The 71,201-nt window shown below is 51.4% G+C and overlaps 4 non-coding genes across 4 annotated transcripts; 1 reads left to right on the top strand and 3 right to left on the bottom strand.

Moving 5' to 3' along the window:
• Window positions 1-11,281: 11,281 nt before the first annotated feature.
• On the bottom strand, window positions 11,282-11,355 carry TRNAK-CUU (transfer RNA lysine (anticodon CUU)). Its single transcript has one exon. It is a non-coding gene; the product is annotated as a tRNA-Lys (tRNA).
• Window positions 11,356-29,286: 17,931 nt separating this feature from the next.
• TRNAS-GCU (transfer RNA serine (anticodon GCU)) lies at window positions 29,287-29,369 on the bottom strand. The gene has a single exon. It is a non-coding gene; the product is annotated as a tRNA-Ser (tRNA).
• Window positions 29,370-56,984: 27,615 nt separating this feature from the next.
• Window positions 56,985-57,067, bottom strand: TRNAS-GCU (transfer RNA serine (anticodon GCU)). Its single transcript has one exon. It is a non-coding gene; the product is annotated as a tRNA-Ser (tRNA).
• A 12,103-nt stretch (window positions 57,068-69,170) lies between these two features.
• On the top strand, window positions 69,171-69,244 carry TRNAT-AGU (transfer RNA threonine (anticodon AGU)). Its single transcript has one exon. It is a non-coding gene; the product is annotated as a tRNA-Thr (tRNA).
• The last annotated feature ends 1,957 nt before the right edge of the window (window positions 69,245-71,201 follow it).

Genomic DNA, 71,201 nt, shown 5'->3' with positions numbered 1-71,201 from the left:
GCCAAAAACTTAGTGTCACTTATTTTTTTCTCTGTCCTAGCAAGAATGAATTGAATTTTGTGACTTTCTGGAAAGTGCAGAGAGATTAAATGTGGGGAATTCAGTCTCAGTGTTTGTGAGCTGATGTTTTCCTCTCACAGGTCAGTGCCTGCATTGAAATAGCAAGAGGAATCTAAGGGCTGCTGTACGCTGGGCACTGAACTGGAAGAGCGACATTTCTCAGGGTGTGAAGCCCACCCCCCAAACCCATAGAGTTAAGATGACCTAAGCCCTGATTAGATAGTGCTAAATAAAAGGAAGAATTGTTCTGTCCATGTAGCTATTACAGGGATGGGAAAACCCCTCCAGTCACTGTCTACTCCAGAGTGCTATAGCAGTGCCACAGCAGTGTTTGAAGTGTAGACAGAGTGAAACTAGATCTGGCTCCAGTTTGCACTGTGGATGCTCAGGCACATACAGTATGTCTACACTAGGGGATTATTCCGATTTTACAGAAACCAATTTTTGGAAACAGATTGTGTAAAGTTGAGGGCACACGGCCACACTAAGCACATTAATTTGGCTGTGAGCACAGTTATGCCCCAATGTCACAGAAACTGGTAAATAATCCCAGTGCCCAGACGTGAAGGCATCTGAACTACAGACCACAGCAAACCTGGCCCCCAAAGCACAGGGGGGATTGGGGGTTTGTTCTCCTTGCTTAGCCATGTGCAGTCGCACAGAGAGCGCGTTTAAAAGTCTCTCCTCCCACAGAGCGGGAATGGGAAATGATTCTCAATTTGAAGCCTGATGTGAATGAGGATGTCTGGACCAAGGGGCCAGGGACTGGCCTTTGCTAGAGAAACCACTGTCAAGTTTTAGCAAATTAGGAAAAATCAGCAAATAAGAACAACCTCAGCTATCAGTAACAAAATCCCACAGGGAGCAGTTTCTGGCACTACACCTGCACAACTCTGCTCCCCGCTCTTCTCGGGCTCCTGCTCTCTGCTTAGCTCAACTCTTCTCTGGCCCAGGCAGTTCCCGCTCCCATGGAGGATGGGACCACGGCCAGCTATAGGAACTGCAGGATCCAATTCGAATACCTGGCAGTGGTCCAGGTCTTCAGCGGCACTTCGGCAGTGGGTCCTTCACTCGCTCCAAGTCTTCCATGGCACTGAAGGACCCGTCACCGAAATGCCACTGAAGACCTGGAGTGAGTGAAGGACCCACAGCTGAAGTGCCACTGAAGACTCAAGCTGCCGCCAGATGAGTAAAAATTAAAAAGTTAGGCTCTCTTCTTTAAGGCGTGGGGCCCTTATAGGTGCAGGCATGGGGCCCTCTTAGGTGCGGGGTCCAGTTTGGGGGAATCGGGGGAATTGACCTAAAGCTGGCACTGGATGGGACCCCCTGGCCTGGTGACTCCCTCATTACACTGCCCGGCCTGTCAGTCCAGCTAACTTGGAGCTTTGGCCTCTCCCCATTGCCCCTGGGGACTGTCAGTCTCAGGGGCCTGATTTCCCACTGACCCTTTCCACCTCTATTGGTGCTAGGAACTAGCCAACCGACCCCTCACCCCCCCCACCACCACACACACTAAGTTTTAGTAAAGGGTCAACAGTCCCTTACACAAGCCAGCCCCGTGAGGGTCACTGATGGCCAGAGAAGGCAGCACAAGCTGTTTCCATGGTGTAATGGGCAACACTTGGGACACTGAATCCTGCAATCTGAGTTCAACTCTCAGTGGGACCTGGTGTTGGCTTGTGGTAAAGCCCTGGAGCTCACAGTCCTCAACTTCCCTGTCTCTAGTTGTACAAGAGTGAGTCTTTTCCCTCCTGCTGGGTGACTCACCCACGGGAGCCAGGTCTTTGGTCGTGATGGCCACAATGGGTTGGGGCTCTAAAACTTGCCACCCTAGTTGCTGATTCCTGCAGTTTGACATGGTGGTTGGGATTCTCGCTGCTTCAGCTGGTGCCCACAAGTTTGGCCCCTGTGCTTCCTGCCACACTTTTCCTCTGGCCCACATGGCGCTTGAAGAAAGGAGTGCCAGGGCTGGGATTAATAGTCAGGGCTTGGCAGGACGGAGGAAGAGCCCCAGGCTGGAGCCCCACACACCTTCCCTCCTCCGGGCACCTAGAGCAGAGGCAGCCCAGCTCTGTCTACTGGATACCTCGGCAGAGTAGGTGAGTTCATGGAAATACAGTCTGGTCCCAAAGCCTCCTCCAACCCTGCTCATCACTAGCTGTCAGGGGAGAGCTCATTCACACCTCGCTTACAAATCATCATTTGAAATTCTAAGGGTACATCTTCACTACCCGCCGTATCGGCGGGTAGCAATCGATTGCTCGGGGAGCGATATATCGCGTCTCATCTAGACGCGATATATCGATCCCCAAAAACTCTTATATCGATTCCGTAACTCCACCAACCCGAATGGAGTTGCGGAATCGACAGGGGGAGCCATGGACATCGATCCTGCGCCGTGAGGACGGTGAGTAATTCGATCTTAGATACTTCAACTTCATCTACGTTATTCACGTAGCTGAAGTTGCGTATCTGAGATTGATTTTCTCCCGTAGTGTAGACCAGCCCTTAGGTTGGTCAACATTGCTGAAGCCAATGCCCCGACATTGTCAGCAAACACAACAGCTGCGTGAGGAAACCTGGCTTTGTCCAGACTTTCCAAACCTATTTAACTTTCTCAAGTACAAGTATTTTTCATATGTTGTACCTGCTTTTAAAGTGTGTGTTAACGTTTCAATTTCCATTCAAATTTGCAACCAATGACAACATTGGCAGAGCTGCATGTAACTAGTTGACAACTGGGGGGCGGGGTGTTGGGGAAATTCAAGGGAGGGGGTGCACAGCTCCCTGGCTGTGGGGCGTATAGGGAATGCCCAGTTTCACTGAATTGAGTCTCCTACTGCAGCACCTCAGTAGGTTACATCAGAGAGGAGCTGCAGGGTCTAGGCAGTGGGATGCCTGTGCCTTTAAGAGCCCAGCCCTGGGAAGCCCATGCTGAGAGGTGCTGGCTGTGGGAGGGGAAATAAAAAAGTCCCTCTGCTCCCTGCCCCATGTTTGCAAACACTGGAGTCTCAGCCCCCCGGGGTAACTGTTACCTCTCTGCCCCTGCCTGTGCCGGGGTTTGACCCTCTGGCAGCATCTCTCCCTGGGCTTAACTCCGGCTCCTTCCCTCGTCCCTGATTTTGCCCTTCAGCCCCTCTCCTAACTCTGCCTCCAGCTGCTTAACCCCCCCCCGACCAACCCATTTCCACCCCCTCTCAGACCCTGGCCACCCTCTTCTCTGATTTGCTCCCCTTTGCCCCTTGTTAATCCCTGTAAAAAGTAGGGGGTGCTGGGTCCCATTCTTGGGGGGGAGGCGGGCTGGGCACCTGGCCCCTGCCTGCCCAATGCTCAAAGCACCCCCCACGATCTTGCGGATGTTTGCCAAGTGCTGCAGGGTCACCTGCAGTGGGGAGAGAGACACGGTTAGGGGGTGATGTAGCCAAGGATGCCTCACCCAACACTGAGATGCAGCCACCTCTGGGGTGGGTTGCACAAGTCAGCAAATGAATTTGCAACAGGAAATGCACTGAAAGGCCGAAGCAGCTGCAGGAAGTGGAGAAAAAGCAGGAGCCCTGGATCCCAGCCCTGCCCCTCTCCGACTCTACCCCCTAACCTCCACTTTCCTCCCAGAGTTGGGGGGAGAACCCAAGAGTCTTGATCCCCAGCCTTGCTCACCCCCATATTTCGATATGACTCCATCCAATAGCTGCCTCCCCAAATTGCAGGGCAGCACCACAGGGCAGACCAGGGACCTGCCTGTTTGCACAGGATGGGCGACGCCAGTGCCCCAGGGTGCGGAGAGATGATGCTAAGGGAGAAGCAGGCAGCAGACAGCCTCCATGACAGAGAAGGAAGTTCTAGGGGGTGCCATGCTGCAAGGAGTGAGGGAGGTTGGCAGGGAATGGAAGGATCTTCCCTCACAGCAGGTGCGTCTGTTTCCCCACCGCAATTCCTTCCCAGCCCAACCCCGGCCCAGGCTAATCCTGGCCCAGCTACCAGGGTTAAATTTGGCCTGGATTTCCCAGCTGTTGGTGGAGGGGAATGGGGCTGGGGAGCATGAGTATCTACTCCCCCTTCCCCAGACACAGTTGCATGGGAACTGACCAAAGGAGCCTGCAGCACTGCTGCCTAGAGGAAACTGAGGCATCAGCCAGTGACAGACACATCATGGCTGTCCTCATCCTTTTTCCATATACAACCTGGCGAGGGGAAGGGGGTAAGCTCAGGGCAGTTGCACAGTTAACCTGTGGAACTCCTTGCCAGAGGATGTTGTGAAGGCCAAGACTATAACAGCGTTCAAAAAAGAACTAGATAAGATTATGGTGGATAGGTCCATCAAGGGCTATTAGCCAGGGTGGGCAGGGATGGTGCCTGTAGCCTGTTTGCCAGAAGCTGGGAATGGGCGGCAGGGGATGGATCACTTGATGATTCCCTGCTCTGTTCATTCCCTCTGGGGCACCTGGCACTGGCCACTGTCAGAAGACAGGAGGATACTGGGCTAGGTGGACTTTGCGTCTGAACCAGTCTGGCCGCTCTTATGTCTCCCTTGGCGCAGCAGTGACACCCAGTGGGCAGTCAGAGTAATGCACAGAAGGTGTTTTCCTTGGCGCAGCAGTGACAGCCAGTGGCCAATCAGGGTAACACACAGAGCATGTTTCCCTTGGAGCAGCAGTGACACCTCGTGGTCATTCAGGGTAATGCACAGAAAGCGTTTCCATTGATAGAGCAATGACACCCAGCGGTCAGGTGGTGTAATGCACAGCGTGTGTCTGCCTTCTAGGAGCAGTGACACCCACGGACCAGTCACGGTAAGGCACAGAGTGTATTTCTCACCAAGCTGGGTAATGCACAGAGCATGTTTCCCATGGAGCAGCAGTGACACCCAGTGACCAGCAGACTCTTCTCGTTTGGTGGGAGACTGAGGTGGGTAGACAAAAAAAATTGGGGGGCTGTGCCCCCCATCACCTGGCCTCTCCCATGCCTCTGCTCCTTCTCAGTTAAAGGCCAGGCTCATCTCCTCTCCCACGGGCCAGGGTTTACAGCAATACAACCTTTATTAAAATAAAATAGTGAACAGTTTACTTTCAATAAGCTAAATCTGTCCAAATTTTAGTATTAAATCCAAAGTTCTTAAAGATCCCATCAACAACCAAAACCTAAATGAAAATTTGAAACCAAAAACAATGCTTAATTTAAAACCCAAACATTAAGAAAAACTTTGTTTTTAAAAATAAAAACAGCAGGATGATAAAATAACATCAAATAAATAAGCCTGAACTCTAAAACCTCCTATAAAGGAATTGAATCCTTGAATACTGGCCAAATCTGTATAAAATATGCAGAAGTATGTCAAAACTGGTGTTGCAGGTCAGCCATTCGAATCCAGCAAATGTCAATTAAAATCTCCATTCCAACTTAAAAAACCAAAACAACCCAATAAACCAAAACAGTCACCGCCTGAAACAAACCTGCACAGAGCAAAATTAAACCTGTGCCAACATTGGAACAAATGATGTAAATGTCTAATTCTAACTTCTTGTTTCTTGCAGGAGGAAAGTGTTTTGCACCCCAGTAACCAGGCTATCACTGCAGCTTTCCTTTCACGAAATAAGATTTTTACCAAATATAAATTGCCCTCAAATTTCTCTAAGAGAAATTGAAATTGTATCTTTGCACTAATATCCCAAGTGTGCAAGTCCATCCCCTCAGAGCAGCCCCACACCCTGAGCCCAGAGGAGAATCCCAACTAGTTTGGGCATTTGTAACCCTGGGGCCTGAAGCTGATGAGAGAAAGGGAAGTGAGCCATCTTGGAGCTTTCCGATACCACCTGCTGGGAGCACAGGGAATTGACTGAGCGACGTCCTGGCTGATTTTGACCTTGTTCTCCACCAGCAGGCTCCACTGGAGAGCTCGGGAGTGACATGACCATGGGAGCACCCTATGTACATATTAAAATCTGGCATTTGGGGGCCATTGGGGTGAAATGTAGGTACTTTTGGGGTTGGGTCCCACATGCGAAGGGATGTGGACAATTTGGAGAGGGTCCAGCGGCGGGCAATAGAAATGATTAGGAGGCTGGGGCACATGACTTACGAGACCCTACAGGCCATATCCTGTATGTTAAGCTAAGGCAAGGTTAGCATATCTATATTGTGACCTTTTACTAAGAAAGCAAAGTTGACCTGTATCTTGTTACTTAAATAGATAAGTACTCACGCCTGTCTAAGACTTTTACTTAGACCAATCGACAATGGAGAATGGCATAGGGTTTTTTTTTTCAGTATTCTACCCACAGACTTAACAGGTACAACACAAGGGAACTTATGTGCATATGTACATGTCATCAACATGCACAAACATACTAGCCTGTGAAGTAAGCGTACCCTAACGTTTTGTGGGTGAGGAATGAAATTTGGACATAGGAGGAAGGATTTCCGGTGCTTGTGCCCTATAAAAGAGGTAACCCACCTCACTAGAGCACTTCACTCTATCATTCTGACTTACTTCCTCCACTCTCTCTCTATGTACTAGCAGTAGGCTGTACTTGTTCTTAAACTTTAAGTTTCAAGGGAACTAGGCTAAGCTCCATTTCCGTAAGTTTTTATTCTTTGTTTATTAGGTTTTGATTTTAAGTTTAACTTAGTCAAGTAAACCCTAAGTAACAGTAGCTTTTTCTAAGCGCTGCATCTTTCACTCAAGAATTGAGAAACCTGAACTGCAAGGCTGGTTCTGTGTCTCTTACCACCAGGTTATCAAGGAAGTGTGGTAAGAGACATTAACCAAAACTTTGTTGCATATAATGCCCTATGTATCTATTGAATAGCAGTAAAGCAACTGTAACTTTGTAACTCAATTAAATTAAATAAAATGTAAGCTAATAAATTAAATTTTCATCATATTATCCAAATTAATATTATTAGTACACCCTAAATCAGGGTACATGGGACAGAGAGTTGGAGTGCAGGTGGATGAGGGCACTGGCCCTGGGAGTGCAGGCTCTAGGGTGGGGTTAGAATGAGAGGTTCAGGGTGCAGTAGAGGGGACGGGGTTAGGGCAGAGAATTGGGCTGTCAGGGCTCTGGAACAAGACCAGGAAAAAGAGAATTGAGGTGAAAGAGGGAGATCAGGCTAGAGCAGAAAGTGGTGGGGGAAAAAGAAGTTTGAGCTGTAGGTGGGAAGAAAAAACTCAACCCCCCTCTTATCAGGGCATCTAAGAACTAGATGAAAGACATCTCTCCCCCACTGCAATAGCAACTCCAATGGGCCTGGGCTGAGGGGAGAACTCCTCTCCCCAGCAGCTCCAGCTGGTTGGGCTACAGACATCTTGCCTCCACAGATCTGGTGTTCTTGGGCTGGGACAGGGGAGGGGCTCCTCTCCTCTCCATTTGGGACATGGCGGGATGAGAGATGTGACAGAGCTTTACGGGAAATCATTATTTGCCTGATTCATGTGCCAGTCCTAGTCTCTGCTGACCCAAACAAGCCATTTATCCTGCATGCTGATGCCAGTTTGGAGGGTTTGGGAGCAGTCTCGTACCAGGAAGTGGAAGGCAAATGTAAATCTGTAGCCTTTGCCAGCTGAGGACTGTCTGATAGCGAAACTTGCTATCCCATCCACCAGCTGCAGTTCTTGGGCTTGAAATGGGCCATCACTGAGAACTTTGGAGACTACTTGTGTGGTGCTCAGTTTCAGGTATGGACAGAGAACAATCCACTGACTTATGTGTTAACAAGGGCTAAGCTGGATGCTGCAGGGCAGAGATGGGTGGCTACTTTTGCTAGCTGTGACTTCAGCATTCAATACCAATGATTTGGTATAATAGGGAGTGTGATTTACCAGGAGCACCAATTCTTGGTTGTGGGGAGGATGTAAGCAGGGTCAGAATGAACTCTACCCTGATATCTGTTGGTGATGTGTTGTAAAAGTCTTTTGTTGCTGATGTGCATGGTCACACCCACCCGGCATTGCATGATGGGGGTGCTTGTCCAAATGGTCATTTCGGCTGCTGTGAGATCCCCAATCTCTTTCTTATTAGGGCAGGAGTAATAAAGTGTAGTTATCCTGGTGATATGAATCAAGGACAGTAGAACGGTCCTTAGCAGTTCATGCTTTTGGGAGTCACCCGAACCTACATATATCTCATTAGGCAAGGGACATGGGTTCCAAAGCATAGTGAAATAAAAAAGGTTGAAAATGAATATTTAAATTTAGTACTATGGGTCTTTTTTGAAGTTTTAACTGCAGATTTTATGGTTTTTTTTTTCTAGTTTAAAAATAAAGCTCTTTGTAATTGTATTACAAATTCAGTTCTATGCTACAGACCTAAGATCACTAATAGTTAAGTATAAATTTTAGATGTACTTAGAGTGGGGGGTTCTGATCTCACTTACACACTGAAAGTTGTAAGCAACTTCACAGTTAGGTAAAATGCTCTTTTCCACTCTGACTGCATGGAAATTTTGCAGGTTGGACTCAGGGAATGCAGCTGGGGGGCAGGACTGTTGTGGCACATACCCCATTTCTGCAACCAACATTTGTTACCTCACTCCATAATGCCACACACAGAGCGACCTTTTACCTTTCAGAACCAGAATATATCACAGAAGAGATCTAATAGCATAAGCTTAAGGTGAGGGACTGTAGCACTAACAGCAATTTTAAGAGATTCAAAAATGTCTCTGTCTTTACACACCAGGAACAGCAAAAAGGAAATCAACTAAAACAACCACAGACAGCTAAACACCCATTCTTACCTCCCACATGCTTTTGGCATTTGGAACACATACCCCTTAATGGTGAGTACTTTTCAGGTGAGGGTGAAGCTGAAGGCTTAACTGAAAACAGTTTAAGAAGTGCTCCCGTCTCTGGCACTCAGCTATCCAGCTCCCAATGGGGTCCAAATCCCAAATAGATCCCTTTTACCCTGTAGAAGCTGTAATATCCTGTGACCAGGACAGCTGCCTAGCAGACTGCGCATCTGCCTGCCAGCGTGAGAGCGCATAAGGTGCTAATCCAGATAGTGATGGCTGGGTGGCAGCGGTCATGAAAAACCAGCAGAATGGTGCAGCAAAAGTGTGCTGGGCCCATAACCCAGAGATTAATGGATCAAAGCCATCCTCTGCTACATGTGTGCTTGCTTCTTTTCCCTCAGGGCCTTCCAGCAAGGCAGTGACCAGCAGAGCACCAAGAGCCTAGGCCATGAGGCTACCTGGACTGAAGGCAAGAGGCAGGCCTGGGTATGGCGAGGGCCTCCTGTCCTGGAATGAGGCTGCAGTACTTCCTGGTCCCCTTTTCCCACCCACACTGGCAGGCAGCGTGTGCTGCGGGAGAACAGGAAGGGGAGGCTCTCGGGACACCAGGCAGTGCTGTGTGTGTGGCTGTCAGGGGAAAGAGCCTAGGCTCCTGACTCAAACTGCCATTGACTGGCGTGGCTCTGCACACCGTCAGCCAGGGCAGGCCAGGCTGCGGACGTGACTCAGGCGTGAGCAGCATGGCCGCGCTTTCCTGACAAGGCGTGAGGCAGGCCAAGAGCTTTGCACAGCTTACAGGGAAGTGGGAGGGAGGCGTCTTTGAGCCGGCGTGTCTCGTCTGCTTCTCCTTTGCCACTTGGGCGGAGGCGGGGAGAGAGCGAAATGTTCCTGGCTGAAAGTTTTTGTGCTCGGCCTTGAGGATTAAACCTGAGCCTCTGGAACAGCTGCTGGGAGATGGGTTTCTGAATGACATCCAGCCCGGTCTTCGGGCCACTAGCTGAACGCACTGAGGCCAAGAGGCAGCAAAATGGGACCTTTGAGGCTCTCCGCAGGCAGGGCCAGCTTTAGGAAGTGCGGGGCCCAATTCGAACATATTCGGCGGGGCCCCGGCAGAGATGACTAAAAAAAAAAACCATGTAAATAAAAGCCTTTCATTTCTTAGCAGCCGGCTCCCTGTAAAAAGTTCTGATTTAAGGGATGTGCCACAGTATGTATTTTTTGTACCAATAGGGTTACCATACATCCATATTTTTAAAAATTTCTCCCAAATGGTCTATTTAAGAACCAAAAAGCTGGACATGTCCAGGAAAATACGGATGTATGTTAACCCTACCTAAAATTCTTTTTTAAAAAGATGGGCCTGAACTAGAAATGAGCTCCGTTTCACATGTGTGGGTCCCCGCCACTCCCTGGGGGTGTGCTAGGGTGACCAGATGTCCCGATTTTATAGGGACAGTCCCGATTTGGGGAGTCTTTTGCTTATATAGGATCCTATTACCCCCCACCCTGTTCCAATTTTTCACACTTGCTGTCTGGTCACCCTAAGGTGTGCACATGTGTGGGTCACAGCTGTTCACTGCCCCTCTCATTGCAGCGTGTGTGCAGGGTTACTGCCCTGGGAACTGCAGGGCACCAGTGGACATGGGGCTGGCTGGAGGCAGGGCAGGGGCTGACTGGAGGTCGGGTCTGGCTGCAAGCAGGGCAAGGCGTGCGGGGCTGGCTGCAGACAGGACAGGGGGTGCAGGACTGGCTGCAAATGTGCTGGCTGCAGGCAGGGCAGGGTGTGTGGGACTGGCTGCTGACAGGGGCTGGCAGCAGGCAGGGGGATGTGGGGTGGAGTGGGCTGGTTGGCTTCAGGCAGGGCCTCAGGGGAGTGCGCAGGGGTTGGCAGGCCTGGAGACAGAGGAGTGTGGGACTGGCTGGCTTAAGGCAGGGGAGTGCGGCAAGGGTTGACTGGAGACAGGGCACGGGGTGCGGGGCTGGTGCAGGCAGGGCAGGGGGTGCAGCAGGGGCTGGCTGTGGGCAGGGGTGCGGGTACAGGGGGTACAGCCTACCCTGTACGGTAAGTGCCCCCTCCTCCACCAAGGTAGCAGCAGCAGCCCAGGGCTCGGGGGCTATTTAAAGGGCCTGGGGCTCCCCTGCTTCCACCGCCCCAGCCCTTTGAATAGCCGGGGGAGCCCTGGGGAAGTGGCGGGGCTCCGGGGGCTGTTTAAAGGGCCGGGGCGGTAGAAGCAAGGGGAGCCCCAGACTTTTTAAATAGCCCCCAAGTCTCCAGCAGTGGGGCTCTGGTGGCAATTTAAACAGCCTGAGGCTCCAGTCCCTGCTGGGAGCCCCAGGCCCTTTAAATTGCCCCCTGGGGAAGCTGGGCCACCCTAGTACAGTGCACCAGCAGGGCTTGGGTGCGGGGCCCGATTCAGGGGAATTGGTTGAATTGGCCTAAAGCCGGCCCTGCCCGCAGGAAAGCAAGGAAGTAGCACAGGCTTATCACTGTCCCTGGGTGGGCTTGAACCACCATCCTTTCAGTTAAGAGCCAAACGTGCTGACCCATTGCACCACAGAGACACAGACAGGCCAGGCTGTATGGAGCACAACAGTCAGGAATCAGCTCAGGGTCCGGTCTAGCACATGCATGCAGTGGTTGGACAAGCAACAGCAAGGAACTGGACTGGTGTGGAGTGAAAGATCTGTGGGAAGGAACCGAAAATAGTACTGGGGCTGCAGTACAGGGCTTGCATACACTTTCTTTGGCCTGTTTTGCTGGAAGAGTTAGCAGGGCAAGCTTGTTAGTCACAGGTAAGGGGGTGAGTTTATGCAAATTCTGGACTCTGGGACCACAGCTGGGGTGGCACATGCACCCTCTCTGCAACCAACCTTTGTTATTTCACTCCATAACAGCACACACAAAGCAACCTTTTACCTTTCAGCACCAAAATATACTGTAGAAGAAATCTAATAGCATAACTTTAAGATGAGAAACTTCAGTACTAACAATAATTCTAAAGATATTCAAAAATATCTCTGTCTTTAGACACCAGACACAAAATCAATCAGACCAAGAACAAACATCTATTCCTATTTCCCACACACTTGGGTGGGGGGTGGGGGTTTGGAACCCATACCCCTTAATGATGAGTCCTTTCCAGGCGAGGGGCAAGCTCTCAGGCCTCAAATGCCAGGTACAGTTACTCTCTCCTTGATCCAAACTAAACAGGAAAATACACTTGATTACTCCTGCCCCAATAACAAAGAGATGGGGGATCCCACAGCAGCTGAAATGACCATTTGGACAAGCACTCCCCTCATGCAATCTGGGGTGGGTGTAACCATGCAAATGACATCAGCCCCAAAAGGCCTTTACAACAGATCACCAACAGATGGCAGGGTAGAGTTCATACCGACCCTGCTTAAACTAGATTGTGGCAAAGATTAAAAAACACTGAATGTTAAAACTCACCAAACGCGGGTGAATCCATTCTCATTGTCGTACCCGCTTCTTAAACTCCACACCTGAACGTAGCCCTCACATGGACAACATACCCTCCTAACTCAGTGTCTGTACGTTAACCTTTTACCCCCAGTCAGGGCTATGGCAGATTCTGTATTCCTTACGCCACCCGATCTTAAACCGAACTTCGCACCCCTTGGGTAATCTGTACATTGTTCCCTGATCACCAGAAACTTCTACACCTAAATGCTGTACCGTACACCTTTTTCTTCTTTGAACGTCATCTTACTAAAATGTTGACATTTGTTCGAGATCCCGGCTCCTGTTCCCTTGCAAGGCGTGTGCCTTTGCTCCAGGTTTTAGTCTGCTAATACAGCGGGGGCAGGATGGGGGCCGATTGAGCCAGAGGCGCTTGCCTGCTGCAGACACGGATCAAAGGCTGAACCTCATCCCCCACGAGCTGAAGGCTTAATTGAAAACAGTTTAAGCAGTACTCCCGTCTCCGGCACTCAGCTACCCAGCTCCCAATGGGGTCCAAACCCCAAATAGATCCTTTTTACCCTGTAGAAGCTGTAAAAGCCTGTGACCAGGGCAGCTGCCTAGCAGCCGGCGCATATGCCTGCCAGCGTGAGAGCTCGTAAGGCACTAATCCAGATAGAGGTGGCTGGGTGGCAGGGGGAGTAAAGAGCCAGCAGAGTGGTGCAGCGGACGCGTGCTGGGCCCATAACCCAGAGGTCAATGGATCAAAGCCATTCTCTGATACACGAGCACTTGTCTCTTTTCCCTCTGGGCCTTCAAGCGATCAAAACCCTCGGCTTGCGGGCCCAGCTCTGTCTGCCATGTGCCTGGGCAGCAGCAGGACAGTCTCAAGAGAGCAGCTCCCACCCATTATCTCTTGTAGTGGAAAGGAAGTAGAATTGTGGTTGGACTTTTGCTATTTCTGTTCAGGGAGTCAGTGGCTGTGAGGCAACCCTTACTGATAATGGCAGGGGAAGAGTTCTCTCTTCTGCATTGATGCTGCAATTTTTTGTTGTGTCCTTTCTCTCCCCCTTCAATGCAGGCAGGTAGGCTTGGTGGCTTGGGGATGTGGGTCAAGCCTGGTTTCTTTTGGCAGACACCTGGTTGAGAACTGGTGCTCTACGGTCTTGTCTAAACTGACCAGCCCTAATGTCTGTAGCCTCGTCTCATACTTTGGAAGCCTTTTATTTACCCCTTTCCACTGCAAAAATGACTATTTAGTCCTACTCTTTCTTTCCAAGCTGCTAACCAGTTACTGATCCATGAGAGGGCCCCAGCCATCTGGAGTAGCTTGTGACTGTGAGTGGCAACCTCAGGGCAGATTGTTAAGAAGCAGAGCACAATCCCCAAACTGGTTGTGTGTTCTAGACTTACGTTTCACCAAGTGTCAGATTCTGGATGACACCCCTTTTATGACTTTTTAAAGCAAACTTGCTATTTTTGCATCATTTGAGCGTTCTATGCAGAGGACTAGAAATGTTTCTATTAACCTGAATGTTAGATCATTTTAACATTGGCTGGAATCACAATGTTAAATTAGTTCTTATGACTTTAATAACTGATACTTCCTCTATCTCAGGACTAGCTATTAAACTGATTTTTGGACTAGGGAGATGGAATAGCAGCTTCCTCCATCCCTTGCACACATCACCCTGTTACTGTGGCACTGAACCCCCAGGAGCGGTGGACCTCCCTATGGGGAGAATATCGTGGTTGAAGAGCAGCGAAGAAAAATGGTGTTGTCTGTGTTCCCATTTGGTTTGTTCTGAGTATGGTTTTGAGTCGTTTGTAACTCTTTCATCAGTTATTAGTAACATCTTATTATCAGGCCTCTGAACTGAAAGGCTGCTCTTGAAGGTTTTACTTTGTCGTTGTTTGTAGGTCAAACAGCCGCTTTCTTAGGCCTCGTCCACACTACGCATTTAAACCGAATTTAGCAGCATTAAAACGAATTAACCCTGCACCCGTCCACACAATGAAGCCCTTTATATCGATATAAAGGGTTCTTAATACCGATATCTGTACTCCTCCCCGACGAGGGGAGTAGCGCGGAAATCGGTATTGCCATGTTGGATTAGGGTTAGTGTGGCCGCAATTCAATAGTATTGGCCTCCGGGCGGTATCCCACAGTGCACCCTTGTGACCGCTCTGGAAAGCAATCTGAACTCGGATGCACTGGCCAGGTAAACAGGAAAAGCCCCGCGAATTTTGAATTTCATTTCCTGTTTGCCCAGCATGGAGCTCTGATCAGCACAAGTGGCGATGCAGTCCCAAACCCAAAACGAGCTCCAGCGTGGACCGTCTGGGAGGTACTGGATCTGATCGCTGTATGGAGAGACAAATCTGTTCTATCAGAGCTCCGTTACAGAAGACGAAATGACAAAGCATTTAAAAAAATCTCCAGGCTATGATAGACAGAGTCCACAGCCGGGACTCAGCACAGTGCTGCGTGACAAGCGTAACGGAAAGCCAAAGAATCAAATGGACGTTCATGGAGGGAGGGAGGGGAGACTGAGGACTCCAGCGATCCCACAGTCCCCGCAGTCTTTGAAAAGCATTTGCATTCTTAGCTGAGCTCCCAATGCCTGAACAGTCAAACACATTTTGCCAAGTGTTTCAAGGGACCCTGGAGCTAGGCAAAGGGGTCCAACGGGCAGGGCCCTTGGAGCTAGGTTTAGGGGCCCCAGAGATAGAGCCCCTTGAGCTAGGGTTGGGGGACCCATGCATAGGGCCCCTTGACCTAGGGTAAAGGGCCCCATGGGTAGGGCCTCTGAAGCTAGGGTTAGGGGACCCAGGGGTACAGGGCCTGCAGATAGGGTTAAGGGTCCCACGAGAAGGGACCTTGGAGCTAGGGTTAGGGGCCCCACGGGAAGGGCTGTTGGAGCTAGGGTTAGGGTTCTCACATGTAGGGACCCTGGAGCTAGGGCTAGGAGCCCCAGGGACGGGGCCACAGGAGCAAGGGTTGGGGGTCCCAGGGGTGGGGTGCCTGGAGCTAGTGTTCGGGTGTCTAGGGGTGGGGCCCCTGGAGCTAGGGTTAGCGACCCCATGGGCAGGGCACCTTGAGCAGGGGTTTGGATCCCCAGCAATGGGGCCTCTGGAGCAAGGGTTAGGGGTCCAAGGGGTGGGACCCATGGAACTAGGGTTAGGGGTCCCACTGGTAGGGCCCCTGAAGCTAGAGTTAGGGGACCCAGGGGTAGGGCCCATGCAGCTAGGGTTTGGAGCCCCAGAGATGGGGCCCATGGAGCTAGGGATAGGGGTTCCAGGAATGGGGCCCCTGGAACTAGGGTTAGAGGCCCCACGGGTAGGGCCCCTGAAGGTAGGGTTAGGCACCCCAGGGGTAAGGCCCCTGGAGCTAAGATTAGGGGTCCCACGGGTAGGTCCCCTGGAGCTAGGATTATGGGTCAAATGGGCACGAAGCCAGGAGCTACGGTTAGAGCTCCCACAGGTAGGACCTCAGGAGCTAGGGTTAGGGGCCCCACGGATAGGGCCCCTGGAGCTTGGGTTAGGGATCCTAAGGGAAGGGCCTATGGAGCTAGGGTTAGGTGCCCCACGGGCAGGAGCCCAGGAGCTAGATTTAGGGGCCCCAAGGATGGGGCTCCTGGAGCTAGGGTTAAGGTCCCCACGGGTAGGGCCCATGGAGCTAAGGCTAGGGGCCCCATGGGGAGGTCCCATAGAGCTAGGGTTAGGGTCCCCACGGGTAGGGCCCCTGGAGATAGGGTCAGGGGCCCCAGGGATAGAGCCCCTGGAGCTAGTGTCAGGGACTCTAACCCCCAGATGGCAAAGTTAGTTGTCTGACCGCGAGAGAGACAGGCAACACCAGCAAGGTCCGATCAAAAGCTCTTTATTGACAAGTGCACGCATCAACATAGAGCAGCTTGTCTCCCGAGAGAACCAGCCCGCTCTTTAAATCTTAGTATAAGCCTATATAGACAGTTCTGTCGCGTCATAAATTATTCACTGGAGCAACCCACTCCCTTCTTTTAACAACTAGAAACTAGACACCTTTAGTATACATACATACCTAAAGTTAGAAATGTAGGGGAGTTAAAAACAAACAACGAACAAAACCAGGGAGTGAAAACAAGGAGGCTGGGAAACTAGGGCTCTTATCAGTTCTTCGAAGGAGCTGCCCTAACACAGCACATCTGGTACTATGCCAGGAATGCAGCTTCTCGCTTATCTCACTTTTTTCCAGCGCTTGTGAGACATGCTGCTGCTTCTCAGTGTTTTCCACTCAGGAATTACCCAAAAACCTCGGTTAGCCTGACTTTGGTCAGGTTGGCATACCTGGTTTTGTCTGCAATATCTTTATTCAGGCCTAACACTAGGGATAGGGGCCCCACGAGTACGGTTCCTGGAGCTAGGACTGGGGGCCCAAGGGGTATGCCCCCTAGAGCTAGGGATAGGGGTCACAAAAGTAGGGCCTTTGGAGCTAGGGTTAGGGGCCCAACGGGTGGGGTCCCTGAAGCTAAGTTTAGGAGCCCCATGGGTAGGGCCCCTGGAACTAGAGTTAAGGACCCCAGGGATGCGCCCCTGAAGCTAGGGTAAAGGGTCCCAGGGGTGGGGCACCTGGAGATAGGTTTAGTGGCCCGACGGGTATGGCCCCTGCAGCTAGGATTAGGGGCCCCAATGGTAGGGCCCCTGGAGCTAGGTTTGGGGGTCCCACGGGTAAGTACTCTGTAGCTAGGGTTAGATCCCCATGGGTTGGGCCCCTGGAGCTAGGGTTAGAAGCCATAGGGATAGGGCCCTTGGAGCTAGGGTTAGGAGCACTGGGGGTCAGGCCCCTGGAGCTAGGGTTAGGGGCCCACGCATATGGCATCTGGAGCTAGGGTTAGGGGACACAGGGGTAAGGCCCCTATAGCTAGGGTTAGTGGTCGCATGGGTAGGGCCTCTGGAGCTAGGGTTAGGGGCCCCACAGGAAGGGACCCTAGAGTTTGGGTTAGGGGCCCCAGGGCTGGGGCTCATGGTGCTAGGGTTAGGGGTCCTAGGGGTGGGCCCTGGACCTAGGGATAGAGGTTCTAGTGGTGGGGTGCCTGGAGCTACAGTTAGGGGCCCCAGGGGTAGAGCCCATGGACCTAGGGTTAGGGGTCCCACGGGTTGGGACACTGGAGCTAGGGACAGGGGCCCCATGGGTAGGGCCCCTGGAAATTGGGTTAGTGGTTCCATGCGTAGAGCCCCTGTAGCTAGCGTTAGCGGGCGCATGGCTAAGGCCCTTGGAGATAGGATTTGGGGCCCCAGGGACTTGGCCCTTGAGCTAGGGTTAGTGTTCGCGTGGGTGGGACCCCTGGAGCTAGTGTTTGGGTTTCCAGGGGGTGGGGTCTATGGAGCTAGGGCTAAGGACCCCATGGGTAGGGCCTCTTTAGCTAATGTAAGGGCCCTACGGGCAGGGTGCCTGGAGCAAGTGTTAGGGACCCCACGGGTAGGGCCCTTGGAACTAGGGTTAGGAGCCCCAGGTATGGGGCCCCTGGAGCTAGCGTTAGGGGATGCAGGGGTGGGGTCCCTGGAGCTTGGGTTAGGGGCCCCACGGAGAGGGCCCCTGTAGATAGGGTTAGTGGCGCAAGGGGTAGGGCCCCTGGATCTTTGGTAACGGACCCAAGGGGTAGGGCCCCGGAAGCTAAGGTTAGGGGTCCCATAGGTAGGACCATTGGAACTAGGATTATGATTCCCACATGTAGGGCCCCTGGAGCTAGGGTTAGGGTTCCCAGGGGTGGGGCCTCTGGACCTAGTGTTAGGGGCACCACGAGGACGGCCCCTGGAGCTAGGGTAAGGTCCCATGGGTAGAGCCCTTGGAGCTAGGGTTAGGGGAACCACGGGTAGGGCCCCTGGAGCTAGGGGAAGAAGCCCGACGAGTAGGGCCCCTAGAGCTGGGTTAGGGAAACCAGGGATGGGGCCCCTGGAGATAGGGTTAGGCCCCCAGGGTTAGAGCCCCTGGAGTTTCCATTAGGGGTCCCATGGGTAGGATCCCTGGAGCTAGGGTTAGGAGCCCTAGCAGTAGATCCTCTGGAGCTGGGGATATGAGCCTCAGTGTTAGGTCCCCTGGAGCTAGGGTTAGGGGTCTCACAGGTAAGGCCTCTGGAACTAGGGTTAGGGGCCCACAGGTAGGAGCCCTGCAGTTAGGGTTAGGGGTCCCACTGGTAGGGCCCCTGGAGCTAGAGTTAGGGGCCCCAGTGGTAGGGCCCCGGAGCAAGTGTTAGAGACCTTACGGTTAGGGCCCCTGGAGCTAGGGTTAGGGGCATCACAGATAGGGTCTAAGGAGTTAGGGTTAGCAGCCCAATGGGTAGGGCCCCGGTAGCTAGGGTTAGGGGCCCCAGGGGTAGAGCCCTGTAGCTGGGTTGAGAGGTTTATTTAAAATAGACATACATCTTTTAAGATCTGCTTCAGAAATGCTAATGTTGATATAAGCAAAAGTCTTCATAGTGTTCCCCTGGTCATCTTTCCTGATAACAATTTCCGCATCTGTAACATTTCCAAACTTGCTGAATCTTTCCTGCAGTTCAGCCTCAGATACTGTATGGCCAAGTCCTCCAACATATAAACGTTTTAAAACTTGTTTTTTCTCCATAATAAAAAGTCAGACTGTTTCATTTAGGACGTATGTTTTATCCTTCGCACATGTCCAGCCAGGAAAGGGTAGGGCCTCTGGAACTAGGGTTACGATCCCAATGGGTAGGGCCCCTGGAGCTATAGTTTGGGGCCCTACGAGCAGGGTCCCTAAAGCTAGGGTTAGGGGCCCCAGGGATGGGGCACCTGGAGCTAAGTTTAGGGGCACCATGGGTATGACCCCTGCAGCTAGGGTTAGGGCCTTAAGCGGTAGGACCCCTGGAGTTTGGGTTAGGGGTCCCACGTGAAGGGCCTCTGGAGATAGCGTTAGTGGCCTGACTGGTAGGGCCCCTTCAGCTAAGGATAGGGGCCCCAGGTTGAAGGGCCCCTGCACCTAGGGATAGGGGCCCTACGGGTAAGGCCCCTGGAGTTAGGGTTAGGGGCCGCACAGTTATGGCCTCTGGAGCTATGGTTAGGGGCTTCACGTGTAAGGCCCCTGGAGCTAGGTTTACGGGCCCCATGGGTAGGGCCCCTGAGCTAGGGTTAGTGGCCCCAGGTATGGGGCACTTGGAGTTACTGTTAGGGGCTCCACGGATGGGACCCCTGGATTTAGGATTAGGGACCCCATGGGTATGGCCCCTGGAGCTAGCGTTAGGGGCCCCAGGGGTAGTGCACCTGGAGCTAGGGTTAGGGGTCCCACAGGTAGGGACTCTGGAGCTAGTGTTAGGGGCCCCACGTGTAGGGCCTCTGGAGCTATGGTTTGGGACCCCTTGGGCAGTGTCCCTATAGCTAGGGTTAGGTGCCCCAGGGATGTGGCCCATGGAGCAAAGGTTAGGGGTCCCAGGGGTGGGGCCCCTGGAGCTAGGGTTAGAGATCTCACGCTTAAGGCCTCTGGAGCTAGGATTAGGGGCCCACTCGTAGGGCCCCTGAAACAAGGGCTATGGGCCCCACGGGTTGGGCACCTGGAGCTATTGTTCGGGGCCCCAGGGATGGAGCCTCTGGAGCTAGGGTTAGGGGCCCATGGGTATGGCAACTGGAGCTAGAGTAAGGGGCACAGGGGTAGGGCCCCAGGAGCCAGGGTTAGGGGCCCCACGGGTAGGGACCCTGGTGGAGTAGGGACTATCTGTGTGGGAGATGGGAGAGCAGGGGGTGACGTAAGGTGAGGGACAGGACATAAGCCTGTAACTCCAGCTAGGCAGCCGGGAGGGGTCAGCACCTTTGCCTGGGAAGCTGGACACAGGAAGGGGCCGGCTGGAGGGAGTTAGTTCAGTTTTGGTTTGGAGCTGGGTTATTGGAATTCAGGGATTCCCAAACTGGGAACTAAGCTTTCTGAACCCCCAGAAGGACTCGATCGAGAGGTCCTGGTTGTGCCCAAAAGCTCTGCTGTATCCTTCGTTCCTGTTGGCCAAAAAAACCTTTTGTTTTACTGGCTGGCTGAGTCACTGTGTGTCCCAGGAAGAGGGGTGCAGGACCGGATTCCCCCACACTCCGTGACATAAATATCTGTGCCCCCCACTAACCCCCTAAGCCCCTCTGGGACCCCTGCAGCCTGGACGTAGGTATCTGTGCCCCCCACGAACCCCCTAAGCCTCCCAGGGACCCCTTCAGCCTGCATGTAGGTGGAACCCTTCTGCCAGGCTGAATTGATAGCAGCAAGGACTGGGTTCAATACATAGGGGTCCCTTCCCTACTACGTAATGCAAACCAGCTCGAGCCCCCACCCAGTGACATGGGAAAATTTTACATACGCACCCCTAGGTGCCTCAAAGAGGCGATACTTCCCCTCTCGCAAGCACAGAGTCTGGGTGTAGCAGAAAATGTTTAATAACGTGAGATAAACAACATAGCATTAAATTGGGAAAACACCTCAATTAGGCCGTGTCCTTTTCCCTGGGCTCTTGAGTCTAGCAATCCCCAAATCACTCCAAGACTCCAAAGTCCAATACCTCAAATGTTTCAAGAGTCCAGCAACCCCAAAACCACCCACAGTTGCGCAACCCCAGAGTTCAAGAGTCTATCTGCAGGGTTTTTCCCCCCTGCCAGCCTGGGTAGAAAGGAGCACTTTACGTGATCCACTGCTGACTGCCCTGCCTCTCTGTGGGATTCTGCTTCCGCCTTCCCCATGAACTGCTCAGCTCGGTCCACCAGCTACTCTGTGCTGCCAGCCGACCAGTGATCTGCTCCAGCTGTCCTAAAAAACTGCTCAGCTCACCTCACTCTATGGGCTATTCCAACCATCCCACAAACTGTTTTTCTCTGTCAGCTGTTCTGCTCCACAACATAACTTCAGACTCCCTTACTGGCTAACAAAGCTCTTTAATGATTTCAGCTCAGGAACCTAGAACTTCAATTGTTAAAAGAATCAAATTTCAGCTTTACTCTTCAACAGCTAAAAGAGAAAAAAGTGCAATTTATGTTTTTGGTTCACCCAAGGAGCTCACTCCCTTGTCTAGCGAGTGCCACTCAATTGATGGTGAGAATCCCTGTCTCAAAGCAGTTTCACAGTTCCTCATCCACACAATCAGGGTGACAACACTCCACATCTCATGCCCCAACAACAAATAAACCGGGGATACCACAGCTGTCAAAGCAGCCATCCCAGGCTGTCGTTGCCGTGTCAGGAGGGTTGGGTGTGCCTATGCAAACACGATCAGCCCCTGAAATTCTTTTCTACACTCTCCATAATTCACCACCAGATGTCAAGGTAGAGTTCATCCTGCTTCTGCTTACATAGGTATCTGTGCTCCCCACAACCCCCTAATCCCACCGGGACCCATCTAGCCTGGATAAAGGTATCTGTGCTCCCCACAAACCTCTAAGCCCCCCAGGGAACCCGCAAGCCCAGATGTAGGCATCTGTATGCCCCACAAACCCCCTAATACCCACAGGACCCCTCCAGCCTGTAGGTAGGTATCTGTGACCCCCAGAGCCACACAAAGACCCTCAGGACCCCTACAGCATGGATGTTTGTATCTGTGACCCCCACAAAGCGCCTAAGCTACCCAGGGACCCCTACAATCGGGATGTAGGTATCTGTTCCCCCCAAAACACCTAATCCCCCCCGAGACCCCTCCAGCCTAGACATAGGTATCTCAGACCCCACAACCCTCCTAAGACCCCTGAAACCCCTCCAGCCTAGACACAGGTATCTGTGCCCCTCACAAACCCTCTAGGCCACGATGGGACCCCTCCAGCCTCGACATAGTTATCTGAGCTGCCCCCACCCCCCCTAAGGCCCCCAGGACCCCTCTTGCCTGGATGAAGGTATCTGTGCCCCCCACAAACCCCTAAGCCACACCAACATCCCTATAGCCTGGAAGTAGGTATCTGTGCACCCTCACAAACCCACTGATCCTCCCAGCGACCCTACAGCATGGACATAGGTATCTGTACCCCAAAATGCCCCAAAGCAACCCTGGAACCCCTACAGCCTCGAAATAGGTATCTGTGCCCCCCCACAACTCTCAAATACCCCCACAACCCCTCCAGCCTGGAAGTAGATATTTGTGACCTCCAGGAACCCCCTAAGCCCTCACCAGTGCTTCTCCAGCCTGGACATAGGTATCTCTGCCTCCCACAAGCCCCCTAAGACCCACAGGTCCCCCATCAGCCTGGTTGTAGCTATGTGTATGCCACACAAACCCCCTAAGCTCCCCAGGGCCCCCTCCAACCAGGACATAGGTATCTGCACAACCACAACTCTTTAAGTCCCCCAGGGATCCCCTCCAGACCATGCATAGGTTTCTGTGCCCCTCACCAACTCCCTAAACCCCCAGGGACGACTACAGCTTGGACGTATGTGTCTGTGCTCACCACAACCCCCTAAGCCATCCAGGGACCTCTCCAGCCCGGATGTAGATATTTGTGTCCCCTATGAAGTCCCTAATCCGCACCGGAATCCCTCCAGCCTAGACGTAGCTATCTGTGCCCCTCACTATCCCTAAGCCCCAGCAGGGATCTCTACAGCCTCTACGTAGGGAGGGCATTACTGTGATGGAGTAGGGACTGTCTGTGTGGGGGATGGGAGAGCAGGGGGTGACTTTAGGACCGGACACGTGCTCAGCCTGTAACGTGAGCTAGGCAGTGGGGAGGGGTCAGCACCTTTGCCAGGGAAGCTGGACACAGGAAGGGGCCGGGTGGAGGGAGTTAGTTCAGTTTCGGTTTTGGTCTAGGTGGTTGGAATTCAGGGAATCCGAAACTGGGAGTTAAGTTTCCTGAACCTCCAGAAGGACTCGATTGAGGGGTCCTGCTTGTGCCTCCAAACTCTGCTGTATCCTTCACTCCTGCTGTCCAATAAACCTTCTGTTTTACTGGCTGGCTGAGAGTCACCTTGTGTCCCAGGAAGAGGGGTGCAGGACCGGACTCCCCCACACTCCGTGACAGACCCTCAGCCCTTCCGGGACGCCTGTAGCCTGGACGTAGGTATCTGTGCCCCCCACCAAACACCTAAGACCCCTGTAGACCCCTCCATCCTGAGCTTAGGTATCTGTGCCCCCTCACAAGCCCCCTAAGACCCCAGGGACCTATACAGCCAGAACATTGTTATCTGTGCCCCATATAGACTCCATAAGCCCCCCAGGACACTCCAGTGTGCACGTAGGTATATGTGCCCCTCAGAAACCCCCTAACCGCCCAGGAAACCCTACAGCCTGGATGTAGGTATTTGTACCCCCACAACCCCCCTATCCCCCCGCCGGGACATCTACAATCTGGATGTAGATATCTGTGCCCCTCACAAAACCTCTAATCGCCCCTGGGACCCATACAGCCTGGACATACGTATCTGTGCCCACTCGAACCCCTAAGACCCCCTGGTACCCCTACAGCCGGGACACAGGTATCCTGGGCCCCCAAAAATCCCCTAAGACTCCCAGGATGCCTCCAGCCTGGACGTAGGTATCTATGCCCCCCATGAACCCCCTAAACCCCACTGGGACCCCTAGATCCTGGAGATTGGTATCTGTGTCCCCCCAAAAACTCTCTAAGCCCCCCAGGGACCCCTACGGCCTGGATGTAGTTATCTGTGCACCTCAAGGCCCCTAAGATCCCTTGGACCCCTACAGCCTGGAGGTAGGTGTGACGGTGCTCCCTGTGGGAGCCAGCTGAGGTCAGTTAATCAGGGTGAACTGCAAACAAAACAGGGCAGACAAATCCCAAATGCTGGTGGTGATTTCAATACTTAGATTTACCAAGCCAGCACAAAGCAGCTTCTGTAGGACCTCACTGGTTACTTAGAAGTTTAAGCCATGCAGTTCCCTTAAAGTACCCAGCCTCAGGCCTCCGTCCAGACACACCTGTCAGATATGATGATGATTCCTGAAAATCTTACTTCATCATATAAAAGGAAAGATTCTTCCAATCCCAAAGGATCAGCCACATACTCAGGATCTATTACAACTTAGATCTTACCTAAAATACATGCTATAGCCAATTCTTATTAAGTAAGCTAAAATGTATTAGACAAGAAAAGAGAGAGAATGTTGATTAAAAGATTAATAGACATATAGACTTGAATTCAATTCTTGAGGTTCAGATACATAGTAGAGGTGAGCTTGTAGTAGCCAAAAGTCCTTTTTGAAATAGTCCATAGGTTATAGTCCAATTTCCATATTCAGGGTGGCTCCAGTCAATGACTGGGGATCACAATCCTTGTGGCTTAAGGTTTCCCCGTCTTGAAACCCAAAGCAGATATGAGATGAAGAAGGATCGTGTCCCAGGCTTCTTATACATTTCCAGCAGCCTTTCGGCCTGAGAAAACAATAGGCTTAGCTCTCCTTCCAAACATCCTGGCAATTAGTACAGGGTAATTTATTCATTAAACAGTTCAAATAGAGGTTACCACAACCTTCAAAGAGACACATAGACAATAATACTATTTCACTCAAGTACCATCATAAATGTTAATATTCCTTTTTTGCTCTTTGAATTAAAATTATAGCAACAGACAAGACTTGTTTGCTTACATCACAAGACCTGAGCAAAAATCTCCCCTTCTACTTCTAACAATGCAGACTTGCATTTCAAAGCTCTGTTCATTTACATATCTTGCTAAGCAGTTCTTAAGGTTCACCCATGGGTCAGGTCAATCGGTGAGGTGAGTTAATTAACTCTTTCTGGCCCTGTCACCTTTCAATGAGATATTAGATTATACTTATAATGTCACAGTGGTGGTGAGTCGACTGCTGCAGCTCCCCGTAGACTCTGCCTGCATCTCTCACCAAGCTGGAGTACAGCAGTCAAGGGGAGAGCACTCGATGTGTTGCATCTATACTAGACGCGATATATCGACCCTGCTGGATCGATCGCTGCCCACCGATTCGGCAGGTGGTATAGACATACCCCGAGTATCTGGTGATCAGAGCTGGACCCCGGAGGGGGACACATTGAAGGAACTAAGGGGTTAAGGTGCCTCTATTGTCAACTGTCAGGGCTGCTGTAGCTCAGAGGAGGGTGCTTGACTACCTGGCAGGCTTAGGTGCCGCAAACCTGGGAGGCGGGAGAAGTGAGGCCACAAAAAAGGAGGCAGAAACCTCTTCTCTCCTGCTGGCAAAGAACCCCAGGTACCTGAAAGACAGGGACTCACATCCCTGAATGGGCTTTTAAAAAGGCACTGGTTAAAGATTGGCCCCGACCATTTCTTGTTTCCATAGACTAGACATTTTAGCAAACTTTAGAATTCCTTGGAGCTAAACACTGTGAAACTCCCCTTTCTCCTTCACAGAGGGCTTTAACGCCCCTTATCTCACTCAGGCTCACAACTGCCCGGAGTTTGAGAACTGTCCCTGTTCCCATTGGACTGATGGGAGGAGCCTGAGGTGCAGAGAAGGGAAGTGACCTACCCAAGCGCCTGCACGGTAAGGTGGTGGCAGAGCCAGAAAGAGAAGCCACCAGTCCTGACTCCAGTTCTAACAGACAATAACCCCCCCAGAGGTAGGGATAGAGCTCAGGAATTGAGATGGTGGGGAAATTTCATTGAATCCATTTCTGTCAGAAAATCCCATTCAGGCTAATCCGGTTTGTTTCTCAAAATCATAACAAGTGGGATGAAAGTTCTTTGCAAAAATATTGTATTGCAAAACAAAAGCATCTCCTGTTTGTCAGAGTGTGTTAAATTGTCTCCTCGCACACAAAGAGGAGACACTTAGATCTCAAACATTAGATAAGATGCTTCAGTCTGAGCTAAGTCATTGCTGCTCTTAACAATTTCAAAATAAAAAAATGCAAAAAAAATAGACTATTTCAGCTATTCTATTATGTGTTAATCTGCTCTGAGTAAACGTGATAGGACACCTCATATTATGCCCTACTCCTAGTGACACTCTCCAATGGATCCACATCCTCCACCCACCGTCGGGTAGGTAAGAGCGGATCATTATTATTTCTACTTGAAAGAGGGAGAAGCTAAGGCTGAGAAAGGAGAATTGACTTGTTTTAGGTCACACAGCCAGTCAGAGGCAGAGTTGGGAATAGGACCCAAGAGCCCTGATTTTCAAACTACCCATTGGATCTTGAATTTCAGACACTGAATGACCTGAATAAAGTGCTCTCAGATGAGCTCCAGACCAACAACAGTGACAGTAACTATTCAGCAAGTATTTGAGGAGAACTGCAATGTTAGAGAGAATCATGAATTGCTCAGAGACAACTAATGCAGAGAAGCGGCAAAATTCATCAAACATAGAACTGGTTTTGACTTATAAAGAGAAAAACAAGGACCTGAGTCTCCTCCCTGTCAATAACCCCCGGCTCAGCCAATCAGGGTAGAGACTGAGGATGGGAGGCTGAGGGATCTCACCAGAGAGCCCAAAGGATGGCCCAGGTCACCAGTGGGGATCACTTCCCGAGCAATAGTTCAGCCTCACATTTTTGGGTAGACCTCCCACAGTGAGAACTGCAGAGCACTGCCCTGCAAAAAACTAAAAAAACCACACACACACTCTCTCTCTCCCCCTCCCTCCTGGTGTTGGGAGGGGAACAGGTAAAAGGACAAAGGAAACAAGAGAAGAGAAAGGAGGGAGGGAGCGATGGAGGAAGAGGTGAAACAAAAAGGACAAACCCTAATGTCCCCAGTGATTCTAAGGGACAAAATCCCAGGTGCAGAATAAAATTCTGCCTCCTTAAGCTCGTGTTTTCCATGCCTCGAATTCACCTGTCACCAGATGGATCAGACTGAACAGCTTTCAAACCTCCAGGAGGCTCTTACCTTCTAAACAGGGATGGCTGTTTTCTAGTAAAATCACTACAAGGGAAGGAGAAACCTCGAAAGAGGTTCCTCCTGGTGCTCACGTCCGTGAACCTGAATACTCTCTCAGTCCTCAAAGAGAGACCTGGAGAAGGAGACTTGCTGAAGCAAAGCCACAGGGGTCTCTGAGGTTTCCCTGGCCCCTCACCCCTGTCCTGCCTTGCTGATGTCAGCATCTCTCTGTGAGGTCACCACCTCCCCACCACCTTGGACCAATAAGTCTTAGGTCCTGCAAAAGGCCTTTGTGATGTCACTGCCACATCCCTCCTTTGCTGTGCCAATGTCCTGCTCCTGGCCTGGACCTTTGGAGGTTTGAGCTACTCCCTGTGGATCACCCCACTCAAGGAGCGTTCATTCTAGTCAGCAAGCCGGCTAGACAGGAAAACATCAGACGCTGCTCCCAATGCTACACTCAGTTTTTCAGAAGTTAGTCGACTTTCTGGCCATAGGAGACCATTAGATCATCTAATCTGACCCCCTGCATGTCACAAACCTCCTGTATGACACAAGAGCTACTTTGGGGGCAAACACATTCAAGAAAGGCATCTAGTCTTCATTAAATGACATCAGGAGATGAAGAATCCACCCCTTTCCTTGGTAGCTTGTTCCTGTGGTGAATCATCCTCGCTGTTGACTATTTGTGCCTTAGTTGTAATAGGCATTTGTCTCTTTTCAACTTCCAATCATTGGGCCTTGTTATGCCTTTCTCTGCTAGATTCAAGAGCCCTTTAATAACCAATCTTTTCTCTCCATTAAGGCACTTCAACACTTCAGCGAAGTCACCGTTCAATCCTCTTTTCATAAGCTAAACAGGTTGAGCTCTTTCACTACTCACTAGAAGGTATTTTTCTCCAGCCCTCAGAACATTTGGTAGCTCTTTGCTGCCCTAGCTCAAATTTCACAACATCTTTTTCAAATGAGGACACCAAAACTGAAAGCTATTCCAATATCAGTCTCACTGATGCCATGTCACCTCCTGTGACGTTATTGACATAATCTGTAACTGTGCAGATCACTGTTGTGACCACTGTTCTATATTTGCAGCCAATACTGTAGAAAGGTTATCATGTAAGGGGTCTATGGAGAGGTTCTGATTGGCTGATTATAATGATGCTATCTCTAGATGTGTATCATTTTTGTAGTTGATGTTATGAATATTGGCTCTATGCTGCCCATATTTCAAACTTGTGCCATAATGGGGGACAAAACAGCTACCTTGTTAGAAGTGGCTTTGCCAATAGAAGGAACCTGGGATTTAAACTCCCAATGATCGCACTGTGTTTGGGATCCATTTGAATTCCTCTCCCAGGTCTTTGACACTTTCATCTCCACTCATAGCGACTCTGATAGAGGATTAAAGAAGTCAAAGCATCATCTCCAAGCACAGACAACGGAGAATGCTTCATCACATGACACTTTGAGAAGTGGATGGATAGAACGTGATGAAGATAAACTCTGCCTGGCTCAGACAAAAGATAACAGTTGTGCAGTGATGAGGAAGGAGGGAAATTCCTGGTGTCCAGCATCCCAGAGGGCCTCCGTGCCAGCAACGAAACCCAACCGTCGTCTGGACTCCCCAGTGCTCCTCCTCAACGGCTCTAAATCAGCGGGAGAGTGGAAGGTCCTGGGCGTCGCGCCAGCACCTGGGATCCACTGCACCTGAACAGTGGGGAAAGGTTTCTGTTCTGGGGCATTGTTTAGTGTTTTCTAGTTTCCAAGGGAGGGTTTATGGGCCTGAGCGTTAAGCTCCCAAACCCAGTCACTGTTTCATTGTATTCATTAAGTTCGCATTTTCCCCTGTTCCCCCAGCTTTCTGTACCTTTACCCTGACTACACTTACCTTTGTTTGTGCCAAACCACCTTGTCTCCTCTTTATTTTATTTACACCTCAGAAGGAGGGAGGCAAAATCCACTGGTGATATAGACAGGAGGGAGTCGAGTTTGTATCTCCTGAGAAAAGGGGCTTTTTCCTTTCCTATTTCTCCCCTACCATTTCTAACATTTTCCTTTGAAGCGTTGCCTTATTCAGCTTGAGGAAACATTAGCTTTTAAGATAAAAACTACGAAATACAGAACTAGAGACATTTTTTAGAAATCTGGGATTTAGACATTTTATTTAAAGCCGGGGGGGGGGGTGTTGGAGTTTCTGAGAAGGTTTTTGTTTGCAAGAAGCAACATTGTTGTGTCTGTTATTGTACCAAGTGGGGAGATGGTTGTCTATAAAGGAAGAGTCAAGACTAAACGCATCCAGTGAGGATGGGATTTGAACCCATGCATGCAAAGCACAATGGATTAGCAGTCCATCACCTTAACCACTGGGCCACCTCAACTGAGCTGTAACAAAAAGGACAGAAGGAGAAATCTAAGGCCGACAGAGATAGGGACACAAAGGAGTTTTTAAATACTAAGCGTAAGCAGGGTCTGAATGAGCTCCCCCTTCACATCTAGTGAGGAGCTGGGGAAAGACTTCAGGAACAGACTGTGTTTGCATAGACACACCTATTCTGCCTAGCTATGCAGCATGATGGGGCCGCTTCCCCAAAATGACCAGTTTTGGATGGTGTTGGGTTACAAATCACTTTAGGATTGAGTGGAATAAAATGTTATTCTCCTTCCTGTATGAGTGAAGGGCAGCAGAACAGACCTAGTCCATCCTGATGGAGGGATGAGGTGAGGTGAGGGTGAGGAATAGCTTTTATTGGACTGCAGAGAAGGATTGAGGACATCACGCTAAAACAGTGGTCCCCAAATATTTCACATTGTGCCCTCTTAGCCATGGCTGTGGCCCCTCGGAAGCCACGGTTGAGAAGCAGGGCTGGGAGTGGGGCTGTTTCTTGCTGGGGAGAGGGGTGCGGACAGGGGCAAGGGGGTCATCGCTGGGCTGGGAGCCAGAGGCCCAGACTGAGGGTGGGGTTGGGGAAGAGCTGGGACAGAGTGGGGCTGAGTGGTGCTTCATCCCTGCCCTCCATGGGGGCTGACTCAGGCCCTGAGGTGCCCCCATGAATGTTCCTTTGTGTCTCCCTAGGAGTCATACCCCACATTATGGGGACCACTGAACCCTACTCGCTAAGCAGGGGCTAGTGATACCAAAGCCCAGGGAAAGGGAGAACAAGTGTGGGGGCCCCAGCACCAGAACCATGCACCCCCTTCTGTCTGTGGCTCTGCCCCCTTCCACCCATAGCTCCATCCACTATCACCTCTGTTCCACCCCTTCCCCCACCAGCCCCACCCTGTCACTCCTTTACCCCTGCCCCGCTGCGGCCCTGAGACCAGAGAAGCTCCGTACCCCTGCTGCAGCCCCTGGGCCGTAGCAGGGAGTGGGAGCTCCTCCAGCCCTGGGGCTGACATAGGGGAGACTTTTGCAGGGTGGCCTAATTTGGCCGGGGTCCCAGTCATGGGCCCCACTGTCCCCTTGGTGATGCAAGGTTTGGGGAGACTGAGCCCCCCCGACCTCCATTACGTGCCGCCCAGGCTACCACTGCTCAGTGTGGGGCCAGTCTCCCTGTGTTTTCTGCTGCTTGTGCTGGGGAGCCTGGCCGGCACTAGGGGTGGGGCCCCCAGCAGCCACCCAAGGCTCCAGGGGGTCAAAGGTGTGTTGCAGGGAAGTCCTCTGCAGCTCCCACTATGGAAGGTCCACCCAAAAATGTGGGACTGAAATAGTGCTCGGGCAGTGATCCCCACCGGTGACCTGGGCCATCCTTTGGGCTCTCTGGTGAGAACCCTCAGTCTCCCGTCCTCAGCCTCTACCCTGATTGGTTGAGCAGGGGGTTATTGACAGGGAGGAGACTCAGGTCCTTGTTGTTCTCTTTTAAGATCAAGTAAATAGGTCAGAACCAGTTCTATCTTTGATTAATTTTGCTGCTTCTCTGCATTAATTGTCTCTGAGCAGTTGATGATTCCCTCTAACATTGCAGTTCTCCTCAAATACTTGCTGAATAATTACTGTCACTGTTGTTGGTCTGGAGCTCATCTGAGAGCACAGTGTTCAGGTCATTCAGTGTCTGAAATTCAAGATCCGATGGTTTGTTTGAAAATCAGGGCTCTTCGGTCCTATTCCCAACACTGCCTCTGACGGGCTGTGTGACCTAAGACAAGTCAATTCTCCTTTCTCAGCCTTAGCTTCTCCCTCTTTCAAGTAGGGATAATAATGATCCGCTCTTACCTACCTCATGGTGGGTGAAGGATGCGGATCCATTTGGGAGTGTCACTAGAAGTAGTGCATAATATGAAGTTTCCCATCATGTTTACTCAGAGCAGATTATGACATAATAGATTAGCTGAAATAGTCTATTTTATTTGTATTTTTTTATTTTGAAATTGTTAATAGTAGCAACGACTTAGCTCAGATTGAAGCATCTTATCTAATGGTTGAGATGTAAGTGTCTCCCCTTTGTGTGCGAGGAGACAATTTAACACACTCTGACAAAGAGGAGATGCTTTTGTTTTGCAAAAAAATATTTTTGCAAAGATCTTTCATCCCACTTGTTATGATTTTGAGAAACAAACTGATTTAGTTTAAATGGGATTTTCGGACAGAAACGGTTTGAATGAAATTTTCCCACCATCTCGATTCCTGGGCTCTGGGGTGTTTTCATCTGTTAGAACAGGAGTCAGAACTGGTTGCTTCTCTTTCTGGCTCTGCCATCGCCTTGTTGTGTAGGCCTTGGGTAGGTCACTTCCCTTCTCCCATCTGTCCAATCGGAACAGGAACAGTTCTTGAACTATGGGCAGTTTAGAGCCCAAGTGAGATAAGGGGCGTTAAAGCCCTCTGTGAAGGAGAAAGGGGAGTTTCACAGTGTTTAGCACCAAGGAATTCTAAAGTTTGCTAGTACCTATGCGACCTCCAGCAACACACACACACACACCTCCGTCCTGTTGTTGGGAAGGGAACAGGAGAAAGGACAAAAGAAGCAAGAGAAGAAGAGGAGGGAGGGATGGAGGAAGAGGTGAAACAAAAAGGACAAAACCTAATGTCCCCAGCGATTCTTAGGGACAAAATCCCAGGTGCGCAATAAAATTCTGCCTCCTTAAGCTCGTGTTTTCCATGCCTAGAATTCACTTGTCACCAGATAAATCAGACTGAACAGGTTTCAAACCTCCAGGAGGCTCTTGCCTTCTAAACAGGGACGGCTGTTTTCTAGTAAAATCACTACAAGGGAAGGAGGAAACTCGAAAGAGGTTCCTCCTGGCGCTCACGTCCATGACCCCAAATAATCTCTCAGTCCTCAAAGAGAGACCTGGAGAAGGAAACGTGCTGAAGCAAAGCCACAGAGGTCTCTGAGGTTTCCCTGGCCCCTCGCCCCTGGGACTCAAAGTGACTCTCAGCCAGCCAGTAAAACAGAAAGTTTATTGGACAACAGGAGCGAAAGATACAGCAGAACTTGAAGGCACAAGCAGGATCCCGCATTGGAGTCCTTCTGGGCATTCAGGAAACTTAGTTCCCAGTTTGGGATTCCCTGAATTCCAACCACCCAGACCAAAACCGAAACTGAACTAACCCAACTCTCTCCAGCCAGCCCCTTCTTTTGTCCAGCTTCCTGGGCAAAGGTGCTGACCCCCTCCCTCCTTCCTAGCTCAGGTTACAGGCTGAGCACGTGTCCGGTCCTAAGGTCACCTGCTGCTCTCCCATCCCCCACACAGACAGTCCCTACTCCATCACAGTAATGCACAGAGCATTTCCCTCACAGAGCAACAGTGACACCGTGTGGCCACACTGGGTAATGCACAGAGCATTTCCTGCATGGAGCAACAGTGACACCATGTGGCCATGCAGGGTAATGCACAGAGCTTTTCCTGCATGGAGCAACAGTGACACTGCGTGGCTACGAAGGGTAATGCACAGAGCTTTTCCTGCATGGAGCAACAGTGACACCGTGTGGCCATGCAGGGTAATGCACAGAGCATTTCCTGCATGGAGCAACAGTGACACTGTGTGGCCATGCAGGGTAATGCACAGAGCATTTCCTGCATGGAGCAACAGTGACACCGTGTGGCCATGCAGGGTAATGCACAGAGCATTTCCTGCATGGAGCAACAGTGACACCGTGTGGCCATGCAGGGTAATGCACAGATCATTTCCTGCATGGAGCAACAGTGACACCATGTGGAGACGCAGGGTAGCACACAGAGCATTTCCCTCATGGTGTAACAGTGACACCATGTGGCCACGCAGGGTAATGCACAGAGCATCACACCTACATAGATGCTTTAGAGATCCCTAGGGGGCTTAGGGTTCATGGGGGGCACAGATAGCTACGTCTAGGCTGGAGGCATTCCAGTGGGTATTAGGGGCTTCATGGGGGACACAAATATCTACTTCCGGGCTGGAGAGGTCCCTGGATGGCTTAGGGGGTTGTGGTGAGCACAAATACATAAGTCCAGGCTGTAGTGGTCCCTGGGGGTTTAGGGAGTTGGTGAGGGGCACAAGAACCTACGTATGGTCTGGAGGGGTCCCTGGGGGACTTAAGGGGTTGTGATTGTGCAGATACCTACGTCCCAGTTGGAGCTGGCCCTGGGGAGCTTAGGGTGTTTGTGCCTCATACACACACCTACAAACAGGCTGGTGGGGCCCCTATTTGTCTTAGGGGGCTTGTTGGGGGCAGAGATACCTATGTCCAGGCTGGAGAAGTCCTGGGGAGGCTTAGGGGGTTCCTGGAGGTCACAAATATCCACAACCAGGCTGGAGGGGTTCTGGGGGTATTAGGGAGATGTGTGTGTGGGGGGCACAGATACCTATATCGAGGCTGTAGGGGTCCCGGGGTTACTTTTGGGCATTTTGGGGTACAGATACCTACGTCCATGCTGTAGGGGTCGCTGGGAGGATCAGTGGTTTCGTGAGGGTGCACAGATACCTATGTCCAGGGTATAAGGATCCAGGGGGGGCTTAGGGGTTTGTGGGGGGCACAGATACCTTCATCCAGGCAAGAGGGGTCCTGGGGGTCTTAGGCGGTTTGTGTTGGGCACAGATACCTGCGTCTAGGCTAGAGGCATTCCGCGGGGCTTAGGCTGGTTGTGAGGGCACAGTTAACTATGTTGAGGCTGGAGAGGTCCCATCATGGCCTAGGAGGGTTATGGGGGGCACAGATACCTGCGTCTAGGCTGGAGGGGTTTTGGGGGTCTTAGAAGGGTTGTGGGGGCACAGATACCTATGTCCATGCTGGAGGGGTCCCGTCGTGGCTTAGGGGATTCGTGGGGTCAGAGATACCTACGTCTAGGTTGGAGGGGTTCTGGGGGGGATTAGGTGTTTTGGGGGGGAACAGATACCTATGTCCCAATTGTAGGGGGCCCTGGGTAGCTTAGGCGGTTTGTGGGGATCACAGATACAAACATCCATGCTGTAGGGGTCCCGAGGGTCTTTGTGTGGCTCTGGGGGTCACAGATACCTACCTACAGGCTGGAGGGGTCCTGTGGGTCTTAGGGGGTTTGTGGGGCATACAATGCCTACATCTGGGCTTGTGGGTTCCCTGGGGGACTTAGAAGTTTGTGGGGAGTACAGATACCTTTATCCAGGATAGATGGGTCCCGGTGGGATTAGGAGGTTGTGGGGGGCACAGATACCTATGTAAGCAGAAGCAGGATGAACTCTACCCTGACATCTGGTGGTGAATTATGGCGAGTGTGGAAAAGAATTTCAGGGGCTGATCATGTTTGCATAGGCACACTCACCCCGCCTGACATGGCCACGGCAGCCTGGGATGGCTGCTTTGGCAGCTGTGATATCCCGTTTATTTGTTGTTGAGGCATGAGATGTGGAGTATTGTCACCCTGATTGTGTGGATGAGGAACTGTGAAACTGCTTTGAGACAGTGATTCTCACCACCAATTGAGTGGCACTCGCTAGACAAGGGAGTGGGCTCCTTGGGTGAGCTAGAGTCACCAATTGCCCTTTTTTTCTTTTAACAGTTGAATAGCAGTGTTGATTTTTTATTCTCTTAAGAGCTGAATTTCTAGGTTCTTGAGCTGAAATCACTGAAAAGATGTGTTAGCTTGTGGGGGACTCTGAAACTGTATTGCAGAACACAGTAATTAGCGGACAGGAGCAGTTTGTGGGAGTGGCCCACGGATTGAGGGGAGTCTAGCAGTTTTGGGGGACAGTTGGAGCAGAACACAGGTCAGCTGGCAGAGCAGCTGGTGGACCGAGCTGAGCAGTTTGTGGGGAAGGCAAAAGCAGAATCCCATGGAGAGGCAGAGCAGTCAGCAGTGGACCACATAAGGTGCCCCTTTCTACTCAGGCTGGCAGGGGGAAAAACCCTGCAGTAGACTCTTGAACTCTGGGGCTATGGGACTGTGGGTGATTTTGGGGTTGCTGGACTCTTGAAACATTGGAGATATTGGACTTTGGAGCCTTGGGGTGATTTGGGGATTGCTGGACTCATGATCCCAGGGAAAAGGACACGGCCTAGTTGAGGTGTTTTCCCAATTTAATGCTATGTTGTTTATCTCAGGTTATTAAACATTTTCTGCTACACCCAGACTCTATGCTTGCGAGAGGGGAAGTATCGCCTCTTTGAGGCACCTAGTGGTGCGTATGTAAAATTTTCCCATGTCACTGGGTGGGGGCTCGAGCTGGTTTGCATTACATTGTAGGCAAGGGACCTCTATGTATTGAACCCAGTCCTTGCTGCTATCAGTTCAGCCTGGCAGAAGGGTTCCACCTACGTCCAGGCTCAAGGGGTCCCTGGGGGGCTTAGGGAGTTCGTGGGGGGCACAGATATCTAGGTCCAGGCTGTAGGGGGTCGGGGGGGGGGGCTCAGGAGTTTGGTGGGGGGCACAGATACCTACATCCAGGCTGAAGGGGTCCCAGAGGGGCTTAGGGGGTGTCACGTAGTGTGGTGGAATCTGGCCCTGCACCCCTCTTCCTGGGACACACAGTGACTCAGCCAGCCAGTAAAACAGAAGGTTTTTTTGGCCAACAGGAATGAAGGATACAGCAGAGCTTTTGGGCACAACCAGGACCCCTCAATCGAGTCCTTCTGGGGGTTCAGGAAGCTTAGTTCCCAGTTTGGGATTCCCTGAATTCCAACAACCCAGCTCCAAACCAAAACTGAACTAACTCCCTCCAGCCAGCCCCTTCCTTTATTCAGCTTCCTGGGCAAAGGTACTGACCCCCTCCCCGCTGCCTAGCTTAAGTTACAGGCTTAGGTCCTGTCCCTCACCTAAAGTCACCCGCTGCTCTCCCATCCCCCACACAGACAGTCCCTACTCCATCACAGTAACGCCCAGAGCATTTCCCGCATGGAACAACAGTGACACCATGTGGCCACGCAGGGTAATGCACAGAGCATTTCCTGCATGGAGCAACAGTGATTAACTGTCAGGGTAGATAAACACTGGAATAGATTACCTAGGGAAGTTGTGGAATCTCCATCTCTGGAGATATTTAAGAGTAGGTTAGATAAATGTCTATTAGGGATGGTCTAGACAGTATTTGGTCCTGCCATGAGGGCAGGGGACTGGACTCGATGACCTCTCGAGGTCCCTTCCAGTCCTAGAGTCTATGAGTCTATGAGTAATCTGTGCCCCCCATAAACCACCTAATCCCCACGGGAACCCCTACAGCCAGGATGTTGGTATCTGTCCCCCTATAAATCTCCTAAGCCCTCTGGAACCCTTCCAGTCTGAACGTAGGTATCTGTGACCCCCAGAAATCCCCGAATGCCCGAGGAACCCCTACAGCCTGGACTTAGGAATCTGTGACTCCAACGAACCTCCTAAACCACCCAGGACCCCTCCAGCTATGATGTAGGTATCTGTTCCCCCCTCAACCCCGAATCCCCTGGGGACCCCTAGACCCTGAACGTAGCTATCTGTGTCTGCCCCGATTCCCTAAGCACCCCCATTACCCCTTTAGCCTGGACGTAGGTATCTGTACTCCCACAAACCCCTTAAACGTCCCAGCGACCTCTTCAGCCTGGAAGTCCCTATCTGTGACCCCCACGAACCTCTAACCTCCCAGGGATCCCTACAGCCTAGACACAGGTGTCTGAGCACCCCACAAACCCCCTAAGCTCCTCGGGACACATCCAGCCTGGATGTATCTGAGCCCCCAGTGAACCGCCTAATCTCCTCGGGACACCGACAGCCTGTACCTAGGTATCTGTGCCCCCCACAAACCCTCTATACCCCCCAGGACCCCTCCAGCCTAGATGTAGGTATCTGTACCTCCACAGCCTCCCTGGGACTCCTACAGCCTGGAGGTTCGTATCTGTGCTCCTCATGAAACCCCAACCCCCCCTGTCCCCTCCAGACTGGACATAAGTATCTGTGCACCCCACGAACCCATAAGCACCTGTAGGGACGCCTACAGCATGGACTTAGGTATCTGGGGCCCCGCAAAACCCCCTAAGCCCACCAGGGACCCCTATAGCCTAGAGATAAGCATCTGTGCCCCCTGAACCCCATAAGCCCCCCCTGGACCCATCCAGCCTGGACTTAGGTATCTGTGCCCCACATGAACCCGCTAAGCCCCCCAGGGACCCTCCAGCCTGGATGGAAGTATCTGTGCCCCCCACAACCCCTAAGTGCCGAGAAACCCCTCCAGCCTGGAGGTAGTTATCTGTGCCCACCAGAAACCGCTTTAGCCCCCCCAGGGACCCCTCCAGCCTGGATGCAGATATCTGTGCCCAACACAAACGGCCTAAGCCCCCCCCCCCCCGGGAACCCTCCAGCCTGAACCTAGGTATCTGTGCCCCCCCAACACACTAATTCCCCCTGGAAGCCCTATTGCCTGGAAGTAGGTATCTCTGCCTCCCACAAACCCCCTAAGCCTCCCAGGGACCCCTACAGCCTAGACGTAGGTATCTCTGCCACCCAGAAAACCCCTAATCCACCCAGGGACCCCTACAGCATGGACCTAGGTATCTGTGCCCCCCAGGAACTCCCTAAACCCCCCAGGAACCACTCCAACCTGGACATAGATATCTGTGCCTCCCAAAAAACCCTAAGCCCCCCGGGACCCCTAGAGTATGGAGATAGGTATCTCTGCCATCCGCAAAAACCCCTAATCCTCTCCGGAACCTCTCCAGCCTGGATGTACATATCTGTGCCCCTCCCCACAAACCACCTAAGCCCCCCGGGACGCCTCCAGCCTGGATGTAGGTATCTGTGCCCCCCAAAGCCCTAAGCCCCCCCAGAATGCCTATAGCCTGGACGTAGGTATCTGAGTCTCCTACAATACCACTAAGCCCCCCCCCCAGGGACCCCTCCAGGACATACATAGGTATCTGTGCCCCTCACCAAGTCCCTATACCCCCAGGGATCACTGTGCTCATCACAACCCCCTAAGCATCCAGGGACCCCTTCAGCCTGGACATAGATATTGCTGTCCTCCAGGAAACCTTTAATCCCCACCAGGACCTCTACAGCCTGGACGCAAGTACCTATGCCCCTCACAACCCCCCTAACTCTCCCAGGGTCCCGTCCATACTGGATGTAGGTATCTGTGACCCTACGAACCCCCGTAAGCCCTCGAGGGATCTCTACAGCCTCCACGTAGGTGCGATGTTCTGTGCATTACCCTGTGTGGCCACATGGTGTCACTGTTGCTCCATGTGCAAAATGCTCTGGGCATTACCCTGTGTGGCCACATGGTGTCACTGTTGCTCCATGGAGGAAATGCTCTGTGCATTACCCTGCGTGGCCACACGGTGTCACTGTTGCTCCATGGAGGAAATGCTCTGGGCATTACCCTGTATGGCCACACGGTGTCACTGTTGCTCCATGCAGGAAATGCTCTGTGCATTACCCTGTATGGCCACACGGTGTCACTGTTGCTCCATGCGGGGAAATGCTCTGGGCATTACCCTGCGTGGCCACATGGTGTCACTGTTGCTCCATGGGGGAAATGCTCTGTGCATTACCCTGCGTGGCCACACAGTGTCACTGTTGCTCCATGCGCGAAATGCTCTGTGCATTACCCTGCATGGCCACACGGTGTCACTGTTGCTCCATGCGGGAAATGCTCTGGGCATTACTGTGATGGAGTGGGGACTGTCTGTCTGGGGGATGGGAGAGCAGGGGGTGACTTTAGGTGAGGGACAGGACCTAAGCCTGTAACTCGAGCTAGGCAAGGCTGAGAGAGTGAGCACCTTTGCCCAGGAAGCTGGACACAGGAAGGGGTCGGCTGCAGGGAGTTAGTTCAGTTTTGGTTTGGAGCTGGGTAGTTGGAATTCAGAGAATCCCAAACTGGGAACTAAGCTTCCTGAACCCCCAGAAGGACTCGACTGACGGGTCCTGGTTGTGCCCCAAAGCCCTGCTGTATCCTTCGTTCCTGTTGGCCAAAACAACCCTCTGTTTTCCTGGCTGGCTGAGTCACTGTGTGTTCCTGGAAGAGGGGTGCAGGGCCAGATTCCACCACACTCCATGACACCCCCTAAGCCCCTCTGGGACCCCTGCAGCTGGGACGTAGGTATCTGTGCACCCCACCAAACCCCTGAGCCCCCCAGGGACCCCTACAGCCTGGACCTAGATCTCTGTGCCCCCCAGGAACCCCTTCAGCCTGGACATAGGTGGAACCCGTCTGCCAGGCTGAACTGACAGCAGCAAGGACTGGGTTCAATACATAGGGGTCCCTTCCCTATTACGTAATGCAAACCAGATCGAGCCCTCACCCAGTGACATGGGAAAATTTTACATACACACCCCTAGGTGCCTCAAAGAGGCAATACTTCCCCTCTTGCAATCATAGAATCTGGGTATAGCAGAAAATGTTTAATAACGTGAGATAAACAACATAGCATTAAATTTGGAAAACACCTCAACTAGGCCGTGTCCTTTTCCCTGGGCTGCAGAATCTAGCAATCCCCAAATCACCCCAAGACTCCAAAGTACAATACCTCAAATATTTCAAGACTCCAGCAACCCCATAATCACCCACACCCCCGCAACCCCAGAGTTCAAGAGTCTATCTGCCGGGTTTTCCCCCCTGCCAGCCTGGGTAGAAAGGGGCACCTTACATGGTCCACTGCTGTCTGCCCTGCCTCTCTGTGGGATTCTGCTTCTACCTTTCCCACAAACTGCTCAGCTCAGTCCACCAGCTGCTTTGTTCCACCAGCCAACCTGTGATCTGCTCCAGCTGTCTCCAAAAACTGCTTAGTTTACTTCACTCCGTGAGCCATACCAAGTGTTCCACAAACTGCTCTTCTCCATCAGCTGCTCTGCAATATAGTCTCAAACTCCCCCACTATTTAACACAGCACTTTAATGACTTCAGCTCAGGAACCTGGATCTTCAGTTATTAAGAAATTCACCAACCAGCTCTACTATTCAACTGTTAAAAGAGAAGATGATGTAATTGGTGTTTCTGGCTCATTCAAGAAGCCCACTCCCTTGTCTAGCGAGTGCCACTCAATTGATGGTGAGAATCCCTGTCTCAAAGCTGTTTCACAGTTCCTCATCCACACAATCAGGGTGACAACACTCCACATCTCACACCCCAACAACAAATAAACTGGGGATACCATAGCTGCCAAAGTAACCACCCCAGGCTGCCGTGGCCATGTCACGCACGGTGGGTGTGTCTATGCAAACATGATCAGACCCTGAAATCCTTTTCCACACTTGCCATAATTCACCACCAGATGTGAGGGTAGAGTTCATCCTGCTTCTGCTTACATAGGTATCTGTGCCCCCCACAACCCCCTAATCCCACCAAGACCCATCTAGCCTGGATAATGGTATCTGTGCTCTCCACACACCTCTAAGCCCCCTAGGGAACCCACAAGCCCAGATGTAGGCATCTGTATGCCCCACACACCCCCTAATACCCACAGGAACCTTCCAGACTGTAGGTAGGTATCTGTGACCCCTAGAGCCCCACAAAGTCCCTCGGGACCCCTACAGCATGGATGTTTGTATCTGTGACCGACAAAAACCGCCTAAGCTACCCAGGGCCACCTACCATCAGGATGTAGGTATCTGTTCCCCCCCCAAACACACCTAATCCCCCCGGAACCCCTCCAGCCTAGATGTAGGTATCTCTGACCCCACGAATCCGCTAAGGCATGACAGGACCCCTCCAGCATCGACATAGGTATCTGTGCCCACACAACCCTCCTAAGACCCCCAAAACCCCTCCAGCCTAGACGCAGGTATCTGTGCCCAGCATGAACCCCCTAAGGTCCCTAGGACCCCTCTTGCCTGAATGAATGTATCTGTGCCCCTTACAAACCCCTAAGCCCCCCCCCAGGATCCCTATAGACCGGACGTAGATATCTATGCACCCTCACGAACCCACTGATCCTCCCAGCGACCCCTACAGCATGGAAGTAGGTATCTGTACCCCAAAATGCCCCAAAGCAACCCCAGGACCCCTACAGCCTCGATATAGGTATCTGTGCCCCCGCACAACTCCCTAATACCCCCAGAACTCCTCCAGCCTGGACGTAGATATTTGTGACTTCCAGGAACCCCCAAAGCCCTCCCTAGGACTTCTCCAGTCCCTACATAGGTATCTCTGCCCCCCACCAGCCTTCTAAGACCCACAGGGCCCCCACCAGCCTGGTTATAGCTATGTGTACGCCACACAACCCCCCTAAGCTCCCCAGGGCCCCCTCCAACCGGTACGTAGGTATCTGCGCAACCACAATCCCTTAAGTCCCCCAGGGACCCCTCCAGACCATACGTAGGTTTCTGTGACCCTTACCAACTCCTTAAACCCCCAGGGACCACTACAGCCTGAACGTATGTATCTATGCTCACCACAACCCCCTAAGCCATCCAGGGACCTTTCCAGCCCTGGCGTAGATATTTGTGCCCCTCATGAAGCCCCTAATGCCCACCAGAATGTCTCCAGCCTGGACGTAGCTATCTGTGCCCCCACGACCTCTAAGCCCCCCAGGGATCTCTACAGCCTCTACATAGGCGTGATGCTCTGTGCATTACCCTGCATGGCCACATGGAATCACTGTTGCTCCATCCAGGAAATGCTCTGTGCATTTCCCTTCATGGCCACACGGTGTCACTGTTGCTCCATGCGGGAACTGCTCTGGGCATTACTGTGATGGAGTAGGGACTGTCTGTGTGGGGGATGGGAGAGCAGGGGGTGACTTTAGGACCGGACACGTGCTCAGCCTGTAACCTGAGCTAGGCGGGGGGAGGGGTCAGCACCTTTGCCCGGGAAGCTGGACACAGGAAATGGCCAGCTGGAGGGAGTTGGGTTAGTTCAGTTTCGGTTTTGGTCTGGGTGGTTGGAATTCAGGGATTCCCAAACTGGGAACTAAGTTTCCTGAACCCCTAGAAGCACTTGATTGTGGGGTCCTGCTTGTGCCTCCAAGCTCTGCTGTATCCTTCGCTCCTGTTGTCCAATAAACCTTCTGTTTTACTGGCTGGCTGAGAGTCATTGTGAGTCCCAGGAAGAGGGGTGCAGGATCAGACCCCCCACACTCCGTGACAGACCCTAAGCCCCTCCGAGACCTCTGCAGCCTGGACGTAGGTATCTGTGCCTCCCACAAACCCCCTAAGCCCCCGAGGGACCTATACAGCCAGAACATTGGTATCTGTACCCCATATAGACTCCATAAGCCCCTTGCGACACTCCAGTGTGCATGTAGGTATATGTGCCCCTCAGAAACCCTCTAAGCCCCCAGGAACCCCTACAGCCTGGAAATAGGTATTTGCACTCCCACAACCCCCCTATCCCCCCCCTCCCGGGACATCTACAATCTGGACGTAGATATCTGTGCCCCTCACGAAATCTCTAACCCCCCCTGGGAACGATACAGCCTGGACATACGTACCTGTGCCCACTCGAACCCCTAAAACCCACTGGTACCCCTACAGCCTGGACATAGGTGTCTTTGGCCCCCACAAATCCCCTAAGACTCCCAGGATGCCTCCAGCCTGGACGTAGGTATCTTTGCCCCCCACTAACCCCCTAAGCCCCCCTGGTAACCCTACAGCCTGGATGTAGGAATATGTGCCCCCAACGAACCCTCTAAGCCCCCATGGGACCCCTAGAGCATGGAGATTGGTATCTGTGTCCCCCCCAAACTCTCTAAGCCCCCCAGGGACCCCTATGGCCTGGACATAGGTATCTGTGCACCCCAAGGCCCCTAAGATCCCCCGGACCTCTGCAGCCTGGCTGTAGGTGTGACGGTGCTGCCCGTGGGAGCCAGCTCAGCTCACTCAATCAGAGTGAACTGCAAACAAAACAGGGCAGACAAATCCCAAACGCTGCTGGTTATTTCAATACTTAGATTTACCAAGCCAGCACAAAACAGCTTCTGTAGTATCTCACTGGTTACTTAGACGTTTAAACCACGCAGTTCCCTTAAAGTACCCAGCCTCAGGCCTCCGTCCAGACACACCTGTTAGATATGATGATGATTCCTGAAAATCTTACTTCATCATATAAAAGAAAAGATTCTTCCGATCCCAAAGGATCAGCCACATAACCAGGTTCAATTATAACTTAGATTTTACCTAAAATACATGGGATAGGGGTCCTAGTGGTGGGGTGCCTGGAACTACGGTTAGGGGCCCCAGGGGTAGAGCCCATGGACCTAGGGTTAGGGGTCCCATGGGTTGGGACACTGGAGCTAGGGACAGGGGCCCCATGGGTAGGGCCCCTGGAAATTGGGTTAGTGGTTCCACGCGTAGAGCCCCTGTAGCTAGCATTAGCGGGCGCATGGCTAAGGCCCTTGGGGATTGGATTTGGGGCCCCAGGGACTTGGCTCTTGAGCTAGGGTTAGTGTTCGCGTGGGTGGGGCCCCTGGAGCTAGTGTTTGGGTTTCCAGGGGGTGGGGTCTCTGGAGCTAGGGCTAAGGACCCCACGGGTAGGGCCTCTTTAGCTAAGGTAAGGGCCCTACGGGCAGGGTGCCTGGAGCAAGTGTTAGGGACCCCACGGGTAGGGCCCTTGGAACTAGGGTTAGGAGCCCCAGGTATGGGGCCCCTGGAGCTAGGGTTAGGGGATGCAGGGGTCGGGTTCCTGGTGCTTGGGTTAGGGGCCCCACGGAGAGGGCCCCTGAAGATAGGGTTAGTGGCGCAAGGGGTAGGGCCCCTGGATCTTTGGTAACGGACCCAAGGGGTAGGGCCCCGGAAGCTAAGGTTAGGGTCCCATAGGTAGGGCCATTGGAACTAGGATTATGATTCCCACATGTAGGGCCCCTGGAGCTAGGGTTAGGTTTCCCAGGGGTGGGGCCTCTGGACCTAGTGTTAGGGGCACCACGAGGACGGCCCCTGGAGCTAGGGTAAGGTCCCACGGGTAGAGCCCTTGGAGCTAGGGTTAGGGGAACCAGGGGTAGGGCCCCTGGAGCTAGGGGAAGAAGCCCCACGAGTAGGGCCCCTAGAGCTGGGTTAGGGAAACCAGGGATGGGGCCCCTGGAGGTAGGGTTAGGGCCTCAAGGGTTAGAGCCCCTGGAGTTTCCATTAGGGGTCCCATGGGTAGGATCCTTGGAGCTAGGGTTAGGAGCCCTAGGAGTAGATGCTCTGGAGCTGGGGATATGAGCCTCAGTGGTAGGGCCCCTGGAGCTAGGGTTAGGGGTCTCACAGGTAAGGCCTCTGGAACTAGGGTTAGGGGCCCACAGGTAGGGGCCCTGCAGTTAGGGTTAGGGGCCCCACGGGTTGGGCCCCTGGAGCTAGAGTTAGGGGCCCCAGAGAAGGAGTCCCTGGAGCTAGGGTTAGGGGCCCCAGTGGTAGGGCCCCGGAGCAAGTGTTAGAGACCTTACGGTTAGGGCCCCTGGAGCTAGGGTTAGGGGCCTCACAGGTAGGGTCTAAGGAGTTAGGGTTAGCCGCCCAATGGGTAGGGCCCCGGTAGCTAGGGTTAGGGGCCCCAGGGGTAGAGCCCTGTAGCTGGGTTGAGAGGTTTATTTAAAATAGACATACATCTTTTAAGATCTGCTTCAGAAATGCTAAAGTTGATATAAGCAAAAGTCTTCATAGTGTTCCCCTGGTCATCTTTCCTGATAACAATTTCCGCATCTGTAACATTTCCAAACTTGCTGAATCTTTCCTGCAGTTCAGCCTCAGATACTGTATGGCCAAGTCCTCCAACATATAAACGTTTTAAAACTTGTTTTTTCTCCATAATAAAAAGTCAGACTGTTTCATTTAGGACGTATGTTTTATCCTTCGCACATGTCCAGCCAGGAAAGGGTAGGGCCTCTGGAACTAGGGTTAGGATCCCAATGGGTAGGGCCCCTGGAGCTATAGTTTGGGGCCCTACGAGCAGGGTCCCTAAAGCTAGGGTTAGGGGCCCCAGGGATGGGGCACCTGGAGCTAAGTTTAGGGGCACCATGGGTATGACCCCTGCAGCTAGGGTTAGGGCCTTAAGAGGTAGGACCCCTGGAGTTTGGGTTAGGGGTCCCACATGAAGGGCCTCTGGAGATAGCATTAGTGGCCTGACTGGTAGGGCCCCTGCAGCTAAGGGTAGGGGCCCCAGGTTGAAGGGCCCCTGCACCTAGGGATAGGGGCCCTACGGGTAAGGCCCCTGGAGTTAGGGTTAGGGGCCGCACAGTTAGGGCCTCTGGAGCTATGGTTAGGGGCTTCACATGTAAGGCCCCTGGAGCTAGGTTTACGGGCCCCATGGGTAGGGCCCCTGAAGCTAGGGTTAGTGGCCCCAGGTATAGGGCACTTGGAGTTACTGTTAGGGGCTCCACGGATGGGACCCCTGGATTTAGCACCTTTGCCTGGGAAGCTGGACACAGGAAGGGGCTGGCTGGAGGGAGTTAGTTCAGTTTTGGTTTGGAGCTGGGTTATTGGAATTCAGGGATTCCCAAACTGGGAACTAAGCTTTCTGAACCCCCAGAAGGACTCGATCGAGAGGTCCTGGTTGTGCCCAAAAGCTCTGCTGTATCCTTCGTTCCTGCTGGCCAAAAAAACCTTTTGTTTTACTGGCTGGCTGAGTCACTGTGTGTCCCAGGAAGAGGGGTGCAGGACCGGATTCCCCCACACTGTGTGACATAAATATCTGTGCCCCCCACTAACCCCCTAAGCCCCTCTGGGACCCCTGCAGCCTGGACGTAGGTATCTGTGCCCCCCACGAACCCCCTAAGCCTCCCAGGGACCCCTTCAGCCTGCATGTAGGTGGAACCCTTCTGCCAGGCTGAATTGATAGCAGCAAGGACTGGGTTCAATACATAGGGGTCCCTTCCCTACTACGTAATGCAAACCAGCTCGAGCCCCCACCCAGTGACATGGGAAAATTTTACATACGCACCCCTAGGTGCCTCAAAGAGGCGATACTTCCCCTCTCGCAAGCACAGAGTCTGGGTGTAGCAGAAAATGTTTAATAACGTGAGATAAACAACATAGCATTAAATTGGGAAAACACCTCAATTAGGCCGTGTCCTTTTCCCTGGGCTCTTGAGTCTAGCAATCCCCAAATCACTCCAAGACTCCAAAGTCCAATACCTCAAATGTTTCAAGAGTCCAGCAACCCCAAAATCACCCACAGGTGCGCAACCCCAGAGTTCAAGAGTCTATCTGCAGGGTTTTTCCCCCCTGCCAGCCTGGGTAGAAAGGAGCACTTTACGTGGTCCACTGCTGACTGCCCTGCCTCTCTGTGGGATTCTGCTTCCACCTTCCCCATGAACTGCTCAGCTCAGTCCACCAGCTACTCTGTGCTGCTAGCCGACCGGTGATCTGCTCCAGCTGTCCTAAAAAACTACTCAGCTCACCTCACTCCATGGGCTATTCCAACCATCCCACAAACTGCTTCTCTCTGTCAGCTGTTCTGCTCCACAACATAACTTCAGATTCCCTTACTGGCTAACAAAACTCTTTAGTGATTTTAGCTCAGGAACCTAAAACTTCAATTGTTAAAAGAATCAAATTTCAGCTTTACTCTTCAACGGCTAAAAGAGAAAAAAGTGCAATTCATGTTTTTCGTTCACCCAAGGAGCTCACTCCCTTGTCTAGCGAGTGCCACTCAATTGATGGTGAGAATCCCTGTCTCAAAGCAGTTTCACAGTTCCTCATCCACACAATCAGGGTGACAACACTCCACATCTCATGCCCCAACAACAAATAAACCGGGGATACCACAGCTGCCAAAGCAGCCATCCCAGGCTGTCGTTGCCATGTCAGGAGGGTTGGGTGTGCCTATGCAAACACGATCAGCCCCTGAAATTCTTTTCTACACTCTCCATAATTCACCACCAGATGTCAAGGTAGAGTTCATCCTGCTTCTGCTTACATAGGTATCTGTGCTCCCCACAACCCCCTAATCCCACCGGGACCCATCTAGCCTGGATAAAGGTATCTGTGCTCCCCACAAACCTCTAAGCCCCCCAGGGAACCTGCAAGCCCAGATGTAGGCATCTGTATGCCCCACAAACCCCCTAATACCCACAGGACCCCTCCAGCCTGTAGGTAGGTATCTGTGACCCCCAGAGCCACACAAAGACCCTCAGGACCCCTACAGCATGGATGTTTGTATCTGTGACCCCCACAAAGTGCCTAAGCTACCCAGGGACCCCTACAATCGGGATGTAGGTATCTGTTCCCCCCAAAACACCTAATCCCCCCCGAGACCCCTCCAGCCTAGACATAGGTATCTCAGACCCCACAACCCTCCTAAGACCCCTGAAACCCCTCCAGCCTAGATGCAGGTATCTGTGCCCCTCACAAACCCCCTAGGCCACGATGGGACCCCTCCAGCCTCGACATAGTTATCTGAGCTCCCCCCACCCCCCCTAAGGCCCCCAGGACCCCTCTTGCCTGGATGAAGGTATCTGTGCCCCCCACAAACCCCTAAGCCACACCAACATCCCTATAGCCTGGAAGTAGGTATCTGTGCACCCTCACAAACCCACTGATCCTCCCAGCGACCCTACAGCATGGACATAGGTATCTGTACCCCAAAATGCCCCAAAGCAACCCTGGAACCCCTACAGCCTCGAAATAGGTATCTGTGCCCCCCCACAACTCTCAAATACCCCCACAACCCCTCCAGCCTGGAAGTAGATATTTGTGACCTCCAGGAACCCCCTAAGCCCTCACCAGTGCTTCTCCAGCCTGGACATAGGTATCTCTGCCTCCCACAAGCCCCCTAAGACCCACAGGTCCCCCATCAGCCTGGTTGTAGCTATGTGTATGCCACACAAACCCCCTAAGCTCCCCAGGGCCCCCTCCAACCAGGACATAGGTATCTGCACAACCACAACTCTTTAAGTCCCCCAGGGATCCCTCCAGACCATGCATAGGTTTCTGTGCCCCTCACCAACTCCCTAAACCCCCAGGGACCACTACAGCTTGGACGTATGTGTCTGTGCTCACCACAACCCCCTAAGCCATCCAGGGACCTCTCCAGCCTGGATGTAGATATTTGTGTCCCCTATGAAGTCCCTAATCCCCACCGGAATGTCTCCAGCCTAGACGTAGCTATCTGTGCCCCTCACTACCCCTAAGCCCCAGCAGGGATCTCTACAGCCTCTACGTAGGTGTGATGCTCTGTGCATTACCCAGCGTGGCCACACGGCGTCACTGTTCCTCTATGAGAGAAATGCTCTGTGCATTACCCTGCATGGCCACACGGTGTCACTGTTGCTCCATGTGGGAAATGCTCTGGGCATTACTGTGATGGAGTAGGGACTGTCTGTGTGGGGGATGGGAGAGCAGGGGGTGACTTTAGGACCGGACACGTGCTCAGCCTGTAACGTGAGCTAGGCAGGGGGGAGGGGGTCAGCACCTTTGCCAGGGAAGCTGGACACAGGAAGGGGCCGGCTGGAGGGAGTTAGTTCAGTTTCGGTTTTGGTCTAGGTGGTTGGAATTCAGGGAATCCGAAACTGGGAGTTAAGTTTCCTGAACCTCCAGAAGGACTCGATTGAGGGGTCCTGCTTGTGCCTCCAAACTCTGCTGTATCCTTCACTCCTGCTGTCCAATAAACCTTCTGTTTTACTGGCTGGCTGAGAGTCACCTTGTGTCCCAGGAAGAGGGGTGCAGGACCGGACTCCCCCACACTCCGTGACAGACCCTAAGCCCCTCCGAGACCCCTGCAGCCTGGACGTAGGTATGTGTGCCTCCCACCAAACACCTAAGACCCCTGTAGACCCCTCCATCCTGAGCTTAGGTATCTGTGCCCCCTCACAAGCCCCCTAAGCCCCCCAGGGACCTATACAGCCAGAACATTGTTATCTGTGCCCCATATAGACTCCATAAGCCCCCCAGGACACTCCAGTGTGCACGTAGGTATATGTGCCCCTCAGAAACCCCCTAACCCCCCAGGAAACCCTACAGCCTGGATGTAGGTATTTGTACCCCCACAACCCCCCTATCCCCCCGCCGGGACATCTACAATCTGGATGTAGATATCTGTGCCCCTCACAAAACCTCTAATCGCCCCTGGGACCCATACAGCCTGGACATACTTATCTGTGCCCACTTGAACCCCTAAGACCCCCTGGTACCCCTACAGCCGGGACACAGGTATCCTGGACCCCCAAAAATCCCCTAAGACTCCCAGGATGCCTCCAGCCTGGACGTAGGTATCTATGCCCCCCATGAACCCCCTAAACCCCACTGGGACCCCTAGATCCTGGAGATTGGTATCTGTGTCCCCCCAAAAACTCTCTAAGCCCCCCAGGGACCCCTACGGCCTGGACGTAGTTATCTGTGCACCTCAAGGCCCCTAAGATCCCTCAGACCCCTACAGCCTGGATGTAGGTGTGACGGTGCTCCCTGTGGGAGTCAGCTGAGGTCACTTAATCAGGGTGAACTGCAAACAAAACAGGGCAGACAAATCCCAAATGCTGGTGGTGATTTCAATACTTAGATTTACCAAGCCAGCACAAAGCAGCTTCTGTAGGACCTCACTGGTTACTTAGAAGTTTAAGCCATGCAGTTCCCTTAAAGTACCCAGCCTCAGGCCTCCGTCCAGACACACCTGTCAGATATGATGATGATTCCTGAAAATCTTACTTCATCATATAAAAGGAAAGATTCTTCCAATCCCAAAGGATCAGCCACATACTCAGGATCTATTACAACTTAGATCTTACCTAAAATACATGCTATAGCCAATTCTTATTAAGTAAGCTAAAATGTATTAGAAAAGAAAAGAGAGAGAATGTTGATTAAAAGATTAATAGACATATAGACTTGAATTCAATTCTTGAGGTTCAGATACATAGTAGAGGTGAGCGTGTAGTAGCCAAAAGTCCTTTTTGAAATAGTCCATAGGTTATAGTCCAATTTCCATATTCAGGGTGGCTCCAGTCAATGACTGGGGATCACAATCCTTGTGGCTTAAGGTTTCCCCGTCTTGAAACCCAAAGCAGATATGAGATGAAGAAGGATCGTGTCCCAGGCTTCTTATACATTTCCAGCAGCCTTTCAGCCTGAGAAAACAATAGGCTTAACTCTTCTTCCAAACATCCTGGCAATTAGTACATCCATCAAACACTTCAGATACAGACTACCACAACCTTCAAAGAGACACAGACAATAATACTATTTCAATCAAGTATCATCATAAATGTTAATATTCTTTTTTTGCTCTTTGAATTAAAACTAGAGCAATAGACAAGACTTGTTTGCTGACATCACAAGACCTGAGCAAACACCTCCCCTTCTACCTCTAACACTGCAGACTTGCATTTCAAAGCTCTGTTCATTTACATATCTTGTTAACCAGTTTTTAAGGTTCACCCACGGGTCAGGTCAGTCGGTGAGGTGAGTTAATTAACTCTTTCTGGCCCTGTCACCTTTCAATGAGATATTAGATTATACTTATAATGTCACAGTCACGGTGAGTCGACTGCTGCAGCTCCCCGTAGACTCTGCCTGCATCTCTCACCAAGCTGGAGTACAGCAGTCAAGGGGAGAGCACTCGATGTGTTGCATCTATACTAGACGCGATATATCGACCCCGCTGGATCGATCGCTGCCCACCGATTCGGCAGGTGGTATAGACATACCCCGAATATCTGGTGATCAGAGCTGGACCCCGGAGGGGGACACATTGAAGGAACTCAGGGGTTAAGGTGCCTCTATTGTCAACTGTCAGGGCTGCTGTGGCTCAGAGGAGGGTGCTTGACTACCTGGCAGGCTTAGGTGCCGCAAACCTGGGAGGCGGGAGAAGTGAAGCGGTCACGGTGTGCTTGGGGTGCACGTGCTCGGAGCAGGGGTGAGCTGGGGCGAGGGGGGGAGCTGCAGGGCAGAGCGGGGGAGTTGCCACAAGAGGGGCGCCTCAGGGTGGAGGGGGGAGCTGCCACGGGTGGGGCGCCTTAGGGCGGGGGCGCGGGGGAGGAGGGCGCAAGGTGGAAGTTTCGTCTACGGCATGAAACATCCTTGCACGGGCCCTGCCCCATGCCCTGCCTGCAGCCAGCCCTGCACCCCCTGCCCTGCCCTGCCCGCAGCCAGCCTCTGTCTCCATCCAGCTCTGCACCTTCTGCCCTGCCCACACCAGCCGCATCCTCCCTGCCCTGCTTGCAGCCAGCCCCACAGCCAGCCCCTGACACACCCCCTGCCCTGTCTCCAGCCAACTCCTGCCTCTCCCCCCTGTGGCCCTGCCCAAAGCCAGCCAGCCCCCACACACCCCCAGCCTGCACCAGCCCTGCACCCCCTGTCTGCAGCCAGCCCCACACCCCCTACCCTGTCTCCAGCCAACCCCTGATGCACCCCCCAGCCTGAAGCCAGCCAGCCCCGCATCCCTTGCCCTGCCTGCAGCCAGAGCCTACCTCCAGCCAACTCCATGTCCACTGATGCCCTGCAGTTCCCAGGGCAGTAACCATGCACATCTGCTTCAATGAAGGGGGCAGGGAGCAGCTGGGACCCACACATGTGCACACTCTTGGGTGACCAGACAGCAAATGTGAAAAATCGGGACTGGGGTGGGGGTAATAGAATCCTAGATAAGAAAAAGACCCCAAAATTTGGACTGTCCCTATAAAATCGGGACATCAGGACACCTTAGCACACCCCCAGGACTCCTGAGTTCCATTGCTGGGTTTCCTATTGGTTCCACTGCTGGTTGTTTTCCTTTTCCTGGGGGGACTTTCGGCAAGTTGCTCCCCACTCTCGGGCTCTGTCCCCAGCATTCAAATGGGGATTTCATACTTTCCCGCTATTGGAAAGTGCTGGGAGAATCCCCCAGCAAAAGCTGCTTTGACAGTGCTAAGCAGCATCTGACCATTCAAGGTCAGAGCTCGGTACCTGGGAGGAGTGTTTGGCTCTGGGGTTTCACTTCAGCCCAGTCTAGAGAGAGGGGCCCAACCATGGAGTTTGGCTCAAGAAGACCAAGTGTCCAATTTGTTAAGGGCGTTTTGAATTCCAACCCTGTGCTCCTAAGTGCTTGGTGTCAGTTGCAAATTTTAGAAGCATGCTCTCCACTGCATTTTCCAAATCATTCATGAAAATATTGAATAGTATCGGACCGCGGACTGATCCCTGCCGGACCCACTAGGTACACCCTCTCCGTTGGACAGCCAAACATGGAGAAGGTCTCCTGGAGTCTGGGCTTTCAACCAGCTCTGCACCAACATTGCACTGATTACAGCTGGACTGCATTTCCCTCGTTTGCTTGTGAGAATGTCCTACGGGACTGTGTCAAAAGCCTTAGCAACCCCAAGCTAGATCCCATCTACTGTTTACCCACCTCCACCAGGCCCAAAACCCTGCCAAAGAAGGAAAGAGGATTGGTTTGGAATGATTTGTTCTTGACAAATCCCTGCTCACTAGTCCTAAGAACCAAACTATTCTGTAGGTGCTGCTGACAAACTGAGTGCTTAAAAATGTATTGCAGGATCTCTCCAGCAATGGCAGTGAGGCTAGCTAGTCTGTAAGTCTCAGGGGTCTCTTTGTTCCCCTTTTAGAGAAAGATCGTGTCTTGTTCATGGATGGGAAGAGGTTCTTTTTCAGGGATCTCAGACGAGAACTGGGGCACAGCACCTGGTTTGTCAAGGCCACAAAAAAGGAGGCAGGAACCTCTTCTCTCCTGCTGGCAAAGAACCCCAGGTACCTGAAAGACAGGGACTCACATCCCTGAATGGGCTTTTAAAAAGGCACTGGTTAAAGATTGGCCCCGACCATTTCTTGCTTCCATAGACTAGCCATTTTAGCAAACTTTAGAATTCCTTGGAGCTAAACACTGTGAAACTCCCCTTTCTCCTTCACAGAGGGCTTTAACGCCCCTTATCTCACTCAGGCTCACAACTGCCCGGAGTTTGAGAACTGTCCCTGTTCCCATTGGACTGATGGGAGGAGCCTGAGGTGCAGAGAAGGGAAGTGACCTACCCAAGCGCCTACACAGTAAGGTGGTGGCAGAGCCAGAAAGAGAAGCCACCAGTCCTGACTCCTGTTCTAACAGACAATAACCCCCCCAGAGGCAGGGATAGAGCTCAGGAATTGAGATGGTGGGGAAATTTCATTGAATCCATTTCTGTCGGAAAATCCCATTCAGGCTAATCCGGTTTGTTTCTCAAAATCATAACAAGTGGGATGAAAGTTCTTTGCAAAAATATTGTATTGCAAAACAAAAGCATCTCCTGTTTGTCAGAGTGTGTTAAATTGTCTCCTCGCACACAAAGAGGAGACACTTAGATCTCAAACATTAGATAAGATGCTTCAGTCTGAGCTAAGTCATTGCTGCTCTTAACAATTTCAAAATAAAAAAATGCAAAAAAAATAGACTATTTCAGCTATTCTATTACGTGTTAATCTGCTCTGAGTAAACGTGATAGGACACCTCATATTATGCCCTACTCCTAGTGACACTCTCCAATGGATCCCCATCCTCCACCCACCGTCGGGTAGGTAAGAGTGGATCATTATTATTTCTACTTGAAAGAGGGAGAAGCTAAGGCTGAGAAAGGAGAATTGACTTGTTTTAGGTCACACAGCCAGTCAGAGGCAGAGTTGGGAATAGGACCCAAGAGCCCTGATTTTCAAACTACCCATTGGATCTTGAATTTCAGACACTGAATGACCTGAATAAAGTGCTGTCAGATGAGCTCCAGACCAACAACAGTGACAGTAACTATTCAGCAAGTATTTGAGGAGAACTGCAATGTTAGAGAGAATCATGAATTGCTCAGAGACAACTAATGCAGAGAAGTGGCAAAATTCATCAAACATAGAACTGGTTTTGACTTATAAAGAGAAAAACAAGGACCTGAGTCTCCTCCCTGTCAATAACCCCCGGCTCAGCCAATCAGGGTAGAGACTGAGGATGGGAGGCTGAGGGATCTCACCAGAGAGCCCAAAGGATGGCCCAGGTCACCAGTGGGGATCACTTCCCGAGCAATAGTTCAGCCTCACATTTTTGGGTAGACCTCCCACAGTGAGAACTGCAGAGCACTGCCCTGCAAAAAACTAAAAAAACCACACACACACTCTCTCTCTCCCCCTCCCTCCTGGTGTTGGGAGGGGAACAGGTAAAAGGACAAAGGAAACAAGCGAAGAGAAAGGAGGGAGGGAGCGATGGAGGAAGAGGTGAAACAAAAAGGACAAACCCTAATGTCCCCAGTGATTCTAAGGGACAAAATCCCAGGTGCAGAATAAAATTCTGCCTCCTTAAGCTCGTGTTTTCCATGCCTCGAATTCACCTGTCACCAGATGGATCAGACTGAACAGCTTTCAAACCTCCAGGAGGCTCTTACCTTCTAAACAGGGACGGCTGTTTTCTAGTAAAATCACTACAAGGGAAGGAGAAACCTCGAAAGAGGTTCCTCCTGGTGCTCACGTCCGTGAACCCGAATACTCTCTCAGTCCTCAAAGAGAGACCTGGAGAAGGAGACTTGCTGAAGCAAAGCCACAGGGGTCTCTGAGGTTTCCCTGGCCCCTCACCCCTGTCCTGCCTTGCTGATGTCAGCATCTCTCTGTGAGGTCACCACCTCCCCACCACCTTGGACCAATAAGTCCTAGGTCCTGCAAAAGGCCTTTGTGATGTCACTGCCACATCCCTCCTTTGCTGTGCCAATGCCCTGCCCCTGGCCTGGTCCTTTGGAGGTTTGAGCTACTCCCTGTGGATCACTCCACTCAAGGAGCGTTCATTCTAGTCAGCAAGCCGGCTAGACAGGAAAACATCAGACACTGTTCCCAATGCTACACTCAGTTTTTCAGAAATTAGTCGACTTTCTGGCCAGAAGAGACCATTAGATCATCTAATCTGACCCCCTGCATGTCACAGGCCTCCTGTATGACACAAGAGCTACTTTGGGGACAAACACATTCAAGAAAGGCATCTAGTCTTCATTAAATGACATCAAGAGATGAAGAATCCACCCCTTTCCTTGGTAGCTTGTTCCTGTGGTGAATCATCCTCGCTGTTGACTATTTGTGCCTTAGTTGTAATAGGAATTTGTCTCTTTTCAACTTCCAATCATTGGGTCTTGTTATGCCTTTCTCTGCTAGATTCAAGAGCCCTTTAATAACCAATCTTTTCTCTCCATTAAGGCACTTCAACACTTCAGCGAAGTCACCGTTCAATCTTCTTTTCATAAGCTAAACAGGTTGAGCTCTTTCACTACTCACTAGAAGGTATTTTTCTCCAGCCCTCAGAACATTTGGTAGCTCTTTGCTGCCCTAGCTCAAATTTCACAACATCTTTTTCAAATGAGGACACCAAAACTGAAAGCTATTCCAATATCAGTCTCACGGATGCCATGTCACCTCCTGTGACGTTATTGACATAATCTGTAACTGTGCAGATCACTGTTGCGACCACTGTTCTATATTTGCAGCCAATACTGTAGAAAGGTTGTCATGTAAGGGGTCTATGGAGAGGTTCTGATTGGCTGATTATAATGATGCTATCTCTAGATGTGTATCATTTTTGTAGTTGATGTTATGAATATTGGCTCTATGCTGCCCATATTTCAAACTTGTGCCATAATGGGGGACAAAACAGCTACCTTGTTAGAAGTGGCTTTGCCAATAGAAGGAACCTGGGATTTAAACTCCCAATGATCGCACTGTGTTTGGGATCCATTTGAATTCCTCTCCCAGGTCTTTGACACTTTCATCTCCACTCATAGCGACTCTGATAGAGGATTAAAGAAGTCAAAGCATCATCTCCAAGCACAGACAACGGAGAATGCTTCATCACATGACACTTTGAGAAGTGGATGGATAGAACGTGATGAAGATAAACTCTGCCTGGCTCAGACAAAAGATAACAGTTGTGCAGTGATGAGGAAGGAGGGAATCTCTGAGTCACCCATCCACGGTCGTGTCTTCACAGTGCTCCCAAGCTGGAGAGTGAAGAACCCCCTCGGTCCCACCGTGAGACTGAGGAACAGGAGGCCTGTCACCCCTATTCCTGCCGTCCTGCATTCCTGGTGTCCAGCATCCCAGAGGGCCTCCGTGCCAGCAACGAAACCCAACCGTCGTCTGGACTCCCCAGTGCTCCTCCTCAACGGCTCTAAATCAGCGGGAGAGTGGAAGGTCCTGGGCGTCGCGCCGGCACCTGGGATCCACTGCACCTGAACAGTGGGGAAAGGTTTCTGCGTTGGGGCATTGTTTAGTGTTTTCTAGTTTCCAAGGGAGGGTTTATGGGCCTGAGCGTTAAGCTCCCAAACCCAGTCACTGTTTCATTGTATTCATTAAGTTCGCATTTTCCCCTGTTCCCCCAGCTTTCTGTACCTTTACCCTGACTACACTTACCTTTGTTTGTGCCAAACCACCTTGTCTCCTCTTTATTTTATTTACACCTCAGAAGGAGGGAGGCAAAATCCACTGGTGATAGAGACAGGAGGGAGTCGAGTTTGTATCTTCTGAGAAAAGGGGCTTTTTCCTTTCCTATTTCTCCCCTACCATTTCTAACATTTTCCTTTGAAGCGTTGCCTTATTCAGCTTGAGGAAACATTAGCTTTTTAAGATAAAAACTACGAAATACAGAACTAGAGACATTTTTTAGAAATCTGGGATTTAGACATTTTATTTAAAGCCGGTGGGGGGGTGTTGGAGTTTCTGAGAAGGTTTTTGTTTGCAAGAAGCAACATTGTTGTGTCTGTTATTGTACCAAGTGGGGAGATGGTTGTCTATAAAGGAAGAGTCAAGACTAAACGCATCTAGTGAGGATGGGATTTGAACCCATGCAGGCAGAGCACAATGGATTAGCAGTCCATCACCTTAACCACTGGGCCACCTCAACTGACCTGTAAGAAAAGGGACAGAAGGAGAAATCTAAGGCCGACAGAGATAGGGACACAAAGGAGTTTTTAAATACTAAGCGTAAGCAGGGTCTGAATGAGCTCCCCCCTCACATCTAGTGAGGAGCTGGGGAAAGACTTCAGGAACAGACCGTACTTGCATAGACACACCTACTCTGCCTAGCTATGCAGCATGATGGGGCCGCTTTCCCAAAATGACCAGTTTTGGATGGTGTTGGGTTACAAATCACTTTAGGATTGAGTGGAATAAAATGTTATTCTCCTTCCTGTATGAGTGAAGGGCAGCAGAACAGACCTAGTCCATCCTGATGGAGGGGTGAGGTGAGGTGAGGGTGAGGAATAGCTTTTATTGGACTGCAGAGAAGGATTGAGGACATCACGCTAAAACAGTGGTCCCCAAATATTTCACATTGTGCCCTCTTAGCCATGGCTGTGGCCCCTCGGAAGCCACGGTTGAGAAGCAGGGCTGGGAGTGGGGCTGTTTCTTGCTGGGGAGAGGGGTGCGGACAGGGGCAAGGGGGTCATCGCTGGGCTGGGAGCCAGAGGTCCAGACTGAGGGTGGGGTTGGGGAAGAGCTGGGACAGAGTGGGGCTGAGTGGTGCTTCATCCCTGCCCTCCATGGGGGCTGACTCAGGCCCTGAGGTGCCCCCATGAATGTTCCTTTGTGTCTCCCTAGGAGTCATACCCCACATTATGGGGACCACTGAACCCTACTCGCTAAGCAGGGGCTAGTGATTCCAAAGCCCAGGGAAAGGGAGAACAAGTGTGGGGGCCCCAGCACCAGAACCATGCACCCCCTTCTGTCTGTGGCTCTGCCCCCTTCCACCCATAGCCCCATCCACTATCACCTCTGTTCCACCCCTTCCCCCACCAGCCCCACCCTGTCACTCCTTTACCCCTGCCCCGCTGCGGCCCTGAGACCAGAGAAGCTCCGTACCCCTGCTGCAGCCCCTGGGCCGTAGCAGGGAGTGGGAGCTCCTCCAGCCCTGGGGCTGACATAGGGGAGACTTTTGCAGGGTGGCCTAATTTTGCCGGGGTCCCAGTCATGGGCCCCACTGTCCCCTTGGTGATGCAAGGTTTGGGGAGATTGAGCCCCCCCGACCTCCATTACGTGCCGCCCAGGCTACCACTGCTCAGTGTGGGGCCAGTCTCCCTGTGTTTTCTGCTGCTTGTGCTGGGGAGCCTGGCCGGCACTAGGGGTGGGGCCCCCAGCAGCCACCCAAGGCTCCAGGGGGTCAAAGGGCACCGTGTGGCAGTGCAAAGGTGCTCACTGCTCTCCTCTGCCCCAATGCTCCTCCATGGGCCCATAGAGGGTTGGGGGGAGTGAGGAGCAACACTATGTGCTCCACGCGTCCTGGTCACTTTCCCCACCTGGGCTGTGCTGTGAGGGGAGCATCAGAAGCTGCTGCTCTCTGCCCTCCCCTTATGCAGCCCAGCTGAGGAAAGTGACCTGGATGCAGGGAGCTCGGATGACGTCACTTCTCATCTCCCCACCCCCACAGCCCCTAGGGGTACCCGGAGGAGCAGCATCCCAGGGAGGAGCAATGCTAGCTGCTCCATGCACACAGATCACTGTCCGCACGTGGGTGCAGGAGGGGGCGCAGGGGTTGGGGACAAAAGAGCGGGGGAAGGGGTTGGGGTGAAGGGGGTGCAGGAGAGGGGCAGTGGCTGGTGGCACAGGAGGGGGTGCAGGGGTTAGGGGTGAAGGGAATTCAGGAGGGGGCAGTGGCTGGTGGCACAGGAAGGGGTGCAGGGGTTAGGGGTGAAGGAGGTGCAGGAGAGGGGCAGTGGCTGGTGGCACAGGAGGGGGTGTAGGATTAGGGTGAAGGGGGTGCAGGAGAGGGGCAGGGGTTGGTGGCACAGGAGGGGGTGCAGGGGTTAGGGGCGAAGGGAATTCAGGAGGGGGCAGTGGCTGGTGGCACAGGAAGGGGTGCAGGGGTTGGGGTGAAGGGGGTGCAGGAGATGGCAGTGGCTGGTGGCACAGGAAGGGGTGCAGGAGTTAGGGGTCAAGGGGGTTCAGGAGGGGGCAGTGGTTGGTGGCACAAGAGGGGAGTATGGGAGTTAAGGGCAAAGGGGACACAGTGTAGGGGTTAGGGCACAGGAGGGGGCAGGAGTTGGGGTGAAGGAGGCACAAGGGTTGGGAGTGCCGGAGCTAGGGGGTAAAGGGAGAGGGGGATCGTCCAGGGGCGATGGGGAAGTGCCAAAGTCTAAGTTTTACCCAGGGCACCATTTCCCCTAAAGCTGATCCTTGGTAACATTTCTTGCTGGGACGGGGAGGGGAGAGAGATGAGGCGTTATCTCTCTGTTTCTTTCCTCTCCATTTTCTGCTCCTTCCTTCAATTCCAGAATCCTCCCTTGTGTTTCAGACTGTGCAGTGACGCCCTCCCAACCCCAGGCCTCTGAAGCCTTTGGAGCAGAAAGATCCCAGGAGCTGAGGGTGAATCCAGGAGTGAGTAGCTGGCAGGAAGGAGTCCTAGCAGTTCTTCTGGGAGCACAGGTGAGGAATGACTCCCCCTTCCCTAGATTCTCCCCATGGGAACAGGGAGGGTTGTGTGATAAATTCCTGTAACTCTTCTGCCCCTCTGAGTTGGCAGAAACAAGGGCTGGGTTCAGTATCTAGGGGTTCTGCTTCAATAAAACAATACAAAACTGGCTCGAGCCCCCACCCAGTGACCTGGGACAATTACACATCACCCTCCTGGGTGCCTCTAGGAGGCAATACTTCCCCTCTTGCAAGCAGGGAGTCTGAGCCACTCCACTCCACCAGCCATTCCATGAACCACTCCAGTGGTCCCTGCAAACTGCTCTGCTGGGGCAGCAAAGAGCCACCAAATGTTCTGAGGGCTGGAGAAAAATGCCTTCTAGTGAGTAGTGAAAGAGCTCGACCTGTTTAGCTTATGAAAAGAAGATTGAAAGGTGACTTCACTGAAGTATTGAAGTGCCTTCAGGGAGAGAAAAGACTGGGTATTAAATGGCTCTTTAATCGAGCAGAGAAAGGCATAACAAGACCCAATGGCCGAAAAGTGAAAAGAGAAATTCATATTACAAATAGGGCGCAAAAATTCAGCAGTGAGGATGATTCACCACAGGAACAAGCTACCAAGGAAAGTGGTGGATTCGTCATCTCCTGATGTCATTTAATGAAGACTAGATGCCTTTCTGGAATGTTTTTCCCCCAAAGTAGCTCTTGTGTCATACAGGAGGCCTGTGATATGCAGGGGGTCAGATTAGATGCTCTAATGGTCTCTTCCGGCCATAAAGTTGACTAATTTCTGAAAAACAGAGTGTAGCATTGGGAGCAGCGTCTGATGTTTTCCTGTCTAGCCAGCTTGCTGCCTAGAACGAACACTCCTTCGGTGGGGTGATCCACAGGGAGTAGCTCAAACCTCCAAAGTGCCTGGCCAGGGGCAGGACATTGGCACAGCAAGGGAGGGGTGTGACAGTGACATCACAAAGGCCTTTTGCAGGACCTCAGACAATTGGTCCAAGGTGGTGGGGAGGTGGTGACCTCACAGAGAGATGCTGACATCAGCAAGGCAGGACAGGGGTGAGGGGCCAGGGAAACCTCAGAGACCCTTGGGGCTTTGCTTCAGCAAGTCTCCTTCTCCGGGTCTCTCTTTGAGGACTGAGAGAGTACTTGGGTTCACGGACGTGAGCGCCAGGAGGAACCTCTTTTGAGTTTTCTCCTTCCCTTGTAGTGATTTTACTAGAAAACAGCCGTCCCTGTTTAGAAGGTAAGAGCCTCCTCGAAGGAAGGGGTATCATGGGGGTGTCACAGTTCAGATGCCAATGCCCCACCGCCCCCACTGTAAAGAAGCTCTTGCCACCTTCTCTGTGTTTGCAGGACTGGAGAGAGCAGCATCCACAGCAGAGATTTGCTCCTGGCTGCCGGAGCAGAGCAGCAGGCTTAGCTGTCAGAACTTCCTGGAGCTATGAAACGGGAGGGTCCCATGGCTCTGTAGCAGAATGCAGGGCAGGCGAGTTCACGGCAGGCATTATGGGATACTGGAGGAGGCCAGTTATGGTTATATAATGAACGGCAGCATCTACACTGGCACTCTGTCCCTTTAAGTTTGCTGCAAAAAGCTCTAGGCCTCTCATTGAAGTGGTTTTATTTTGTCACCAAAACAGGGCAGTTTTGTCACCAGATGTGGCATTGCAGTGTGTACACCAGCCACAAGCTGCCGACCGAAGGGGAGTTGTGAGTTTTTCACAGACTTGAGCAATATAATTCTGCTGAAATAATTTTGTAGTGCAGACCTGGCCAAAGATTTACACACAAACACACACACACACACAGCTTGAAGGAAAACCTCATCTGCTCCTCCGCTTTGCAGAATCCAAACACAAGCAAAGCTTGTCAGGTCCTGGTGGAGATGGCAGGGAGTCAGTTGTGGTCAGACACTGTGTTTTAGCCAGATGCAAGCACCATGGCTTAGCTGGCTAAAGCACTTGCCTTATAAGCCGGAGATCCTGGGTTCAGGTCCCTAGGGGAGTGGCTTTTGGGGTACATGGTATTGGCTACTGTCAGAAGACAAGATTCAGAGCTAGATGGGCCTTCGGCCTAGCCCAGTGTGGTTTTTCTTATGGTTTAAATTATGCTCAGAGCCACTGATAATAGAGTTATTGAAAGTTTGGGAGATAAGAGCTGATAGGACAGTGGTCCAGTCCCCTCGCAGCTGACCCCCTCCCTCTGAGACAGGGGCAGGTCTGAGCTCTCGCACCAAATGCTCGTTGTGGCTGCCAGAATCTGTGGGCAGCTCATTTAATTTGCATTGAGGGTTGAGTCCTGCTTTGTGCCCAGTGTCTGAGAATGAAAATCCTAAACCGCCCTTTGAAACAACAAAAGCAGCAGGACGTGTTATTGTCCCTGCCCCAAAGCAGACAGACCAATGGAGAAATGCCACTGAGTCCACGGTAATACTCCACTGCCATTTTACCTTTTTTGCTTGCTAAACTCCCTCCCAACCTTGTGGGGTCCCAGACCCCGGTATTGAGCCTGAGCTGAGATGTCTACACTGCAAATTTACCACCCCACGGCCCAAGCCCCAGGAGCCGGAGCTGGCATGGGGCAGCCCTGGATGTTTCATTGCAGTGTGGACATAGCCTAGCATATGTCTACACTGCCATTAGCACACCCAAGTCACTATTCTCAAACCCTGGGTCAGCTGATTCAGGCTTGTGGGGCTTGTGCTACAGGGTAATAAAATTACAGTGTAGACACTTGGGCTTGAGCCCAGCCTCTGAGACTCCACAAGGGGTGAGGGTCTCCGAGCCTGGGCTCCAGTCTGAGCCCAAATGTCTACACTGCAGTTTCTAGCCTCACAACCTGAGCCCCAGGAGCCCAAATCAGATCATCCAGGCCAGCCAGGCCACAGGGATTTTATCTCAGTATAGCTGCACTCTCAGGGTATGTCTACATTGCAATGCAAGCCCAGGGTTAGCAGAAGTCATGTCAGCAGCCCCAACACATAAACCTAAACTATGAGGAAAAGACCCACCCACAAATAAGCTGGGCAGTGTCCTTCTCCCTAAGGTTCGTAAGTCCAGCAACCAAAAGTCATTTAACATGAGCCATCTCCTCTCTGCACCCCACTCACAGCTGTTGTCCTTAGTCAGTGCAAGCCCAGAGGTGCCTCTGTAGAGTTCATCTGCCATCCTGGGTGGAAAAGGGGGAAAATAAGAAGGCACCGTACTCACTATGTTGTCTAGGGACTCACTCACCCCTCCACAGCCACCCTGTCCTTAAGTTGGTCTAACACATAAATTTTAGCATGAGGACTCAGGCCCCAGCCCAGTTGGCTTTGGAACCAATGTCCCCTGCCTAGCAAGTGCTATTGAATTGAGAGTGAGTCCCTCCATCTGGGTCTGCCAAGCACAGTTCTGCTGCCCTCGATTCACACAACAAGGACAACAACCCTTTATTTCTCCTGTCCCAATAACAAGGAGACTGGGAATCCAACACCAGCCAAAAGTGATCATTTTGGCAAGCAACCCAACATATTCCCAAAATACTGTAAAATCCACATGAAGACTCATACACGAAACCTTGCAAGAAAATCTTCCTGAGGGGGTCTGAAGCACCTGCTGCTGGGGGGAAGGAAGGAGCTGTGGGTTGAGATTGAGGGGCACTGGGAATAGGAGGGGGTTGTGGGTTGGGACAGAGGAGAAGGGTGAAGAGGAGCAGGCTCTGGTTGGGAGTGAGGAGCAGTGAGCATAGGAGGGACTGAGGGTTGGGACTGAGGGGCACTGGGCAAAGAGGGGACATGGGTTTAGGCTGAAGAGTATCCTCATTTGGGGATCTAGCAGAACAGGGGAAGGCAGCAGGTGATTCTAATTCCATAGGGATATTTTGTGTGTGTGCGTGCAGGGGAGGAACATGCTATATGCCCAGAGGCCTTTATTCCTCCAGCCTGCAAGGACAGAGGGGCTGTCAGGAAGTTGCCCCTTCAATCCCCCACACACAAAGGCCCTTCTTAGAAAAGGCAAAATCCTGAAGAGAAAAAACATCAAAGAAGACTCCAGAAAGACAGATTTTTAAGATATAATGAGTAGTTTATTACCTGACCAGGGACTTGAACCCTCAGATTAAAAGTCTGATGCTTTACCAACTGAGCTAGTCAGACTCACAAACAAATACAGCAAGTTGGTGCAGAGGAGAAACTAGTCAAGGAAACGAAAGCAGGAAACAATAGGGGAAACCTGCTGCTCTCTCTGGCCTGGTCAACACTACGAGTTTATGTCCAATTTAGCAGCATTAAATCACATTAACCCTGCATCCGTCCACACAAAGAAGCCCTTTATATTGATATAAAGGGCTCTTAATACCGGTATCTGTACTCCTCCTTGATGACAAGTAGTGCTGAAATCAGTATTGCCATGTCAGATTAGGGTTAGTGTGGCTGCAATTTGACGGTATTGGTCTCTGGGCGCTATCCCACAGTGCACCATTGTGACTGCTCTGGACAGCAATCTGAACTCGGATGCACTGGCCAGGTAGACAAGAAAAGCCCCGTGGACTTTTGAATTTCATTTCCTGTTTGCCCAGCGTGGAGCGCTGATCAGCACAGGTGACTATGCAGTCCCAGAATCAAAAAAGAGCTCCAGCATGGACTGTTCGGGAGATACTGAAGCTGATCTCTGTATGGGGAGATGAATCTGTTTTATCAGAACTCCGTTCCAAAAGACGAAATACCAAAACATTTGAAAAAATCTCCAAGGCTATGATGGACAGAGGCCACAATAGGGACTCAACGCAGTGCTGAAACTTAAGGAACTGTGTAATAACCTTAGTCCCAGATCTGGACCTTAGCGTCCAAAATATGGGGGTAAGGTTATTACATGAGTGGCAGCTGGTGGGAGATAGACAGAACCCAGAAGCCAGTAGAAATATTATATTTTTCTTTTCTCTGCTAAGGGCTTTTTAGCAGAGAGAAACAGTTGGTTTTAAAAGGGAACCAGAGAGAATTTTTTTTTCTGCTCTCTCTCGCAGTTTGTGGCTTGCATGTTAAGGGTCTTTTGTCATGCAATAGCCCTCCCATTAGGAGGCAAGTACCGGCACTTATATGCATGCAAATAAAGTGGTTTTTCTGGTTTCCCTTCATTGAACATTAGCTAGAAAGAGAAAAGGAAAATTAGCTAAAGGCACTGTTGCTAGGCAGACTTCAGGAGGCAACAGAACCTGCAGTTCAGAAGATAAACACCGGAGGGCACCCCAACACAAGAAAACAGGAACCATGACTTCTAAGGCAAAAAGAGACGCCGAAGAACAAATCAAAGAAGCTGAACACAGGCGACAACTGGAAATAAAACAAAAACACTCAATTCCCTCCACCCAAAGTTGAAAAAATCCGGTTTCCTGATTGGTCCTCTGGTCAGGTGCTTCAGGTGAAAGAGACATTAACCCTTAGCTATCTGTTTATGACAAACTGAGACAAGCGTACCAGAAAGTCAAAGAATGAAATGGACGCTCATGGAGGGAGGGGCGCCTGAGGATTGTAGCTATCCCACAGTTCCCGCACTCTCCAAAAACCATTTGAATTCTTGGCTGAGTTCCCAAAGCCTGAAGGGTCAAAAACATTGTCGCGGGTTGTTCAAAGTATATGTCGTTCCCCCGCCTCCTGCCCCCATGAAAGCAAAGGGAAAAAAATCCTCTCTCACCTTTTTTCAATGTCACTGTATGTCTACTGGATGCTGCTGGCAGATGTGGTGCTGCAGCACTACACAGCAGCATCCCCTTCCCTTCCCTTGCGGACGGCAGACGGTACAGTAGGACAGGTATCCATCATCGTCGTCCCGTGAGTGCTCCTGACTGACCTCGGTGAGGTCGGCCGGGGATGCCTGGACAAAGATGGGAATGACTCCCAGGTTCATTCATAGCAGCTGGAGGCTGCGCTCCCCTCCCCCCTTTGATCCCTGCTTGCAGAAGCAATAAAGTCAGTGTTGTTTCAAACTCCTGCATTCTTTATTACTTCATCACACAAATGGGAGGATAACTGCCATGGTAGCCCAGGAGGGGTAAAGGAGGAGGGAAGCAATGGGTAGGGTTGTTGCAGGGGCACCCACTAGAATGGCATGCAGCGCATCATTTCTGCGGGATCTCTACGGCTCTGACCCGGAGCGCCCGTTTGCCCCTCTGGTTCTTTAGTAGGCTTGCCTGATAGTCTAGGCAGAACTGACTCTCCATTAGACAAAACTTAAAGAAGAGAATGACCTGGGGAGTCATTCCTATTTTTGTCCATAAGCCCGTGGCCGACCCCATCGAGGCCAGCCAGGAGCACCCATGACAGCAGCAGATGGTGCAGTATAACTGGTAACTGTCATTGTCAACTTGCAAAGCAGCAGACGGTACAGTAGGGCTGGTAACCATCTTTGCTAACTTGCAAAAAGCAAGGGGATGCTGCTGTGTAGCACTGCAGTACCACATCTGTCAGCACTATAAAGAAGACATACGGTGACAGTGAAAAAAGGCTGAACGGGCTCCATGGTTGCTGTGCTATGGCGTCTGCCCGGGCAATCCAGGGAAAAGGGCGCAAAATGATTGTCTGCTGTTGTTTTCATGGAGGGAGGATTGAGTGATGACATTTACCCAGACTCACTCATGACACTGTTTTTGCCCCATCAGGCATTGAGATGTCAACCCAGAATTCCAATGGGCAGGGGAGACTGCGGGAACTATGGGACAGTTACCCACAGTGCAACGCTCTGGAAATTGTATAAAGTCGAGGACACAGGCCCATACTAAGCACATTAATTCGGCGGTGTGCGTCCATGTACCAAGGCTAGCATCAATTTCCCTGGCCAGGCCCTTTGGAGGTTTGAGCTACTCCCTGTGGTCACCCCACTCAAGGAGCGTTCGTTCTAGGCAGTAAGCTGGCTAGACAGTAAAACTTCAGATGCTGCTCCCAATGCTACACTCAGTTTTTCCGAAAACTAGTATCTGTACAATTAGTCTACTTTCTGGCCAGAAGAGACCATTACAGCATCTAATCTGACCCCCTGCATATCACAGGCCTCCTGCATAACACAATAGCTACTTCTGGGGGAAAGGCATCTAGTTTTCACTGAATGACTTCAGGGGATGGAGATTCCACCACTTTCCTTGGTAGCTTGTTCCTGTGGTGAATCATCCTCGCTGTTGACTATTTGGGGCTTAGTTGTAATATGAATTTGTCTCTTTTCACCTTCCAATCATTGGGTCTTGTTATGTCTTTCTCTGCTCCATTCAAGAGCCCTTTAATACCCAATCTTTTCTCTCCATTAAGGCACTTCAACACTTCAGTGAAGTCACCTTTCAATCTTCTTTTGATAAGCTAAACAGATGGAGCTCTTTCAATAGCTCACTAGAAGGCATTTTTCTCCAGCCCTCAGAACATTTTGGTGGCTTTTTGCTGCCCCAGCTCCAATTTCACAGTATCTTTTTCAAATGAGGACACCAAAACTGGAGACAGTATTCCAATATCAGTCTCACTGATGCCGTGTCACCTCCTGTGATGTTATTGACATAATCTGTAACTTTATAGATCACCATTGTGACCACTGTTCTATATTTGCAGCCAATATGATAGAAAGGTTGTTGTGAAAGGGGTCTATGGAGAGGTTCTGATTGGCTGATTATAATTATGCTATCTCTAGATGTGTATCATTTTTGTAGTTGACTTTATGAATATTGGCTCTATGCTGTCTGTATTCAAACTTGTGCTATGCTTCCGAGGAACACCCCAGCCAGACAAGTTGGTGTCAGTTCTGCCTAGCCTGCTTGATGGCCCATTAAGGACCATCAGCTCTACAATCAACCCATTGAGAGAAGGTAGATATGCCTTGTGGCTCAGCAAGGTATGCAGGGATCTGCCTATGGACAAAACTCAAAGGTTTTTCTATGCCACGTGCTGGATAGAGTGTCCTTGGGACAAAGAAAACAAAGACCACATGGCAAGAAACTGTAAAAGGCTGATGCCTCGTCTCCATCTTGTCTTCAGTCCTGCTTCATACCTCTGAAGGGACTTTGCTACAAACTGAAGCTCTGTACAAGGGACTGAATGACCCATCCCAGCTGTGGATGGACTCCAGAGACTTGATTTGAACCTGCAGTTTATTCCATCACTGCTACAAGCCTGAACCAAGAACTTTGCTATTACTGTATGTGAAGGGTTAAAATTCATGTGCATATTATATAACAACCTGGTCTATGGATTGTGCCAGCTCTTTTCCAGACCCAAAGTCCAGAGTATAATCAAGGGACCAGAAGCCTAGCAAATAGTGACCAGCTAAAAGAAAGCTGGGTAAACAGAAAGCCTTGCTTGCTAAGATAGGTTTGGTCAGCAAATTGCCAGGTGTTGGAGCTAAGAACTAAAGAATTGTATCTTATTCAGAGATGCAGATTGAACAAAGAATCCCTGTTCCTATTGTGTAAGTCTCTTCTGTAGGGAGACGTTCTTCCCAGAGATCCAACCTTGACTTTATGAAAAGTTGGCAAATGTCAATATAAGATATGGCATCCTTCCACCTCCCTTCCCAGGGACCAATGCCTTGCCTTAAGACAAACAGAAAACAATCTTTATTGCCATATACTTTCACTGTTTCTTTGCTTTAAACTCTAGGAATGTACCTGGAGGACAATCAAAGGAGTTGCTCCTTTCCTATGGACCTCAAATCAGAATTCAGCATAGATATTTTATACTAATAACATTTTATCAAAGTATTCATGAAATGTTAACTTGCTAACTTGAGACCATGGGTGGAGACATTATGTAACCTGTTAACCTTTGGCTACTGTGCTTATCATGTCTTGCTGCAAAACGTATCCCAGAGTTTGAAACTCCCTACCCCGTCTCTTTCCCCCACCCATGGAAAATCTATATATTCTATTGTAATCAATTAACAGTGTCTCTGAGCCTAATAAGCAAGGTGACACTCTGCCAGTTCTGTGTGTAATAAACTCCTATTCTTGCCCTCTACATGGTGGAGATTTATGTCCTTCACAGACACCTGCTGAACAAAGAGGAGATTCAGCATCCAGCTTGGCTGAATGTGTCTTCTCTCCCCACAGCTTGGTGATCTTCTGAGGAAATGGAGAAGACTGCCTTTGCCTAGCTGTACATTGCTTGCAAAAGAAACAAGTCTTTTTGGTGGCAAGTATTGAAAGGAGCCATTAGACAAATGTGGAGACAGGAAAAATGTCCCCCAACTCAACTGGCATCTGTGGATGCTGAAGTCACAACACAAAGTGCTAAACAGTATATGAGCACAGGCTGATGTCAGAAGAGTCTCTACCAAAGCCTTTTCCACCAGCAGGGGCCTCTCTGTGTGCAGAACTCCTGGTAGTGTGATGGCTGCAGGCAGTGGAGAACTCTATTTTGGCATCTCTTTGTCAGTGAACATCTACAGAGGCTGTTTAAAGGTCTTTAGATAGTGATCTTTGGGAAGAGCTGGCTGAAGTGTCTTCCTAGTAACCAGAAGATCCTGGCTTGGCCTGCCAGTTCTTCCGTGCAAGTCTTGAGGGAAATGGGGAATGTCTGTAGTTTGGAATTTGCAGGTGTTGTCATGGACCATCAAAGGGAACAGTTGCAAGTATTTTTTCAAGGCAGGCACTATGGCTTGGGTGGCTAAAGCACCTGTCTAGTAAACAGGAGATCCTGGGTTCAACTCCCAGTAGTACCTTGTTCTATGGGTTTTGTCTCCTCTGCTCACATTTTCCTGTGTCTTTCTAGGAAACAGAAGAGACCTCCCTTGGTATCCAAGTCATTGCTTGCTAAGGAAAAGGCTTCTTTGGAGAGAAACATTGGAAAGAATCAAATCACAAGCCTGGAGTTGATGAAAAGGCTGCTGTGACTGGCATTGGCATGGTGGTTGCTTTGACTGCAATTGCTGCAACACAAAAGCCTGCACCACACGTCCTTGTGATTCGCTGGGGATGTCCACACACAGATGTCATGTCATCTTCCTTTTGATTGTCACTGATGAAAAATGGAGCAGCTGGAAGAAAAGTCCCAGAGGCACTTGCCAGGTAAAGTAGAGGTTAGAGATGCAGCACCCAGTGGTGCCTTGCCAAATCTGTCCACTCCTCACACTTTTTGGTCAATCTTTTGAAGAAGCAGAGAAGACTGCCTCTGCCTTGCAATGCAAATGCTTCCAAAAGAAACCGGTCATTTTTTCTGACAAGTGTTGGAAGAGGCACCTAAGAAATGTGGAGACAAGGAAAAGGTCATCGTATCTCAACTTGCATCCATGACTCTTGAGGCCACAACGCAGAGCACTGAGCACTGTACGACCACAGCTGGGGACAGAAGGGCCATTTTCAAAGGCATTTTCCACTAGCAGGGTCTTCTCTGTGCACAGAATTTCTGATAGTTTGATGTCTGCTGGCACTGGAGATCACTATTTTGGCATCTCTCTCTCTGTCTCAGTGAGCACCCGCTGTGGTTGTTGAAAGTCTGTGATGGGATCTATGGGATGCAACCTGAACAGTGGGACCCCCTGAGCCCTTTGTCCCACCACCTGGACTCCCTCTCACACATGTGATGCTGAGACAAGCTGTGAATCTCTGGCAGATATTGCACTTACACAGATATCCGTAGGTAGGGACACAGCCAACTGAATTACATGAATGCTTCTGCAGCCACTCATAACACTAATGATAGAAAGTCGCCCCCCCTACAGCTCTGCAGCCTTGCACCCCTGGATCATACCATCTTGCCTTAATCAGAAGCCTGATCAGTGTGAGTTTATTACACAGGGTCCACCCCTCCCTCACTGTGAATAGTACATGAACCAGCCTTGTAATGGAGCTGAGATTTCCCAAGAACTTCAAGCAAAATACACCAGTTTAAGTAGAGCATAAAACAGATTTATTAACTACAGAAAGATGGAGTTTTAAGGATTATAAGTGGTAGGAATAAAAGATCAAAGTAAATTACCATGGAAATTAAAGATAAATTCACAATCTAAACTTTACACCCTATTACACTAGGGCGTAGTTCAGTTATGCACACAGGAAGGCTTAATGCTCGAGCTGCTGCACATGCTGGGCAGGCTTAAGGTCGGGCTCCCCATGGCAGGAGAGAAGAAGACTCGGCCCCTGGAGGGGCAGGCTGGGGCTTCCTTGATCCCAATTGCTCACAGCCAGCGCCCTGCCCCCACTCCCAAGTCATCCATGGTGCCCCCAGGTCGGCCAGAATGGAGCAGCAGTTTTCACTGCACTACGTCCACTTATGGCTTGCAGGCAACTCCCAGACTCACCACAGTCCACCATCTCGGCCAGAAAGGAGCCCACTCAGCCTCACCATTGCTGCTTTTCCTTCCCCCCAGAACCCCGCTTCTCCTGGGCTGCAAGTAGCCATCCCTGGGATGCCAACAGGCAGCCACAGGGGTCTGTCTCCCAGCAGCCAACTGCACCTCCATGGGTTCAGCCCTCAAAAGGGCAGGTGGGGGTTTCCTGGATCCCAGTTGCTCACAGCCAGCCCAGCCTCCACCTCTAAAACCATCAGTCATGCCCCCAGGTTGGCCATAAAGGAGCCGCCATTCTCCACTTGGACTCAGCTTTGCTTGTTTTCCTTTCACCCAGAACCTCCCTTCTTCTCCTGGGCTGCAAGTAGCCACTCCTGGGAAGCCAAGAGGC

Source organism: Gopherus flavomarginatus, chromosome 3, assembly GCF_025201925.1.
Source record: "Gopherus flavomarginatus isolate rGopFla2 chromosome 3, rGopFla2.mat.asm, whole genome shotgun sequence".
In the NCBI taxonomy this organism is placed as follows: domain Eukaryota; kingdom Metazoa; phylum Chordata; order Testudines; family Testudinidae; genus Gopherus; species Gopherus flavomarginatus.
This window is presented reverse-complemented; position numbering and strand designations above follow the sequence as displayed.